The sequence below is a fragment of the Oncorhynchus kisutch genome, linkage group LG26 (assembly GCF_002021735.2).
Source record: "Oncorhynchus kisutch isolate 150728-3 linkage group LG26, Okis_V2, whole genome shotgun sequence".
NCBI classification, from domain to species: Eukaryota; Metazoa; Chordata; class Actinopteri; order Salmoniformes; family Salmonidae; genus Oncorhynchus; species Oncorhynchus kisutch.
In genome coordinates this window covers 8,497,447-8,569,535 of record NC_034199.2, presented here as the reverse complement: position 1 = coordinate 8,569,535, position 72,089 = coordinate 8,497,447, and the positions used below count along the sequence as shown (strand labels likewise).

At 41.1% G+C, this 72,089-nt stretch overlaps 2 protein-coding genes across 4 annotated transcripts; both read right to left on the bottom strand.

The window, feature by feature from the left end:
• Window positions 1–2,435: 2,435 nt before the first annotated feature.
• LOC109870686 (gap junction gamma-1 protein-like) lies at window positions 2,436–12,278 on the bottom strand. Of its 3 annotated transcripts, none has more exons than XM_020461276.2 (3): window positions 11,416–12,278; window positions 5,157–6,324; window positions 2,436–4,968 (listed from the first exon to the last, which is right to left on the bottom strand). In XM_020461276.2, exons 2-3 carry the CDS (start codon window positions 6,286–6,288, stop codon window positions 4,955–4,957), a joined length of 1,146 nt encoding a protein of 381 aa, XP_020316865.1. In that variant the 5' UTR covers window positions 6,289–6,324; window positions 11,416–12,278; the 3' UTR covers window positions 2,436–4,954. The 3 variants fall into 3 exon arrangements, with proteins under 3 accessions (XP_020316865.1, XP_020316864.1, XP_020316863.1); XM_020461275.2 differs by lacking the exon at window positions 11,416–12,278 and adding an exon at window positions 10,731–10,954; XM_020461274.2 differs by lacking the exon at window positions 11,416–12,278 and adding an exon at window positions 10,715–10,953.
• Window positions 12,279–37,524: 25,246 nt separating this feature from the next.
• On the bottom strand, window positions 37,525–48,908 carry LOC109870871 (ATP-dependent RNA helicase DDX18). Its single transcript, XM_020461552.2, has 14 exons — window positions 48,739–48,908; window positions 48,047–48,232; window positions 47,706–47,912; window positions 46,481–46,616; window positions 46,146–46,246; window positions 44,963–45,162; window positions 43,076–43,190; window positions 42,816–42,955; window positions 42,353–42,514; window positions 40,914–41,066; window positions 40,662–40,775; window positions 40,460–40,516; window positions 38,291–38,468; window positions 37,525–38,069 (listed from the first exon to the last, which is right to left on the bottom strand). The coding sequence occupies exons 1-14, from the start codon at window positions 48,842–48,844 to the stop codon at window positions 37,924–37,926; spliced, it is 2,001 nt and encodes a 666-aa protein (XP_020317141.1). The 5' UTR covers window positions 48,845–48,908; the 3' UTR covers window positions 37,525–37,923.
• Window positions 48,909–72,089: the final 23,181 nt, after the last annotated feature.

Here is a 72,089-nt window from a genome sequence, read left to right as displayed (position 1 = left end):
AATGTAGAGGAAGATGGGTGAGGTATTCTGAGAGGATCCCTGTGAATAGTAGATATGTGCCAGCACAGAGGGACAGGCCAATAACTGATACGCTTCAGAAGGGTTGGCTTCTCACCGAAAATAAATGTTGTGGTGGCAGCTGCAGAGAAGTACTTGGGGGTAGGAGATTTGACTTCAGAAGAGTTACAGGGTGTGTTGAGTGGTAGTGTCCCGTCCTCTCGGGTTGTCGGCCTGTGGTAGAATCAGATAGGGCCTGTGGTAGAAGATTTAGTAGTGGAATAAGGAGATGGGTTTTAATGAGTGTAGGGTAATTTACAATATATATATATTTTTCCCCACCTTTCAATTTTGTATCACAAAGTGTAATGGATATATAGTACAGTTCAGTTGGGGGCAGTAATTCAACATATAGGATGCCAACCACTGTTAAACCTCACCGAAGAAGAAAAATTCATGCCTTGGAAGAACTCTAGTATTTATCTCTTTTATTTCCTCTATGTGCATGTGTCCAATAAGCAACTTGAGTAACCCACCATGTATTTCCATTTCCCTTTCTGGTTTGTGTCAATCAATGTGCATCTGAAAATGCAGTTTTGAATATTGGTAGAATGTTTGGATGGTTATGTTGGATATGCCTGGAAATGAATTTACTTTGGAATTGCTTTAGAGGGAAGCATTGTTTACGGCATGGAAATAATCGGTTTGATATAATTATGGTTTGGATACTGGCTATGAGATTGTGTACGACAAGTAATATTTATGATATACAATATGATCATGTGAATTCTTCATATGAAATATGCTCATGGAAATGTTTTTCTTAGCACATACAAATCAATGCTGGAAAGAAGAAAATAAATGTGGGCTCATACTCGCTAAACCTGAACATCGTCTTTCTGCCCTATCCTTGTCCTTTAACTGTTTGAGCTCCTACCTCAACCAGTGCATTCTTAAATAGGCAACCTGCCTTAACAGGTAGATATGTAGGGGTGAAGTGTCTAGGCAGATAGTCTGGGTAGGTATCTGGTTAACTATTTAGTCTCATGGCTTGGGGGTAGAAGCTGTTCAGGGTCCTGTTGGTTCCAGACTTGGTGTATCGGTACCGCTTGCCGTGTGGTAGCAGAGACCACTTGGTATAGAGGTCCTGAATGGCAGGGCGCTCGGCCCCAGTGATGTACTGGGCCGTACGTACCCTCTGTAGCACCTTGCAGTCGGATGCCAAGCAGTTGCAATACCAGGCGGTGATGCAGCTATTCAAGATGCTTTCAATGGCGTAGCTATAGAACCTTTTGAGGCTCGGAGGGCCCACGCCAAATCTTTTCGTACTCCTGAGGGGAAGAGTCATTGTTGTGCCTTCTTCACGACTGTGTTGGTATGTGGACCATGTTAATTCCTTCATGATGTGGACACTTGAGGAACTTGAAGCTCTTGACCTGCTTCACTACAACCACGTCGAGCCCCATCCTGAATGGGAAATACATTATCACCATCACAGCAATACAATGCCTTGAAAAAAGTATTCCCCTTGCAGCATCTAATTTTGTCGAAGTTTCATATTTGTTGCCTGGCATTTGGGCACATTCAATTGTCCAAATGTCAAAGGTACTGTACCCATACCTTTATGGTAGCCTCACTTTGATAAAGGATGGGAATATCACTGGCCCTTACTCCGATCGACATATGACCCCCTAGAGAGCATAGACAGGAGGGGGCTGATGTGTTATGAAAACTGACCGCATGGCCTTGTGGACTGTCAAGCATAAGATCCACATTTTAAAAGTATTCCAAAATGTGTAAGACAATAGTGGAGTAGAGAAATCTATACATCTGAAAGACGAAATGCTGAGCGGTGCAAGATAAGGGGTTTGAGACCTACTTCCATTAGCTGCTCCCGGAGGGTCTGATAGCAGGACAATGCAGGCTGACTGGACTGGCTGGGTTCACCTGTGGGCAAAAGGTGTTCCCACTTTGAAGTGAGTTACTCCCCGGACGACTGCAGTCAAAGGTATAAATGGGTTTGGAGGTCAAGTCCATCCTTAAGTAGTTGGTCAGAGTAGCAAGTAGCTTAAAGTCATCTGGTTCATCCGCCTGACACCAGCAGTCATAGAGGCACATCAGGTACAGCGAGAGAACCTGCATCAAGTTCTTCAGCTTGGAGGTGGAACTGCACAGTCCAGACAGTAAGCCGTTCATAGCAATGTTATTCACCTGCTTGAACTCTTGCATTATTTATGTAATCGTGCCAGAAAACGCACTTCAACTCTTCAAAGTTACCATTGATAATGGTCTATAACTGGTATACTTTGGACTTGCTGAAACAGTGATTTATTGCTGGGGTTTTGGTTCAATTGCTAAATCTGTAATTGTTTCCTCCATTTGCCCTTAAAGGACAGTACTTGACAGGTGAATACAATACGGTGGAAGCTCAGACACTAGGAGGGATCATTGGTAAATGTAATTAAATATTTCATTCAAACCAAGCACATGTTTGGAACACTGCAGCCAGGAATTGCATCGATGTGATCAAATAAGCACAGCCCCTCACACTAATTACAAAATCAATCCAGCTGCAAATCCTGTGAGTGCCAAGAGATTTTGCTGGCACAATTCAGTGTTATATTGTAGACCGAAAATGTACATTCCTAATATACACCAGCCAACACATTGCATTACATACAATTTGCAGATACTCAAGGTAGACATGAATTTATTTGAAAAAGTTTAAGAAATAAAAAAAAGTACTAAAGCAAGTATAAAAAAATAGTTTTGAGATGAGTTTACACTACATGGCACTGCTGTTAGAGTGCACTGACAGCATCAGATCACATTCAAGGCATTGGGTCATTTTAACCTTCAAAAGATAACATGAACGGTTGCATTATAGATGATCATGTTCAAGGCATTGGGTTGTTTTAACTGTTAAAAGATAAAACAGACGGGAGCATGGAGGTCATTCTTAACAGTTTAAGGCTTTTGAATTTGATTTGCATCAGAGTACAGTAACATGCACACAATACGGTTTGTGCATAACCAGATTAATATAGAATTGTTTGTTTAAAAGCTCTGCAAGAACAATTTCCCTAATAATCATTTTCACGTATGTAACCGGGCTACCTAATGGGACTTAAATAAATGCAGAAAACCATCAAAATAAACGTTTGACCATGTTATGTGAGACACCTATTTGATTCTGAGTTCGGACATATAACGTTTGTATGTGAACTATTTCTAAGATGCATACCTTCAGTTTTTCCGAACTCACTTGCAGATAAGAGGGAGGCTTGCACTACTGGCACATGGCAGATCAAATACACAGCTGGAACGCCGAATCAGCCATCTTAATTCTACAGATTTCAGAAAACCGGGTGTTTTAATCAACGTATGCTTACTTCGATTTTAACATTACACCGATTCAAGATGAGAGTAGTGTTTACATGACTATTATAAGTTGAACATCGAATTATTAGTGTGCATGTAAACGTACTCACTGCCTCAATGAACACTGAACCGAGCGTAAGATTTTGAAATGTGTAGAGAAGTAACAAAGCCACAAATATACAGATCCAAATTTGAGGGGAAACACACAATGTATAAAAAATATAACCCCGAGTTGGGGGGCAATTGACTTGCTTTCTGAAAATGCTATTCGACAGAAGAAATGCTTAGTTAACCGGACCTAGACCCCCCCCCCCCCCCCCCCCGCCAAGCAGGGAACTTCATACTTGTTACTAGTTGGTCACAGTGGCCTTAAAGCAGTGGTATTCAAACATTTTTTTGCGGTACCCGAATCTAATGACAACCTTAGAAATTCACAAAAAAAAAAATCCTTTTATCTTTACATCAACAAATAACCTTCAATTCATTACGTTTTAATCTCTTATCAAAATGAAGAACCCAATAGATACATTTACCGAACACAATTTTTTTTCTAATTATCTTTCTCAAAATGTTTATTGTCCCATACAAAAATGTGTTCAAAACTATTTGGGCTTGACCACAACTTTGAATACCACTGCCTTAAAGGCTTCATTTTGCACTTCCAAGTGTCAATATCATCCAAACATTTACCATATAAAACTAAATGAAAGAACAGTATCAAAAGCATGTGTTACATAAACATACAAGATAATGTACATGAATTCAAGCATTACCCAGGTTTTTGATCCTTTGGACAAAGGTGCCAAAAAAGGCTTCCAGTTCCCAGACTTGGCATCAGATTTTTTTGGGGGGTCATGATCAAAGTAAGTTATTTCTGCAAACTACGTATTGCTGTTGGTGTGCTACAACTCGAATATAACAGTTATGACTGGTGGTTATAACACATTGTTTTAACCATTTACTAATTGTAAGCTGTTGCACATGGAAGACAGTTATTCACTGCATAATATCACCAACACCCTCTGAATTGGCCACTTAGTACCTTTTCTTCTGCTCAACAGCAGAGAGCCCTGTCTATTACCATACCAGTTCAAACAGACTCACTGTGGTTTCTTATTCCTCACAAAACACACCCCCCAAAAAATTGACATGGTTTTGTGACACACTTTCCATTCCCTCTTGGAATGGCTGAAATTTAAACTACAGTTTTAGGTTCAAGGCCAACTTGAGATGGACCCCTCTAAACTCCAGCAAAGAGGAATAACTACAAACTACTAAAGGAAGTTCAACAAAACAGCACAGCTGCCCTGAGATACTAATAGGCATGTTCTGAAAACAGTTGGGTCACTTTGGATCTTCAGACATGGTCAAGTGTAGCTGGGTAGGAAGAGCCTGCTCGTTGAGTTTGGCATGTTTCAGTTGAGCGTTCACTGGCCTCAATACTGAAAGGCAGACCAATTAATCCTTCTCGAGTCACATATACACAACACCTGTTCCCACACAATGCTCCCTCATACCCCCACTGTCCCAGATGCGAGAATATATCATTAGAGGGCCAGGTGGGCAAATGAAGGAGTTAGGCTCGCAAACCTGAAGGCAAAAGGAGAAAAATTTAAGTCAGTTTCAAGTAGACAATAATTGTACCTCATCCACAACATCCATTAATTGATTCGAACCACTATAGAATGACAATTACATGTAAAATACTACAGAAGTATTAGCTTAAAACCAACATATTATACTTTTTGTGACGCATGCCAGAGCCCAGATAAACACACCTTTCTCGCAGGTGCTGCTCTGCTTCTCCTGGGCAAAGTTGAGGCGGTTCTGCTCCACGGCCGTCCCATTGGACTCGGGGCTGCTGCTCCGCGACGGACTGCGGTTGTCCTCGTTCAGGTGGGCCAGGTCCAGGTGCTGCTGGGCCAGCTTCAGGTGCCTCCTCAGCCTCTCCAGCTCCCGCTGTGAAGTCTCGTCCCCAAACGACTCGCGGCCCGAGTCGCCCAGGTTGTAGTCCAACCGCATGCCCTTGGGGTCCTTCTTCAGAGCTGTGTTGTAGCCCGGAGGAGCTGTGGGGACCCGGTGGCCACATAGTGTGGGACGCTGGCTAGCCAGTTGGTGGGGAATTGGGGGACGAGGGCGGCAGAGACAGTCCCGGATGCCGCTATAGCCCAGGTGGAGGATCTCCAGCAAGGTGAAGAGCAGACAGAGGGCACTCACCCCGTACATGATGAGCAAAAAGATGGTCTTCTCTGTGGGGCGTGACACAAAGCAGTCCACCGTGTGCGGGCAGGGGGAGCGTTTGCACACGTACGAGGCAGACACCTTCAGGCCGTAGAGGATATACTGGCCGAACAGGAAGGAGACCTCGAAAGCAGCACGCGACAACAGCTGGAAAATGTACACCTTCATGAGGCCATTGCGCTTGATGCGCCGGCGCCCGTCATGCTTCTTGATGGGCTTCTCCTCTTTCTTCTTCTCCACCTCAATCTCCTCCGAGATCATGGGATCCTCCTCACCATTATCCTCCGCCTCCTCGTAGTTCCGGTTGGTCCCTAGGCTCACCATGGGCATTCTCCTACCACGGGGCCTGTATTCCTCATCGTCCATGCGGGCAATCTTGTGCATGGCAAAGCCCAGGTACATGACGGTGGGGGTGGTGATCATGATCACCTGGAAGACCCAGAAACGGATGTGCGAGAGCGGCGCAAAAGCGTCGTAGCACACATTTTCGCAACCGGGCTGGTGCGTATTGCACACAAACTTGCTCTGTTCATCGTAGTAGATGGATTCGCCTCCTACAGCCGTCAACACAATGCGGAAGACGATGAGCAGCGTGAGCCAGATCTTTCCCACAAAGGTGGAATGGTTGGAGATCTCATCCAAGAGACGCGTCAGGAAACTCCAGCTCATGGTGACTCCGGAGTGGGGGGAGAGGGACACTCAACTCTATATGGGGGGGAGGGGAGAGAGAAAAAGTGAGCAAAACAGACTATATAGGCCAACACCATTTTGTGTAGCTCCTGGAAGTACGGCAGTACCTAGAATAAACTATGCAATATTCAACTTAAATTTGTATTGAATCATATTTTACTATTTGGAATCCTCAAGAATGGTATCTAAACAGACTCTATAACGACAACCTCTCAACTGCCAGAAGTGTGCAGCTCATTGCTGAACAAATGACGAGAAGGAGTCCTTCTCAGTCCGAGAGTTTGCAACACGTGTGAGCACCAAAGGCACACACCCCTAAACGATTCCAATTTCCTGGGAAATTCAGACCAACTATTGGGTAAGAATAGTTATGTAGAACAAAGACCAGACTGTTTGACAAATTTCCCTCATGGACTGTTCTAGTGGATATAGGAGGCTTGCTTGTCATCAAATATCTCAACTCTTTAGGCAAATAATATAGCCTATAAGTTTAGCACAAATCAGTTTCAGTGCCCACAAATACAACCATATTGAAACAGCCCACATAATATGAAGAGAAGACCAGTACATTTACTACACCAACCAACTGAAGTGTGTAGATGTGATAAACGCTTAGGCTACTAATAAATGATAAAATGGGTCTGTGTGATGTATGCCTCTTTTTCCGTTTGTCAGTACAGGCCTCTATGAAACAGTGTCATTCAATTAATGGATACTCATAAGCTCTATTTGATTGGTAATATTAAAAACGAAAAACCCTAGCAAAATCAGATGGCCCATAACACGATAGATGAGGAAATGCACCTATATCTTGCTTTAGCTGCAATGTACTACCATCGGGAGACAGATGTGATCCATCAGCAAGATATTACTAATAGCCAGCAGATGGCATTAACATCAATGTAAGCATCTCACAAAGGCAGCCCTCATGAGCTTTTTCTTTTTTTTTGCTCAGTATGTATAATACCAATTCTGTCAGCTTTTCCTTCTTGAGATGTCACAAGCTTGGGCAATGATCTCATGAAATGGGCACCAAATACATATTTACTCCAAACTACATCAATGAGCGATGCACAGTACATTTCAGAAACTGATGATTTGGGCATTGTAAATTCTTGACCATAAACTGCCTTAGATAGGGGATTGAGTTTCATCACAGGTAAGTAAGTGGATGTAATTTGTGTATGAAATAAAACAAGCTACTGCCTACGGGTACATTGGAGTCCATTGGTTTTGGGGTTCGATTTTCAAACACACCCAAAAGCCTGGATGAAAGGTAACTAACCTTAAAAAGGGGCAATATGATTGCTAAACCCATGTTTGTACTTTTAAATGAATGACAATTATGAAACTTAAATGCCCCAAGAGCTTAGTTCAACTGTCCTACCTCATCAGAAAACAAAATATAACCTTGTTTACGCCACTGTTGTCCCTTTTTAATCAAGTTCTGGCCTGGATTAGATCTTATCTGTCGTAAAGATATCAATTTGTCTCTGTGGATGGTTTGTCCTTTGACAAAACAACTGTAAATGTTGGTGTTCCTCAAGACTCCATTTTAGGACCACTATTGTTTTCACTATATATTTTACCTCTTGGTGATGCCATTCAGAAATATAATGTAAACTTTCACTGCTATGCGGATGACACACAGCTGTACATTTCAATGAAACATGGTGAAGCCCCAAAATTGCCCTCCCTGGAAGCCTGTGTTTCAGACATAAGGACGTGGACAAAACTCGGACAAAACAGAGATGCTTGTTCTAGGGCCCAAGAAACAAAGAGATATTCTATTGAATCTGACAATTAATCTTGATGGTTGTACAGTCGTCGCAAACAAAACTGTGAAGGACCTCAGCGTTACTCTGGACCCTGATCTCTCTTTTGACGAACATATCAAGAGACTGTTTCAAGGACAGCTTTTTTCCATCTACGTAACATTGCAAAAATCAGAAACTTTCTGTCCAAAAATGGAGAGAAATGTATCCATGCTTTTGTCACTTCTAGGTTAGACTACTGCAATGCTCTACTTTCCAGCTACCTGGATAAAGCACTAAATACACTTCAGTTAGTGCTAAACACTGCTGCTAGACTTGAACCAAAAATTTGATCATATTACTCCAGTGCTTGCCTCTCTACACTGGCTTCCTGTTAAGGCAAGGGCTGATTAAGGTTTTACTGCTAACCTACAAAGCATTAAATTGGCTTGCTCCTACCCATCTTTCCGATTTGGTCTTGCTGTACATACCTACACATACACTACGGTCACAAGACACAGGCCTCCTTACGGTCCCTAGAATTTCTAAGCAAACAGCTGGAGGCAGGGCTTTCTCCTACAGAGCTCCATTTTTATGGAATGGTCTGCCTATCCATGTGAGAGACGCAGACTAGGTCTCAACTTTTAAGTCTTTATTGAAAACTCATCTCTTCAGTAGGTCCTATGATTGAGTGTAGTCTGGCCCAGGAGTGTGAAGGTGAACGGAAAGGCACAGCAGCAATGAACCGCCCTTGCCGTCTCAGCCTGGCCGGTTCCCCACTCTCCACTGGGATTCTCTGCCTCAAACCCTATTACTGGGGCTGAGTCACTGGCTTACTGGTGCTCTTCCATGCTGTCCCTAGGAGGGGTGCATCACTTGAGTGGGATGAGTCACTGACGTGATCTTCCTGTCCGGGTTGTCACCCCCCTTAGGTTGTGTCGTGATAGAGATCTTCGTGGGCTATACTCAGCCTTGTCTCAGGATGGTAAGTTGGTGGTTGAAGATATCCCTCTAGTTGTGTGGGGGCTGTGCTTTGGCAAAGTGGGTGGGGTTATATCCTGCCTGTTTGGCCCTGTCCGGGGGTATCGTCAGACGGGGGCCACAGTGTCTCCTGACCCCTCCTGTCTCAGCCACCAGTATTTATGCTGCAGTAGTTTTATGTGTCGGGGGGCTAGGGTCAGTCTGTTATATCTGGAGTATTTCTCCTGTCTTATCCGGTGTCCTGTGTGAATTTAAATATGCTCTCTCTAATTCTCTTTCTCTCCTTCTTTCTTTCTCTCCCTCTCTCTCTGGATGACCTGAGCCCAATGACCATGCCTCAGGACAACCTGGCTGTCCCCAGTCCACCTGGACGTGCTGCTGCCCCAGTTGCAACTGTCCTGCCTGCGGCTATGGAACCCTGACCTGTTCACCGGACGTGCTACCTGTCCCAGACCTGCTGTTTTCAACAATCTCAAGACAGCAGGAGCGGTAGAGATACTCTGAACGATCGGCTATGAATTGCCAACTGACATTTACTCCTGGAGGTGCTGACCTGTTGCACCCTCGACAACCACTGACTATTATTATTTGACCCTGCTAGTCATCTATGAACATTTGAACATCTTGGCCATGTTCTGTTATAATCTCCACCAGGCACAGCCAGAAGAGGACTGGCCACCCCTCATAGCCTGGTTCCTCTCTAGGTTTCTTCCTAGGTTCTGGCCTTTCTAGGGAGTTTTTCCTAGACACCGTGCTTCTCCACCTGCATTGCTTGCTGTTGGGGTTTTAGGCTTGGTTTCTGTACAGCACTTTGTGACATCAGCTGATGTAAGAAGGGCTTTATAAATAAATGTGATTGCTTGTTTACAGACAATGTCATTGAAAACAAACATTACTAGCCTCAAAACCTAGTTCAAACTATCATTTTGATATCATGGGTGGCCGCGTCTATGAATTTGTGAGTGAGTCCATCTCTCCAGCCCCATCCAGATGCTATTTACATTTAAAAAAAGGTGGCGAATTAGGGGCTTTGTTGTTTCAACTGCAGATTTGCCTCTTTAATATCTCATAGAAAACGGACAAATTCCAGGCACGTTCCAACTGTTAGAGCGGTCTAACCTGAATGTACAGGGTGGTGGGGAGGACAAGCAGCAGGCTGCTCGCGGCGAAGAACCGGCCTCCAGTGGCTCTATAAGTACATTTATGCTATTTTGCCTTTAAATCGGCTAACCAGACTACCCCATGTACACGTAAAGTTGCCAGCCAGAGAAAAACTATTACATTCGGCCGTAGAAAATGGGTTCATTAGAAATCGATGTTCCTACGGTGCCCTCGTGCTGCGTTCGATAGCTTCCATCACCTTCATCCCCTCGCACGAAGGAACAAGCTAGCATAAATCAAGATATCAATTTGCTAACTACATGTTTAGCTACCCATTTCTCTCTAGTAACACTTAGCCAATCAGTCAATTGTTTGGTATCTAAACTAGACAGAGAGGATAGCTACTTACATCAAATATTGAACGCAGTAGCTAAGTTAGCTAGGAGAAAAACAATTGCTTCAAGCAGCCAGCTAACGTTAGCGCACAACACTCAGAAACACACAAAAAATATCCTAAACACGAACTAACGCTCAGTTTTGTTGGTTGACATATCTGTTATTAATCTTACCTCGAATCCTACTTACTCCGTTTCTAAAGTCCTTGAATTTTGCCTGTAGGCTATGCCTAAAAAAAATGTTCCTCAAATGTCCGGTCACTTTTCTCTCCACTATAGAAAAAAGCTTCACTTTATTACCCGCATTCGAAAAATACGGGGGAGACAGACAAAGAACATCCCTAAATCCCGATTTTCTCCTCCCCTACGCGCGTATGCACCCCACCCCCCTCTCCAGGACCTTCTCATGAAATCTGAGACAAGGATCAACGTCGACACTCTTCATCCTCAGAACCGGAGTATTTGTTTTTCATACAATGCGATACACACAGCTGTGTGCTCCCAACAGTCACCCACCAAAACAGATTTAGCCGTTTACATTGCAAATGAAGACGGCAGTACAATTTCTCAAAAAATGATGTCCCTCTCTCTCTCTTGAGTTCCATAGACAGACTATGGCTGGGCGTAATGCAATGTTCATTTGTTCTCACAATAAACTGTTTACGATATTAATAAGAACATCAACAACTATAACATCCACAATGTAGAATGTGTACGCACAACTGTTATAACGAAATGTATGTATGCACCCCTATAATAGAGATTTAAGAAACTTGCAATTCATTTATTACTGTAAGATTTCAGTTAGCACAACTAGGCAACTGTCGCAGTATGTCTATGATAATTCTTATGATTTACAGTCTGCTGAGTTTTACCTGCATGTTGGTGTGGTGGGAATTTGAAAATGGTGCTACAATCTTCATTGTTGTGGGATGTGCCCCCAGCTGTTATGTGGCACATACAGCCCCCCCCCCCCCTTTCCGTTTGGAGCGGGCTTTCGGAAATAGTTATTATTTGAAACCTTTCCTCCTTCTCGACACTTTCCTTGGCAAGATGGGGATGAGAATCGTTCCTCCCAGACTAGCTTCCATATACATTACATTTTTATCCTCCATTGTCATCAATTGGCACACGCAGGAGATACATCAAAAGCACTCCAGTCTTCTGTAAGGTCTTTTCATCCACACAACGATGCCATCAACTAGACATCATTCCACTAGATTGGGTACATTCTGTATGTTTCACTGTTAAATTATTTCATCAATCTCAGAGGGTAGCCAGTCAGTCAGTCAATGATCCTGGCCATTGTTCTTCCTGTATTCACAGAAATTCGAGCAACATCGCTAAACAATTGGCAAGTATAAGCAGATGTATTGTGTTCAACAAATTGCTTGCGAAAAGATGACCGCGTTTTATTGTCTGGCCAGGGCAGTTTACCACTCAATGCACATCATACTGCTCTTCACTGCAAACAGGTCAGATGGAATGTGCTCCCCTTCCCTCTTCTTGGGGAGATTTCACAAGCGTGCTTTCATTCATGGATTTCATTGTGTGGTCTCCTCGTCAACTAGACTTACAAGCTTCCTTTTCACCACAGAGGCAGAAACTCTAAACAGCAGGAACCCAAAACGTAGTGGTTGTTCAAGTTGCTTGATATAGTGTGCTGTTAAGAATTCCTTCGTGCCCTGGATTGCAGCTTGCTTTTTCCCAAAAGCCATAGGGCGGCGCACAATTGGCTCAGCGTCGTTCGGGTTTGGCGGGGGTAAGCGGACATTGTAAATAAAAATGTTTTCATAACAGACTTGCCTAGTTAAATAAAGGTTAAATAAAACAATGTTTACTCTGATCACATTTCTCCAGAATGTTGGCGTAATATGACCAAACTCTAGGTATAAGTGCTTTGTCCAACAGTTGCTTATTCCATTTGTGCCACTGTGAGTGACCTGTGTAGGCTAGTGGTTGAATCATCCCCTCGTGATGTTTGTCTTCCTCGATGCCACATACTCCCTGCTTTTGAGAAAGGTCATAACTGGCTTTTGCCTGAATATTTTTGTTCTGTCATGAGTTTACCCATTAAGGAGTTATAGACAGCTTTTTTGTCAGTGTAATAGGCAGAGGAAGAAGGAATGGGGGAGTGAGTGTCAGAGAAAATTAGAAATGAGACCCAGGGTTCTGCACCATACTTTGGAGCACAGTAAAGCATATCACAACGAAGAAGTGGAAAATCACCCTGGGAACTCACCACTTAATTGGATATTCAACTACATTGCAAACTGATATTCCCCACCAATTCCACCCCTGGTTGTACTTAAACATTTTAAATATGAATTGTCACAGAATTGACTAGCTATACACTAAGTATTCTGGTCAACAGAGGAAAAACTCACACCTACACACAGTATGTGCCAACAGCATTAACTCAAAATCCATCCCCACCCTCTTCCCCAAGAAAAGGTGGCTGTGCCTGTTTTAGTCACTAAGCAACAAATCTGTGGATGTGGAATTGCACTACAATGCCCTCAGGAACTCTATAGCTTTTCTCTGTCCAAGCCCTTAGTCATGCTGATGTGCTTTGAGGCAGTTGAATTATTAGAGCCTGGCTCACTCCCCCACTGGTTGTAATGTTCCCCTCACATTCACGAGGGGATCTCCATACCATTACATTGGCTCACAATAGACCATGACATTTGTAAGATGTTGGATCAATTGTCGTGCTATTATTTGCACGACTCTTTACACTTACAGATCCAGAGATAATGGACATACACGTGATGCTACAGTGTCCTGTTTGGGGAGGTGGCATGCATGGTTCACGTTTGCGGTCCAAAACAAACATTTTGCGGGTTGGGTTCACTTTGAATAATTACAAGAATATCATCTTAACACTTTTTATTAATACTCTTTTTGTGTTTACCTTGTATAACTTAATTCTGAAGGTATGGGTTTACATGTCAGAGGCACAAGACAGACTGCTTGTTCACGTTGCAAGATCAATCTATGATTCAAAGCTTTATGGTGCCGTTCGCCATTACTACACGGAATATACCCCTGATTGATGCGTGCAACTCTGCTGTCCATGTGTTTTTGATAATGTCTATTTGCTGTGTTGTTTTATAGGGTCTTTGATGTTGTAATTTCGGTTGACGATGTTTATAACTGGATGGGCTATGAAACAATAAAATGTCTATCTGTGGCTCCGTCAGACGGATTGCTTTCAATAAACATATTTTTCATTCACATAAATCATATTGTTTGTGTTGTGACATACATTCATAGCCACCCCAATGCCTCAGCCAAATGCAAAAACACTTGTATCATAAACATGCTCAATCCCACTTGAAAATCCCATTCATGAAATTCTGCTGCATATCGAAGGCGGTGTGATTATTAGTTGCACCTGTTAGTTTTTGGCAATTCCATTACTGAGCATACAGTAATTAAGTTCAGCAGTAAATTTTCTCTGCATTTTTACTACTTCATTCACAGTTTGGGGAAGTGAAGCCAGGTGCCAGCAAGCCTAATGCTTCCCATCTGTGTTTGTGGGCCGTTGTAGCCTAATGTAGTACCTTGGAGCTCAGTTTACAACTGATTGAAGGCTAAATTACTTCATAAAACAGTCGCACACTGCTGTGTAAAGCCTCAAGCCCTAAGGTCACTTATAAGTGGCACATTTACATATGTAAAACAATAATTGCATTGACTGTTGGGAGGAACAGTGGCTGAGCTGAAGGCAGTGTCGTAGGAATACAAACGGACATCTTGCACTGAAATTGTAATTTTGGTAAGTTTCTGTAACTTTTTGCATGCTGTACAGTAATCTCCTTTTTGTTGACATCTAAGGCATTTTCTCTTTTTATAATTATAGAGTAAATAGTGTAGTTTGTTTGGTGGATAGTGTAGTTTGTTTGGTGGGCTCTTTTTAAGGTGAAACAAACTTTAGAACGCAATAGGATGCAAATGGGGACACTGCCCTGCAGTCATGCACACCCCACTACTGGGGAGACAAGGCAACCGATTCCCATTACTAGAAGCAGCTCAGTGTATTGGGTCAGGGGGGTCGGGACACACAGGTTGGCCTGGTGGGCTTTTGAGAGTTTAAGACATCAGCATGCTTCAGTTCGGCTGGCGCATAGCCAAACTTGGCTAGCCGAACCGAACACGTGTGCTCGTATATTCCTTTAAAAGACCTTCGCTTGAAAAACGAGAAAAAGCGGCAATAGTCCTGTTTGTCCATTTTGAGACGACGTAGTCTCAAAAGAGTAATTTATTTAGATGTTTTTGCCAGAGATCTTAGTCATGCAATTTTACTTTTAATTTTCAAAGAAAAAATGTGCATGAAAACTTGTCGCCTCTCATTGAATGTCCCTACTGTTGACCAATCACCGACGAAGGGGTGTAAGACTTCGACTCCGAACTTCGGCTTGCCTTCAGACATTTTTTTGTGTGCCCGAACAGCCGAAAAAACCAATACCGAAGTCCAAAACGAACAAAAACATCACAAAATGTCATCATAATATATGCACAAACTGTTTAGGCTGGGAAGTATGCAGACACCTTTAGGGGGATGGGTGGGTGCCTAGGCAGGCTTTGTGAGGGGGGATGGGGGTGTTGGTGGTAGTCAGCGGGGGGGTGGGGGGGGTGATGTTTCTCCTATTTCAGTCCAGGCTCCTTTGCATCGTCACCGTGTGCACGCAGGCTTGCAAGCACACACACACACACCAACCATTGTAGGGTTACACTCGGAATAGTGCATGGTGGCGCACACAAAATAACCCACAACCCATATAGGAAAGAGGGGTACTGGGTTGCCATGGAAACAGATGGCTCTACCCCGGAACAGATGGTAGGAGGTGAGGGGGATCAGGTTGGTTAAAGTGGCGGTAGCTAAAGATGATTATTTTCTCCCTAATCTTGAGCTTCTAAGTTGGAATTTCTTTAAAGTGTGCCTGCCAAAAACATACGATAGTCATACAGTAGTTCACTGAAATTACAAGAGGATCCTAATTTGCTGTTGATAATACATGATAATCCTAATTACAATAATGTTGTTGATTGACCCAGGCAGCTTTTCAGTGCATATGTCACTCTGACCTGGAACAAGAGACTGGAAAAAGAGACTGGAACTGGAATAAGAGACTTGAGAATGATTTGTCCTGACCCCAATATGAAAGTATTGCAGGCGACATGGACACTTGGCAATTTGTATTTGTCATTTAACCTTTATTTAACTAGGCAAGTCAGTTAAGAACAAATTCTTATTTACAATGACGGCCTACCTCGGCCAAACCTTAACCCGAACGACGTTGTGCCAATTGTGCGACGCCCTATGGGGCTCCCAATCACGGCCGGTTGTGATACAGCCTGGAATCGAACCAGGTTCTCTAGTGACACCTCTGACACTGAGACGCAGTGCCTTAGACCTCTGCTTTAGTTGCCCTACCCTCTGCTCTGACATATAGGCCGCCCTAATGAACTGTATGTTATTTATAGATTTAGTAACGGTTACTTGTTTTTTCTTCAACCTATTGTGTCTTTACTTCAGATCACCCTCACACAACACAAACATGGTTGTGAAGAACAAGGACAGCTACTATTGGAATGGAGTAGCCTACACTTCAAGGACCCGAAAACTTGAGACACCCTCACCCACTAGATCCCCCTCTAGATCCCATCTGTCCTCAGATGAGCTTTGTAGAATCACTGCTTTGCAAACAGCACTCCCCCAGTAGCTACTCCTACAGAAGCTAGTTTGTGTACTTTCTAATGTTTGCTAACTCCCTCAACACAGTCACCCTTCATAGGGTGGAAACATAACTTTAAACCTGTGTTTAACGTATATATACACTATATATGCAAAAGTATGTGGACACCCCTTCAAATGACTGGATTTGGCTATGTCAACCACACCCGTTGCTGACAGGTGTATAAAATTGAGCACACAGCCATGCAATCGCCATAGACAAACATTGACAGTATAATGGCCTTACTGAAGAGCTCAGTGACTTTCAACGTGGCACCGTCATAGTATGCCACCTTTCCAACAAGTCAGTTTGTCAAATTTCTGCCCCGGTCAACTGTAAGTGCTGTTAATGTGAAGTGGATAATTTTAGGAGCAACAATGGCTCAGCTGCTAAGTGGTAGGCCACACAAGCTCACAGAACAGGACCGCTGAGTGCTGAAGCGCGTGGTACGTAAAAATGGTCTGTCCTTGGTTGCAACACTCTCTACCGACTTCCAAACTGCCTCTGGAAGCAACGTCAGGACAAGAACTGTTAGTCGGGAGCTTCTTGAAATGGGTGTCCATGGACAAGCAGCCACACACAAGCCTATGGTCACCATGAGCAATGCCAGGCGTCGGCTGGAGTGCTGTAAAGCTCGCCTCCATTGGAGTCTGGAGATGTGGAAACGCGTTCTCTGGAGTTATGAATCACGGTTCACCATCTGGCAGTGGGTTTGGCGCATGCCAGGAGATAAATTGGAATGCCGACTGCGAGCCAGGCCTAAACGCCCAACATCAGTGCCTGACCTCACTAATGCTCTTGTCGCTGAATGGAAGTAAGTCCCCGCAGCAATGTTCCAACATCTAGTGGAAAGCCTTCCCAGAAGAGTGAAGGCTGTTATAGCAGCTAAGGGGGGACCAGCCCATGATTTTGGAATGAGGTGTTTGACGAGCAGGTGTCCACATACTTTTGATCATGTAGTGTATCTCCAATTTCAATATGAGTAGAGATTAATATCACAATGAGGTTGCTAATTCAACCATTTTTTATAACCATGTGCTCGGGCAGCTTATTAAATTCATGATTTAACATTTTCAGCAGATAACAAATATATACTTGTTTTTGTGACCTTGTATTCTACCTTTTCAGAGCCTTGGTGTATTTTTAGCTAAATAAATGTTTTGTTTTGCTGAACATGATTGAGGTTGGGTCAGTCTAAATAGTTTTGAAGAAGTGAGTAAAGTTTTGAGAAATGTGCTCGAGCGTTGGAGAAAAACGTCAGCATGACAGAGACTTAAAAATAATGTGAGGCTTGGCTGCCTTGGTGACTGGGACAGATAGTGGTGAATTGTGCCAAAGAGCTACATCAGCCCACGTATGTTGGAATTACATTTCACAATGAACAATGAGATGGTCTAAAAACAATGAGATGGTCTAAAAACACAGTAAGCGAGAATGGGAGAACACATCACATCTGTTCTCAGAATAGTGAATAATGAGGAAACTCACAGATGGGCAATCACTCACTTTTTTTACATGCTGAGGAGAGGACAGGGGTGAAAGTGTGAAATTAATTAACTTTAAGCTTTGGTTATTTGGTTATTTATACACTACCAGTCAAAAGTTTTAGAACACCTACTCATTCAAGGGTTTTTCTTTATTTTTACTGTTCTCTACATTGTTGAACAATAGTGAAGACGTCAAAACTATGAATAAACTATGAACACATGGAATCATGTAGTAACCAAAGAAGTGTTAAACAAATAAAAATATATTTGAGATTCTTCAAATAGCCACCCTTTGCCTTGGTGACAGATTTGCACACTCTTGGCATTCTCTCAACCAGCTTCATGAAAAGCATTTCAGTCACCTGGAAAGCATTTCGATTCACAGGTGTGCCTTCTTAAAAGTTCATTTGTGTAATTTCTTTCCTTGTTAATGCATTTGAGCCAATCAGTTGTGTTGTGACAAGGTAGAGGGGGTATACAGAAGATAGCCCTATTTGGTAAAAGACCAAGAGCATATTATGGCAAGAACAGCTCAAATAAGCAAATAGAAATGACAGTCCATCATTACTTTAAGACATGAAAGTCAGTCAATATGGAACATTTCAAGAACTTTGAAAGTTTATTCAAGTGCAGTCACAAAAACCATGAAGCGCTATGATGAAACTGGCTCTCATGAGGACCACGACAGGAATGGAAGACCCAGAGTTACCTCTGCTGCAGAGGATAAGTTCATTTGATTAACAAACACATCTCAAAATCAACTGTTCAGAGGAGACTGGTCGAATTGCTGCAAAGAATCCACTACTAAAGGACACCAATAATAAGAAGAGACTTGCTTGGACCAAAAAACACCAGTGGAAATTTGTCCTTTGTTCTGGAGTCCAAATTGGAGATTTTTGGTTCCAACCCGCCGTGTCTTTGTGAGATGCGGTGTGGGTGAACAGATGATCTCCGCATGTGTATTTCCCACCATAAAGGTAAAGGCTGCTTCGACATGTTGTCTCATGGTTCTAAGGAAGTAGTTAGACGTGCTCAGAGACAATAGCTGTGGTTGTGATTAGATAATAATAATAATAATCACAGTATAGTCTGAATGTAATTTCTATTGCCACCTCAGGAATTCAGCGCAATATTCCTTTGTCAGAATGTTCCTGCTTCTGTCTGCTTCTCTGTCCATCATCATTTAGGAGCTTTGCATCGCCAGGCTTGGTAGAGATGTTTTCCCCAGACTCCTGGAGAGATAACAACCACTACACATTCTAGGTCCTTCAGTAGTCCTTCCTTATGAATGTGACACACTTAGTCTGAGTCAAAAATGGCATCCTATTCCCTATATAGTGCAAAACCTTTGGGAATAAGGTGTAATTTGGGATGCATACTTATTATTATTATTAGTACCCTTTGCCTTGATGACAGCTTTGCACATGCTTGGCATTCTCTCAACCAGCTTCACCTGGAATGCTTTTCCAACAGTCTTGAAGGAGTTCCCACATATTCTGAGCACTTGTTGGCTGCTTTCCTCCACTCTGCGATCCAACTCATCCCAAACCATCTCAATTGGGTTGTGGTTGGGTGATTGTGGAGGCCAGGTCATCTGATGCAGCACTCCATCACCATCCTTCTTGGTCAAATAGCCCTTACACAGCCTGGAGGTTTGTTGGGTCATTGTCCATTTAGCCACTTTGAACAATCTAAAACATAAATATATTATGTTATGTATTATGTTCTATGGAATCACTACATGATTCCATAGAGTTGAAGTCGGAAGTTTACATACACTTAGGTTGGAGTCATTAAAACTTGCTTTTCAACCAATCCACAAATATCTTGTGAACAAACTATAGTTTTGGCAAGTCGGTTAGGACATCTACTTTGTGCATGACACAAGTCATTTTTTCCAACAATTGTTTAAAGACAGATTATTTCACTTATAATTCACTGTATCACAATTCTAGTGGGTCAGAAGTTTACATACACTAAGTTGACTGTGCCTTTAAACCGCTTGGAAAATTCCAGAAAATGACATTTCTTTAGATGTTTCTGATAGGCTCATTTACATAATTTTAGTCAATTGGAGGTGTACCTGTGGATGTATCTCAAGGCCTACCTTCAAACTCAGTGCCTCTTTGCTTGACATCATGGGAAAATCAAAAGAAATCAGCCAAGACCTGGTTCATCCTTGGAAACAATTTCCAACCCCTTGAAGGTACCACATTCATCTGTACAAACAACAGTACGCAAGTATAAACACCATGGGATCACGCAGCCGTCATACCACTCAGGAAGGAGACGCGTTCTGTCTCCTAGAGATGAGCGTACTTTGGTGTGAAAAGTGCAAATCAATCCCAAACAACAGCAAAGGAACTTGTGAAGATGCTGGAGGAAGCAGGTACAGAAGTATCTATATCCACAGTAAAACTAGTCCTATATCGACATAACCTGAAAGGCCGGTCAGCAAGGTCAGCAAAAAAAAATCCAGACTACGGTTTGCAACTGCACATGGGGACAAAGATCATACCTTTGGAGAAATGTAATTCTAGGTCCTTCAGTAGTCCTTCCTTATGAATGTGGGTTGTGGTCTGTTGAAACAAAAATGAACTGTTTGGCCATAATGACCATCGTTATGTTTGGAGGAAAAAGGGGGAGGCTTTTGATGCTTGCAAGCTTCATGAGGACGGACAATTATGTGGATATATTGAAGCAACATCTCAAGACATCAGTCAGGAAGTTAAAGCTTGGTCGCAAATGGGTCTTCCAAATGGACATTGACCCCAAGCATACTTCCAAAGTTGTGGCAAAATGGCTTAAGGACAACAAAGTCAAGGTATTGGAGTGGCCATCACAAAGCCCTGACCTCAATCCTATAGAACATTTGTGGGCAGAACAGAAAAAGTGTGTGCAAGCAAGGAGGCCTATAAACCTGACTCAGTTACACCAGCTCTGTCAGGAGGAGTGGGAGAAATTCACCTAACTTATTGTGGGAAGCTTGTGGAAGGCTACCCGAAACGTTTGACCCAAATTAAACAATTTAAAGGCAATGCTACCATATACTAATTGAGTGTATGTAAACTTCTGACCCACTGGGAATGTGACAAAATAAATAAAAGCTGAATCCTTCTCTTCCTGTTATTCCGACATTTCACATTCTTACTTGTAAGAAGTTTTACTTGTTTTGCGAAAAACTGAGTTTAAATGTATTTGACTAATGTTTATGTAAACTTCCTACTTCAACTGTATGTTTTTTCATAATTTTAATTTCTTCGCTATTATTCTACAATGTAGAAAATAGTACAAATAAAGAAAAACTCTTGAATGAGTAGGTGTTCTAAAACTTTTGACTTGTAGTTAATCTCTCTGTGTGTCTAAGTAATTTAGGGAATCCATATCCCATCACCCTCGGAGAGTGGGGTTATGGTGTGCCTTGCTCAAGGTCAGATCAGCATATTTTTTACCTTGTTGGCACAGGGATTTGAACTAGAAACCTTTCGGTTACTGGCCCAAAGCTCCATCCGCTAGGCTACCTGCGAGTGGTCGAATGTTTAGAGGGGATGTTCTCTCCTGCATCTGGCGTGTGTCTATTCCATCCGGCTCTCCCCTCATGCCTAGGCAGTGGTATTTTTAACGGAGGGGCTCAGAGTGGCTCAGAGAAACTTATAGTTACATCACAGTGCATACAGTAGGTCAGGTAAACCTTTGCCCCAGAAGCTCCAAAAACACAATACTCATCAAATCAGTTTACAACCGTTATTTTGGTGTGAGTCAACTTACAGTGATAGCAATGTCTTCCCTAACAAATGAGACAGAAATATTAGTCATGCGTTGTTGATGTGTAGCTCGGAGTAGGAATTGTCTCAGAATGCTAAAATGCCTTGGAAAGAGAGAGCATGACTAGCTGTGTTTGTGTGGAAACATTGATGGTTTCTATCTGGCCTATGACAGGGTGTGTGGGAGGGGGCGTTTGACCTGGGGTTGAAACTTACTAGTGCCACTTTAGAAGGGCGGTTTAGCAGTGTAAATACAAATGACGACGTAGACAGCAATTAGCATCTGTATCAACTTCTGTTTTATATTTTATAACAAACAAAAATGGTTATATTTGACTTAAAATTATAAGTAAGTAAGAACTTTGACAATGCAATATGGATTGAATCAAAATATACTGTCTATTGCGCATTCTTAAATGCTCCTTGATTTCTTACCTCATCAGCTAACACCATTGTGGTGCATCAACTATATTTCCTGCATATTGTTTTGCAATAAAATGTGTTGGCCCCAAGTCAATCAATTGTTGATGAAGGTAACCCACACTGGGGTTTAACCAGCCCTATCTGACCCCGCAAGCTGTTTCTTTCACAAATATTGTAATTGGATATTGATGCGAAACCACACCTGTACTTCAAATACAGCATTCATTAATATTATATGGGAACCTGTAGTGTGGTTAAATTTGATCTGCGTGTTGTCACTCATATCATGAAAGGTTGAACAAACAGATCTCACGATAGCTGCTCATCATCAACTGGTTTGAATGTGAAAAGCACTCGTACATTTAGAGGTTGCTTGTACACTGCCCTTGCAAGTGATAACTTGTTTATTGTGCTAAGGTTTCTGCCTTTTTCTGACTTTGGTCACATTGTGCAAGACTCCCTTTTCACAGTGCTTATCTGACAGAAGGCAGCCATTCTGTCCATTCTTAGAACCCAAAGGCGCTCACTGACATTGGTCATGAGAAATCCATAAATAATGTCAGTGCCGGGCTTTTGTGTTCGAGGGGTTCCACTCAGGACCGCTACCCCCTATTCCATGCAGTGATGGAAAAAGTACTGAATAGCCATACTTGAGTAAAAGTAATGACACCATAATAGAAAATGAAATCAAATGTACAGTATTTATACAGCACTTTTTACATAAGCAGATGTGACAAAGTGCTTATACAGCAACCCAAAAACCCCAAACAGCAAGCACTGCAGATGTAGAAGCACGGTAGCTAGGAAAAACTCCCTAGAAAGGCAGGAACCTAGGAAGAAACATGGAGAGGAACCAGGCTCTGAGGCATGGCCATTCCTCTTCTGGCTGTGCCGGGTGGAGATTATAAGAGTACATGGCCATTAAGGCCAGATCTTTCTTCAAGATGTTCAAATGTTCATAGATGACCAGCAGGGTCAAATAATAATCACAGCGGTTGTAGAGGGTGCAACAGGTCAGGAGGAGTAAATGTCAGTTGGCTTTTCATAGCCAAGCATTCAGAGGTTACGGTAGAGCGGTACAGTAGTTGCGGTAGAGAGAGGGATAGGCAGTAGAAAACCGAAACAGTATATTTGACCTCTCAGCTTCCCTATCATAAATTAAAATAAAATGTGATTTGATCAAATCTAAAAATTTCTAACAGAAAACCGAATAAAATTAACAGCAATGACAAATGGTTTGATAAAGAATGCAAAAACCTAAGAAATAAATTGTGAAACCTATCCAGTCAAGAACACAGAGACCCAGAAAACATGAGTCTATGCCATCACTATGGTGAATCTGTCACGATTTCCGCCAAAGTCGGAAGCCTCCTTGTTCCATTTGTTTTGTCTTGTTCCCTGCACACCTGGTTTACATTCCTTAATCACACTGCATGTATTTATTACTCTGTTCCCCCCCCATGTCTTTGTGTGGAATTGTTTTTGTTACGAGTTTCATGTTACGCGTCAGGCTGGTTTCCCCCCTGAATTCCGTGGTATTTCACGAAGGATGTTTAATTGTTAAACATTTGCTTACTTTTGTGACTGTTTCGCGCTTTGCACTTTTTCCCTTTGGCTGGAGGTTTTGACGCAGTGGCATCTGTCTGTATTATTGCCTCTGCCTAAATAAAGTGTGCGTGTGCGCCTATTCACAACTCTCTGCTCTCCTGCACCTGACTTCTCCACCAGTAGCGCACAACCTTGACAGAATCACTAAAACAATACACAAAAACACTACGGAAAAATAACTAACAGCACGTCAGAAACCAGCTCAATGTAATTGAAGAATCCATAGACTAACCACTTCTGGGAAAATTGGAATAACAAAACAACACGAAACAAACAACAACAACACGAAGAGTTATCTGTACAAAACTGATATGTATGGGTAAACCACTTCTCCAATATTTTTGACCCTATAATATAGAACAAACAGCAAAAACATATACATGATAAAACACAAATCTTAGAATCAACTATTAAAGACTACCAGAACCCACTGGATTCTCCAATTACATTGAATGAACTACAGGACAAAATACAAACCCTCCAGCCCAAAAAGGCCTGTGGTATTGTGTGAAATGATAAAATATACAGACAACAAATTCCAATTGGCTATACTTAAACTCTTCAACGTCATTCTTAGCTCTGGCATCTTCCCCAATATTTGGAACCAAGGACTGATCACCCCAATCCACAAAAGTGAAGACACATTTCACCCCAATAATTACAATGGAATAGGGTATCAAAAGCAACCTTGGGGAAATACTCTGCATTATCATTAACAGCAGACTCGTACATTTCCTCATTGAAAACAATGTGCAAATGTCAAATTGGCTTTTTACCAAGTTATTGTAAGACAGACCACATATTCACCCTTGCACACTGTGCACACAAAAAAGCTATTTGGCCCTAAGCAGAGAGTACACAGTGGCAGAATACCTGACCACTGTGACTGACCCAAACTTATGGAAAGCTTTGACTATGTACAGACTCAGTGAGCAAGGTTGCCGTAGGCAGACCCGGCTCTCAAGAGAAAACAGGCTATGTGCACACTGACCACAAAACGAGGTGGAAACTGAGCTTCACTTCCTAGCCTCCTGCCAAATGTATGACCATATTAGAGACACATATTTCCCTCAGATTACACAGATCCACAAAGAATTCGAAAACAAACTCAATCCTATATCTACTGTGTGAAATACCACATTGTGCCATGACAGCAGCAAGATTTGGGAAATCAGTGAAGAACAAACACCATTGTAAATACAACCCATATTTAGGTTTATTTATTTTCCCTTTTGTACATTAACTATTTGTGCATCGTTACACAACACTGTATATAGAAATAATATGACATTTGAAATGTCTTTTTCTTTTGGAACTTCTTCGTGTGTAATGTTTACTGTTAATTTTTATTGTTTATTTCACATTTGTTTATTATATACTTCACTTGCTTTGGCAATGTTAACATATGTTCCCATGTCAATAAAGCCCTTAAATTGAATTGAAATTGAGTAGAAAACAACAGGTCTGGGACAAGGTAGCATGTCCGGTGAACAGGTCAGGGTTCCATAGCTGCAGGCAGAACAGTTGAAACTGGAGCAGCAGCACAACCAGCTGGACTAGGGACAGCCAGGAGTCATCGGGCCAGGTAGTCCTGAGGCATGGTCTTAGGGTGCTCTGGGAGGGGAGGGAGAGACAGAGAGAGAGAGAATTAGACGGAGCATACTTAAATTCACACAGGACACAGGGTGGGTGGGGGGGGGGGGGGGGGGGGGGCGACACTGTGGCCCCGTCCAACGATACCCCCAGACAGGGCCAACCAGGCAGGATATAACCCCACCCATTTTGCCAAAGCACAGCCCCCACCACAAGAGGGATATCAACAGACCACCATGGGCTGAGTATAGCCCATGAAGATATCCTCCACAGGACAGGAAGATCACGTCATTGACTCAACCCACTCAAGTGACGCACCCCTCCTAGGGAAGGCATGGAAGAGCACTAGTAAGCCAGTGACTCAGCCCCCGTAATAGGGTCAGAGGCAGAGAATCCCAGTGGAGAGAGGGGAACCGGCCAGGCAGAGACGGCAAGGGCAGTTCATCGCTCCAGTGCCTTGCCATTCATCTTCGCACCCATGGACCAGACTACACTTAAAATTACTCAAGTAAAAGGGAAAGTCACCCAGTAAAATACTACTTGAGTAAAAGTTTTTGGTTTGAAATATACTTAAGTATTGAAAGTAAATGTAATTGCTAAATATACTTAAGTATCAAAAGTAAAAGTATACATAATTTTATTTTCCTTATATTAAGCAAACCAGACGTCACAATTTTCAAGTTTTTATTTATTTACGGATAGCCAGGGGCACACTCCAACACTCAGACATAATTTAAAAACAAAGCATTTATGTTTAGTGAGTCTGCCAGATCAGAGGTAGTATGGATGACCAGGGATGTTCTCTTGATAAGTGCGTGAATTGGACCATTTTCCTGTCAAAATGTAACGAGTATTTTGGGTTTCTGGGAAAATGTATGGAGTAAGAAGTACATTATATTCTTTAGGAATGTAGTGAAGTAAAATAAAAAAATTTAAATAGTAAAGTACAGATACCCACAAAAACATACGTATGTACTTTAGACCACTGATTCCATGTCACCCTATCCTATTAGAGAAGAGGGGCTTTAACATAACAAGAAAGAGTGTGGTATGGTTGACAAATAGGACCCAGGGTCCCCAGGGCAGGTCATCAAATCAAATTTGGGCGGTGAGAGGGAGGGACCTGTCCTAGGGCTGTGGCTGTCATGAAATGTTGTCAGAAGGTAACTGTCATGCAAATGTTTATTTTAATTTTTTAAAATTTTATTTCACCTTTATTTAACCAGGTAGGCTAGTTGAGAACAAGTTCTCATTTACAACTGCGACCTGGCCAAGATAAAGCATAGCAGTGTGAGCAGACAACAAAGAGTTACACATGGAGTAAACAATTAACAAGTCAATAACACAGTAGAAACCAAAGGGGGAGTCTATATACAATGTGTGCAAAAGGCATGAGGAGGTAGGCAAATAATTACAATTTTGCAGATTAACACTGGAGTGATGAATGATCAGATGGTCATGTACAGGTAGAGATATTGGTGTGCAAAAGAGCAGAAAAGTAAATAAATAAAAACAGTATGGGGATGAGGTAGGTGAGAAAGGGTGGGCTATTTACCAATAGACTATGTACAGCTGCAGCGATCGGTTAGCCGCTCAGATAGCTGATGTTTGAAGTTGGTGAGGGAGATAAAAGTCTCCAACTTCAGCGATTTTTGCAATTCGTTCCAGTCACAGGCAGCAGAGTACTGGAACGAAAGGCGGCCAAATGAGGTGTTGGCTTTAGGGATGATCAGTGAGATACACCTGCTGGAGCGCGTGCTACGGATGGGTGTTGCCATCGTGACCAGTGAGCTGAGATAAGGCGGAGCTTTACCTAGCATGGACTTGTAGATGACCTGGAGCCAGTGGGTCTGGCGACGAATATGTAGCGAGGGCCAGCCGACTAGAGCATGCAAGTCGCAGTGGTGGGTGGTATAAGGTGCTTTAGTGACGAAATGATGACCGGTCTCAATGTAATTGACCGTTAATTAACATAAACACTATAGCATCTCCAGGTCTCCACGCATAGGCTTTACAAGCCACTGATGGGCAACTTTGGAACATCTACATTTAAAAAAAGTATAAATAATCAAATGGAATATATATGGCCAATATACCACGACTAAGGGCTGGATCCAGGCACTCCGCGTTGCGTTGTGCGAAAGAACAGCCCTTAGACGTGGTATATTGTTCATATACCCCCCCCCCCCCAGGCCTTATTGCTTAATTATATGATTTTACAGTAAGAAGAAAATAATTGAACTTAGCTGAAAAAAATAGAAAGGATATTTTTCACATTCCTAAGCAAGTGCGCATATGAGCTAAATTGAGCGACCTATCCACTAGATTTAGAGTTATTTGGCAAGTTTAGTTGTGAATGATACAAACCTTAGAATGTCTTAGAAATAAAAACATATATGGGCTGCATGATTTTGCTTTATTGATCATTTGGAAAAAGTCGCAAAAAAAACTATCCCTCGGTTCCTTGCCTCAGGCTTCACATGCTGTGCTTGTTCTCTCATCAAGTGATAATATTCTCGCCCATCAGACTATTCTCAGTTGAATCTCGTCTTTACAAATAAGTGAAAATAGTTTACATTTAGAATGGGCCATAATCAAATGGGCAGAAACAGGGGCAGGGGGAAAAAGACATGTAATCCGTATGCACTTGAATAGCAAATGGAGTCTGCGCTTTCCTCCGGTTCTTTTTTCAATCATGCTGGTAATCTACTCCGGTTTCACAGCAGAGCAATGTGCTGAATATAGCTGAGAAATAAATATAGTAGCAGTAGAAAGCTGGGATCATCCTCTTTTTAGTGGCAACCAGGTAATTGCCTATTCACTATGAAAATAAAAAAAAATCTATTCAAAATCAAATCAAAATACACCATAACTATTTTATTTGCCCCCCCCCCCAAGTTTTCTGAGAAAAAACACAAAACATTTCGTTGGAAATAAAAAAGTGATTTTAATTTTGGAAATCTGTTCCTAAGTGTTCTCATGCATAATAGAGAGACGTGATCATATACAAATGTAAGCAAGGTTTGAAATGATTCTGTTTTAGTCCAATATTATATCTGTTTGGGCTTTATGTGGTCAATTTGCAGTCTACAAATGATTTGTAATTATGATCCGCCATCCACGGCTGAATCTAGTTGATGATCCCTGGCCTATACGTTCTCAACCCAGACTCACGTATATAAAGTTTGGAGCATAGCATAAGGTAACCAGTCCACCCAGTATGCATAATAATACAGTCCACCCTCAAAGGTGATTACTAGAGTTAGTTTAATTTTGGAGTATCCTATAGGCTAGACCAATTAAATATGTTTTAAAAAATATTTTACCGTGTGGTAAGCTATTAGGCTACAGTATGTATTGTATAACAGCACAATACTTATTTTAATTCAGTTTTTTTGGCTTGAGATCATATATAGGCCTATGCATAAGCTCTAATATGCCTATGAGTCTTCCACTGTACCTGCAACGTCCTAAATGCTTTGAATTAATCATCACCTTAATCTATTTTGTTGTGTTTGCCTTTGAAACAAGATCCACAACAACAATGTTTTCCACTCAGTTTCAACCTGTTGTTGAACTTCTTTCCTCAAATTGATCAACCGCAGTGAGGTCAAACATTGTAGCCTGATGGTGAGTTTGAAAAGCACCAATACTGTTTTGATGAAAAGTGTTTGATGTGATTTTCAATTGCATTGATGTCAGAGTGATTAGAGGGACAATGGAGCGAGTTGGGTAGGCCTACTATCAACACATCAGCGCCATTCGTGTACAGAGCGAGGAGATTGGAGGAGATTACGGTGACTCAACTGGCACATGGAATTTGACTGTGGTCGTGACTGCCGGTATGGCAGTAACACGGTCACTGCAACAGCCCTAACTTTACACCCAACAAAGCCTTCCATGGAGGTCAACCTCTCCATACAGCCCTTAAACCCTATAATAGCGGGCGACTTCACAGCACCATTTACAACAGCACAATGAGATCAGTGGCGGGATGCATGCCAGCAAAGCCACTACACAACACTAAACAATAAATTAATTGCACTATAACAGTGACAAACGGTGCCCACAAACTGCGATTTCCAGTTGTTTTTAGCGCGGCAGAAGTCTTGCTGGATTGACAACATGGCCCATGTTGAATGTTTATCCTTTTAAGCTTGGAAAAGAAACCCTTAAACCCAGACTTGGACCACACACCCACTCCACTGAATAGCAGGCTTGTGATTGCTTTGAAATGCTTCCAGTTAGCCACCAATTCCTTCCAAACCACTCATTGTTGAATTTGTGATTTCCTTCTTGTTGTGTAATGTTTACAAGTTTTATCTAAAATGTCTCTTATTTATTTATCTTCATATAACAAGGATTGAAAAGGATTGTTACAACTGACTGGAACAGATGGATTGTGCTGATGGAGCTGAATGCCTGTGCCCTTATGGTTGTTCTCTACTGGCTGCCTCTGCAGAACTGGTGCAGCAACTGCAGAATTGTCTACGCCACCTGTTATAAAAAACTGGCACAAAGGGAAGAGGAACTTTACTCTTCAGCTCTTTGTGGAACAGCTGGTGACTTGAATTAGCCAAGAACATGATTTCACTTGGTGTTTGCACTCTCAGGACAAATTTGCAGTCTACAAATTATTTGTAATTATGATCCACCATCCACAGCTGAATCTATTTGATGATCCCTGGCCTATACGTTCTCAACCCAGACTCACGTATATAAAGTTTGGAGCATAGCATAAGGTAACCAGTCCACCCAGTATGGATAATAATACAGTCCACCCTCAAAGGTGATTACTAGAGTTTGTTTAATTTTGGAGTATCCTATAGGCTAGACCAATTAAATATGTTTTTTATATTTTACCGTGCGGTAGGCTATTAGGCTACATTATTGTATAACAGCACAATAATGATTTTAATTCTGGCTTTTTTTCGGGCTTGAGATCATATATAGGCCTATGCATAAGCTCTAATATGCGTATGATTTCACTTGGTGTTTGCACTCTCAGGACAAATGTACGGGTTGCAATGTGTCACCCCATATAAGCACACGCTCCAGCAGGTATATCTCTCTAGTCACCCCCAAAACCAATTCTTTCTTTGGCCGCCTCTCCTTCCAGTTCTCTGCTGCCAATGACTGGAACGAACTACAAAAATCTCTGAAACTGGAAACACTTATCTCCCTCACTAGCTTTAAGCACCAACTGTCAGAGCAGCTCACAGATTACTGCACCTGTACATAGCCCACCTATAATTTAGCCCAAACAACTACCTCTTTCCCAACTGTATTTAATTTTTATTTATTTATTTATTTTGCTCCTTTGCACCCCATTATTTTTTTATTTCTACTTTGCACATTCTTCCATTGCAAAACTACCATTCCAGTATTTTACTTGCTATATTGTATTTACTTTGCCATCTTGGCCTTTTTTGCCTTTACCTCCCTTCTCACCTCATTTGCTCACATTGTATATAGACTTGTTTATACTGCATTATTGACTGTATGTTTGTTTTTACTCCATGTGTAACTCTGTGTCGTTTTATCTGTCAAACTGCTTTGCTTTATCTTGGCCAGGTCGCAATTGTAAATGATAACTTGTTCTCAACTTGCCTACCTGGTTAAATAAAGGTAAAATAAATAAATAAAATAAAAAGTATTGTGGGGCGGCAGGTAGCCTAGTGGTTAGAGCGTTGGACTAGTAACTGGAAGGTTGCAAGATCGAATCCCCAAGCTGACATCTGTCGTTCTGTCCCTGAACAAGGCAGTTAACCCACTGTTCCTAGGCCGTCGTTGAAAATAAGAATTTGTTCTTAACTGACTTGCCTAGTTAAATAAAGGTACAAATAAATAAATGGACATACAGGTATGTATTTGACCTGGTATGTACAATGACACTTGGTAAAAGGTTTTACTTGTAATACTACATCCCAACTCTTCCTTATATGAATTTCTTAGTGTTCAAATTACACAATGTTCTTCAATCTTTCAATCTGGTTGGCATGAACTGAACTTAAGTGGTGTCGCAATGGCTTAAGATAGGCCCATACATGTCTTTGCCAGTATGAGAGAATTGCGACATGAAACAAAATCTGTAATTGTGACAGACTGGGCCTGAAGTATGTTCTTTTGAGATACAGTATCCACTTTAGCATGCATTTTTGGGAAAGCCTTGTGTGCCAGATACTGACAGGCTGAGCTGACATCTCATGATTGGGCTGGCAGCTGCATGGTGGAGAGAGTGCGCACTATCAGAAATATTATTCCTGCCCAATGGCATCCCCCGTTGTACTGTTATCTGAACTAACCAGACCGGTGGCAGCCAACAGTGGTAGGTCTATTATGACGTCAGCCTTATCGGGCCCACTTTAAACAAACTACAATTTATAAAGGCTTTATATGGCATAGTCTTCAAAAGCACTCCACAATAAACATGTTCTTTAAGCTTTTCTACTCACAGCAACATAGTGTTATTTAAAAAATGCTATCTTCCAGAAACTACTCAGTCAATAGAAACACATTCTGACTTGCAAATAATTATGTTGTAGGTATAATGTCAAACATGTATGCCACAGGCCGGGGCCGTGCACAGACCTTTCAGAGGGTCTGGTGGGGTTATTTTTCTGAACCAAAATATAAACTGAACATGCAAGAATTTCGAGGATTTTACTGAGTTACAGTTCATTTAAGGAAATCAGTCAATTTAAATAAATAAAAATACGCTACATGACCAAAAGTGCTCGTCGAACATCTCATTCCAAAATCATGGGCATTAATATGGAGTTGATGCCCCCTAAGCTGCTATAACATTCTCCACTCTTCTGGGAAGGCTTTCCACTAGATGTTGGAACATTGCTGCAGGGACTTGCTTCCATTCAGCCACAAGAGCATTAGTGAGGTCGGGCACTGATGTTGAGCGATTAGGCCTGCAGTCGGCGTTCCAATTCATCCCAACTTGTGCCACAAAGTTGGAAGCACAGAATCGTATAGAATGTCATTGTATGCTGTGGCATTACGATTACCCTTCACTGGAACTAAGGGGCCTAGCCCGAACCACAAAAAAAAGCCACAGACCATTATTCCTCCTCCACCAAACTTTACAGTTGGCACTATGCATTCGGGCAGATAGCGTTCTCCTGGCATCCGCCGAGCCCATATTCTTCCGTCTGACTGCTACATAGTGAAGTGCGACTAATGGTGATCTTAGGCTTGTGTGGCTGCTCTGCCACAGAATCTCATTTCATGAAGCTCCCAACGAACAGTTATTATGCTGATGTTGCTTTCAGAGGCAGTTTGGAACTCGGTAGATTTTATTTATTTCATCACATTCCCAGTGGGTCAGACGTTTACATACACTCAATTAGTATTTGTTAAAATTGCCTTTAAATTGTTTAACTTGGGTCAAAATTTCAGGTAGTCATCCACAAGCTTCCCACAATAAGTTGGGTGAATTTTGGCCCATTCCTCCTGACAGAGCTGGTGTAAACTGAGTCAGGTTTGTATGCCTCCTTGCTCGCACATGCTTTTTCAGTTCTGCCCACAAATGTTCTATAGGATTGAGGTCAGGGTTTGTGATGGCCACTCCAATACCTTGACTTTGTTGTCCTTAAGCTATTCTGCCACAACGTTGGAAGTATGCTTGGGGTCATTGTCCATTTGGAAGACCCATTTGCGACCAGGCCTTTAACTTCCTGACTGTCTTGAGTTGCTTCAATATATCCACATAATTGTCCGTCCTCATGATGCCATCTATTTTGTGAATTTCACCAGTCCCTCCTGCAGCAAAGCACCCCCACAACATGATGCTGCCACCCCTGTGCTTCACAGTTGGGATGGTGTTCTTCAGCATTTATCCAAAAAGTACAATATTTGTCCTCATGTGCAGTTGCAAACGGTAGTCTGGCTTTTTTATGGCGGTTTTGGAGCAGTGGCTTCCTCCTTGCTGAGCGACCTTTCAGGTTATGTCGATATAGGATTAGTTTTACTGTGGATATTGATACTTCTGTACCTGTTTCTTCCAGCATCTTCACAAGGAGACAGAATGCATCTCCTTCCTGAGTGGCATGACGGCTGCGTGGTCCCATGATGTTTATACTTGCATACTATTGTTTGTACAGATGAACGTGGTACCTTCAGGCGTTTGGAAATTGCTCCCAAGAATGAACCAGACTTGAGGTCTACAATTATTTTCTGAGGTCTTGGCTGATTTCTTTTGATTTTCCCATGATGTCAAGCAAAGAGGCACTGAGTTTAAAGGTAGGCCTTGAAATACATCCACAGGTACACCTCCAATTGACTCAAATGATGTCAATTAGCCTATCAGAAGCTTCTAAAACATTACATAATTTTCTGGAATTTTCCAGGCGGTTTAAAGGCACAGTCAACTTAGTGTATGTAAACTTCTGTCCCACTGGACTTGTGATACAGTGAATTATAAGTGAAATAATCTGTCTGTAAACAGTTGTTGGAAAAATTACTTGTGTCATGCACAAAGTAGATGTCCTAACCGACTTGCCAAAACTATAGTTTGTTAACAAGAAATTTGTGGAGTGGTTGAAAAACGAGTTTTAATGACTCCAACCTGAGTGTATTTCAACTTCCGACTTCAACTGTACATATATGCACACACATATATTTATATGTGCATATACACACCACTCAAAACAGGGACTTGGCAAGTGAGAGGGCAAATGGACATGTGCTGGCCACAGGTTTCCTCCTATCTGTGCAGGTGCATGCCACAGGCACACTCTAACAAAGATGTAACAATTACTGATGTTCCATCAAACACAAATGATTTGACAGGTTATGACAAGTTCATGGCATTGATGAAGATTGAGTTGCCCCGTGACAAGAGTATACTGTAGAGGGAGATGGGAGTGTAACCTCCAGGGGAAAAGTCAGACCTAATGTAATGAAACTTCTGCCAAGAAACAGGAACAACCAGTTAGAGGCGAAGGCACAAGTCATCATAACATCTTATATTACTCAGACACAGATTAAGCTTCATTCTGGACTAACAGGCTTGCACAATGGAAAATCTTCATTGAATGTTTTTCAGACATTACCATGAATAGTGTCATATAACTTGTTTGTGGATATGACGTGTGGCACTGGCATCTCCATCAAATTTTGTTAGAGATCACGGCTCTGCTTGCTATTATGCTAGCATATTGTCACGTTCTGACCTTTAGTTCCTTTGTTTTGTATTTATTTAGTATGGTCAGGGCGTGAGTTGGGTGGGCAGTCTGTTTGTTTTTCTATAATTTGGGTATTTCTATGTTTCGGCCTAGTATGGTTCTCAATCAGAGGCAGGTGTCATTAGTTGTCTCTGATTGAGAATCATACTTAGGTAGCCTGGGTTTCACTGTGTGTTTGTGGGTGATTGTTCCTGTCTCTGTGTTTTGCACCAGATAGGGCTGTTTAGGGTTTCACACGTTTTTTTGTAATCAGTTGTTCATGTGTATGTTTACATATTAAAAGAACCATGGACACTTACCACGCCGCATATTGGTCCTCTGATCCTTTTCGCCTCTCCTCTTCGGAAGAAGAGGAGGAAATCCTTGACACATACTATAATTATTTACCTATATCATGACCATGTAATATTGTGCTAACACTTTGACACCCTGTGTCATATAACCTGTCATAACACGGTCACAACCCATACATTTCCACCTGTGTAAATTTTATGGCTGGTTTTGACACCTACAGAAGTGTCAAAACCCACATTTAGTCAAATTATTTTTTTCCCTGCCAAGACGTTCCCTTTTGTTTGAAAGTTTGTTTCTTAAATCCTTTGTTGTAAATAATTATTTAGTCATGTTTTTTTCCCATCACATTTTAAATTAACTTGTTGAAAAAAACCACTCCATTGACACTGCCATGAAGCATTATTACCATCCTGTATCACTTTACTTGGATTAAGATAATACACTATGAAATGGTCAAACTTTATGACCATCATAATCATGTAAGTCAGACAGGTCTATCACGTACATGCCATTATATCAGTAAAAGAAAGTGTGTCTTGTCCCGCACCTGAAATCTGCTCCCGCGCACATCCCAGTATCAGCAACCGCATTTGGGTAGGTGCATGTCTGACATCAATGTGTGCGCAATTACAATGATCATTTACAGTTGAAGTTGGAAGTTTACATACACCTTAGCCAAATACATTTAAACTCAGTTTTTCACAATTCCTGACATTTAATCCTAGTAAAAAGTCCCTGTTTTAGGTCAGTTAGGATCACCACTTTATTTTAAGAATGTGACATGTCAGAATAATAGTAGAGAAACTGATTTATTTCAGCTGTTATTTCTTTCATCACATTCCCAGTGGGTCAGAAGTGTACATACACTCAATTAGTATTTGGTAGCATTGCCTTTAAATTGTTTAACTTGGGTCAAACGTTTCGTGTAGCCTTCCACAAGCTTCCCACAATAAGTTGGGTGAATTTTGGCCCATTCCACCTGACAGAGCTGGTGTAACTGAGTCAGGTTTGTAGGCCTCCTTGCTTGCACATGCTTTTTCAGTTCTGTCCACAAGTTTTCTATAGGATTGAGGTCAGGGCTTTGTGATGGCCACTCCAATACCATGACTTTGTTGTCCTTAAGCCATTTTGCCACAACTTTGGAAGTATGTTTGGGGTCATTGTCGATTTGGAAGACCCATTTGCGACCAGGCTTTAACTTTAACTGAAGTCTTGAGTTGCTTCAATATATCCACATAATTGTCCGTCCTCATGATGCCATCTTATTTTGTGAATTGCACCAGTCCCTCCTGTAGCAAAGCACCCCCACAACATGATGCTGCCACCCACATTCTTCATGGTTGGGATGGTGTTCTTCAGCTTGCAAGCCTCCCCATTTTTCCTCCAAACATAATGATGGTCATTATGGCCAAACAGTTCTATTTTGGTTTCATCAGACCAGAGGACCTTTCTCCAAAAAGTTCAATCTTTGTCCCCATGTGCAGTTGCAAACCGTAGTCTGGCTTTTTTGGAAAAGTGGCTTCTTCCTTGCTGAGGACCTTTCAGGTTATGTCGATATAGGACAAATTTAACTGTGGATATATACTTTTGTACCTGTTCCCTCCAGCATCTTCACAGGGCCCTTTGCTGTTCTGGGATTGATTTGCACTTTTCGCACCAAAGTACGTTCATCTCTGGGAGACAGAACGCGTCCCCTTCCTGAGCGGTATGACGGATACGTGGTCCCATGGTGTTTATACTTGCGTACTATTGTTTGTACAGATGAACGTGGTACCCTCAGGCGTTTGGAAATTGCTCCCAAGAATGAAGCAGACTTGTGGAGGTCGACAATCTTTTTCTGAAGTCTTGGCTGATTTCTTTTGATTTTCCCATGATGTCAAGCAAAGAGGCACTGAGTTTAAAGGTAGGCCTTCAAAATACACCCACAGGTACACCTCCAATTAACTCAAATTATGTAATTTAGCATATCAGAAGCTTCTAAAGTCATGACATCATTTTCTAGAATTTTCTAAGATGTTTAAAGGCAGTCAATTTAGTGTATGTAAACTTATGACCCACTGGAATTGTGACAGTGAATTATGAGTGAAATAATCTGTCTGTAAATAATTGGAATATGTATGTGTGTCATGCGCAAAGTAGATTTCCTAACAGACTTGCCAAACTATAGTTTGTTATTAAGAAATTTGTGGAGTGGTTGAAAAACAAGTTTTAATGACTCCAACCTAAGTGTATTTAAACTTCCGACTTCAACTGTAACATGGTCAACTAAAAAACATTGTTGAATTTTAGGCTATGGTGTAATGCAATGTGTGGTAGGTTTTGTGGATTGACACTTATGTAGGTGTAACCAGCCATACAATAATGTAATACATGGCATAACGTCTAAATACATGAATCATGACAGTATTACGACCATATAACAGGTTGACAAGTTACTGTATGTCAGCTGTTATGACATGTTGAGACGCTGGGTGTCAAGTGTTCGCCATATTATTGCGCACAACTGAACTACTGTCTTCAGACTGGTTCAGACCCATATCTTCACTACACCACCTATATTAAACCTGTGCTTGAATACACCGCCCCCATGTGGAACTTATGTCACTACAACCACTAGCTCAGGATCTCTTCAATGGTGATCAGTTTTTCAAATGAGACCTTTCTGAGAAAACAGCATGCCATTACTTTTGTTCTGGAAATTGGTTGCAATACCCTACCTATAATTATGAAGGACGCAAGTGCAATAACTCTTAGTCACAAAATGTATCAACAACTGAAAAGGCATGTTTAAAAAAGATATATATAAATAAAAGTATACTATAAAAATGGGAATACGATGGTTGCAACGCTCTGAAATTCTGTGTGCCAACAACAGTGTGTGTGGGTGTATATAAATGTTTTAATTAGCCAGTAAAGTAAGAAGGATGAAAATCATGGAAATACATTTAGCAATGTACAGTTCTGTATAATTCAATCAAAGACAGTCCATGGTAAAATCCACATCTGCTGTGAGTAAAGGACTGCAGGGGCTGTCTCAACAGTAATTAGCCCACAGAGAGTCCTGTCACTAGATACAAAATACCTGTCCAGAAAGACAGGTGGAGGCATTGAAACGCAAATTGGGCCTCCGACAGGTAGCAAGAGACTGTTCTAACACATACAAATAGGGAGCGAGACATGACGCCCATTACAGGGTCTCTAGATAAGATAGAGATTGAGAGGGGAGTGCATCCAGGCATCCAAGCCATTTTGTAGTGGCCACCCAAGGACCGCAGGTCAGCGTGAGAATTGCCTCTTGTCCCCCTTGCCTTTGTTGACGTGCTTGAAGATTTTGGCTTTGTGAGCGGGCTTGCCCTTCTGGTAGCCGAAGCCGCCACCTCCACCCCTCTTCGTCATCTTCAGTCCTCCTTTGCTGTGAACGTCTGGAGAAGAGTGCTGGGTTAAGGGAAACACTGTACTGCACTGAATTGACCAATTGAAAAGGCTTTTATCGTTACGACCTGGGAGGGGGGGGGGGGGTGCCAGAGGGATGGAATAAAGGATGTTTGACAACAGACATTGACAAACAAAGTAAGGCGATGCAACCCTTCAGAAACGACATTGGTGAAAATATGCCCAGGCACTTGGCCGTAGAAAAGGATACTGAGGTCGACGTAGGGAGGCACAGTAAAGCCGAAAGACTGTGCCACCATGGGGAGGTTGAGCGTGTTGACACTGTAGATCGCTTTGAGGGAATGAGAGTCGTACGCACGCACATAGGACTTGTAGGCCTCCTGGGCTGACTTGTGCAGGTAGTAGTTCTTCTCAATCAGCTTATTCAGCTGCAAATAACAAATTGAGAAAACTACAAAACCTTTCTGTGGATTTGTCATTGAGATTAAGGCTTGTCAGATAATTGCATACACTCCACTGCGTATTTATTTGGACAGTGAATTTAAAACTTTATATTTGGTTCTATAACACAGCATTTTGAAATAGAGATCAAATGTTTATGAGGCGACAGTATAGAAAGTCAACTTTTATTTGGAGGGCATTTTGAAATAGTGCCTTCAGAACATATTCATACCCCTGAACTTATTCAACAGTTTGTTGTGTCACAGCGTGAGTTCAAAATGGATTCAATATAAAAACAATTGTCCCCCAACTACACACAAACTTTGAAAACATTGCACACCTGGATTTTAAAACACTTGATAATTATTTATTTTTTGGGTTAAATTCTTCAAGCTCTATGAAGTTGATTGTTGATAATTGCTAGACAGCCATTTTCAAGTCTTGCCATAGATATAAGCTGATTTAAGTCAACTGTAAAAATTCTATGTAGTCTTTGTAAGCAATTCCAGTGTACATTTTGCCTTGTGTTCAAGGTTATTGTCCTGCTGAAATGTGAATTTGTCTCACAGTGGCTGTTGGAAAGCAGACTGAACATGGTTTTCCTCTAGGATTTTGCCTGTGCTTATAGCTGCATGTTTATCCTAACAAACTCCCTAGTACTTGCCGATTACAAGCATACCCATAACATGATGCAACCACTACCAAGCTTGAAAATATGAAGAGTGGTACTCAGTGATGTGTGAGATTCACCCCAAACATAACACCTTGTATTCAGGACAAAAAAAGTGAATTTCTTTGCCACATATTTTTGCAGTACTATTTAAGTGCCTTGTTGCAAACAGGATGCATGTTTTGTCATTTTTTTTCTTCTGTACAGGCTTCCTTTTCACTCTGTATTTTAGGTTAGTATTGTGGAGTAACTACAATATTGTTGATCCAATCTCAGTTCTCATATCACAACCATTAAAACTCTGTTTTAAAATCACCATTGGCCTCATGGTAAAGTCCCTGAGCAGTTTCCTTCCTCTCTGGCAACAGGGTTAAAGACGCCTGTATCTTTGTAGTGACTGGCTGTATTGATACACCACCCAAAGTGTAATTAATAACTTCACCATGCTCCATGTGTGTGGGGTGCAGAGATGGGGTAGTCATTCAAAAATCATGTTAACCACTATTATTGATCACGGAACGAGTCCATGCAAATTATGCGATTTGTTCAGCAAATTTTTACTCCTGGAATTATTTTGCTTGCCATACCAAAGGGGTTGAATACTTATTGACTCAAGACATTTCAGTTGTAAATGTATTAATTTCAAAAATGTTCTACAAACAAATTTCCACTGATGTCATGGGATATTGTGTGTAGATCTGTGATAATCTAAATTTAAATCATTTTAAATGCAGGCTGTAACAAAATGTGGAAAAAGTAAAGGGGTGTGAATAATTTCTGAAGGCACTGTATATGTTCAACCTTTTAGAAAAGAAAGCACAATGTATCTAGTCCTCTCATTTGTGTATTGAAGTGGTCAAAAGTTTAGTATTCGGTCCCATATTCCTAGCAACGCAATGATTACATCAAGCATGGATACAAACTTGTTAGATGCATTTGCAGCTTGTTTTGGTAGTGTGATTATCACAACACAAAATGTGGAATAAAGGGTATGAATACTTTGAAGGCATACTTTGAAGGCACTGTATATGAAAATACCCTCAAATAAAATATGTTCTTTACTGTCACCTCAAAACATTGAATCTCCAATCCAAAATGCTTGAGTATAGAGCCAAATTAAAAGTTTTAGTTTCATTACCCAAATAAATACATTGGGGAGTATGTAACAGAAGTTAACTCCTATTCAAAGGGAAAAGTTGCTTATGACTTGACCTGAATATTGAATTAGCCGTTGCAGTCCACGTGACAGATGTAATGTCAGTTAGCTCTGATTCACATGCAGAAATAAAATGTGGATGAATATCTTACCTGACCCTGGATATCAGAGATCTTTGCCCAAGAGAATTCAAACTCACTCAAAGGAACCTGTGGCAAGATGAAAACAATCTAAAATTTCATTTTATAACATATTGCTGCTGAAAGACTTAATCTTTTGCATGTTTTTCTTGGTTTTGCTGGGTTGAGGTAATGGGAGATGGTTGAGTTAGAGATGGTTGGGTTAGGGCCTTACCTTGGCTTGTTTGAGGAAGCGCAGGAAGCCCAGCTCCTCTGGCCTGAGGATTAGGAGGGCATGGCCTATGCCGTTGATCCCTCGAGCCGTTCTGCCCACCCTGTGGATATATTCCTAGGAAAAGAGGGAAGAAATAAGGAAAACAATGTGAATGCTTCCCTGAGGCATTGGCTAGAGATGCCTATAGGCTAGGTGTTATTTATGGCTAATGTCAAAGCTGCATGAAACAGTGAATCAAACTTCACTAGGTACCTTGGGGTCATCTGGGGGGTCATATTGGACAATCCAGTCCACCTCAGGGATGTCCAGGCCTCTGGCCGCCACATCTGTACACAGCAGGATGCCCGAGTCGGCGTTACAGAACTGGAAGAAGGTGGTGGTACGCTTGGTCTGCTTTTGCTTTCCCTGAGAGATCAAAGCAAAAGGAGATTAGACGTCAGCCACAGACAGCAGTGACCACAGAGGATGCCTGCTGAAGGCTTCCGCATGCTTCGGTTGACTAGGCGTACAGAACGTGCATGTTAGCATACTCCCTTAAAAAAGACCTTCGCAATGCTAGCTGTGCCATTAGAGATTCTGGGTTCGAGTCCAGGCTCTGTCGCAGCCGGCCACGACCGGGAGACCCATGGGACAATTGGCCTAGGGGAGGGTTTGGCCGGCAGAGATGCCTTGCCCCATCATGCACCAGCGACTCCTGTGGCGGGCCGGGCGCATGCACGCTGACACAGTCGTCAGGTGTACGGCGCTTCCTCCGACACATTGGTGCGGCTGGCTTCCAGGTTAAGTGGGCATTGTGTGAAGAAGCAGTGCAGCTTGGCTAGGTTGTGTTTCGGAAGATGCATTGCTATCGACCTTCGCCTCTCCCGAGTCAGTACGGGAGTTGCAGCGATGAGACTAGACTAACTACCAATTGAATACCACGAAATTGGGGAAGAAAGGGGGTAAAAAAATGTAATAAAAGACCATCGCTTGAAAAAGGAAAAAAAGCGGCAAGTCATGTTTGTCCTTCTTGAGATACCGTAGCCAAAATAGTCTGAATTAATCTAAACTCAAGAAATCTGTCATTGATTGACATTTTTGCCAAACATATTACAGCACGTTAATGTTTAATGCACAGAACAATATTTGTTCATATCATATTATAGCACATATCATTGTGCTTTAATGGTTTAAGGCCTTTAGACCCAATTGTGATTGTACCAGTCATCTCTGCAGCAGACAAATGAGAGTGTAGCCTGTAATATGTTGCTAGTCTTGGAACTATCTTGCTGTTACTCGAGACACAGATTATTTATATTTTAGTTTTGGCGTAAATATCGCCTGTGGTGTATATGGCTTGAGTATCTTTTAGACTCAAAGGGCCCAGAATAACTTCCTGAGACAAGTGAATAAAGTGAGTTGTGTGATGTTCAGTAGGCACTAAAACAGATAAACCATCAGAAACGGGATGGTACTATGTGAACTTGTCCTATAGAACACACAATTTTGTTTACTTACAACCTGGAGGGGTATACTACAAAGCAGGATCAAGGAGTTAGCCAGGTAACTTGCCTAAATGTTATAAAATACATGTTCTTTTATTTATTTTTTATAAATATAAAGATAAGCATGAAATGAGCATGGTTTAATTGACTCAAGAACCCAACAAGCATGATAGTTTAGCTTTCTTAATGACAGAGGTGACAACTCACGTGGATGGCCATGACAGGCAGGTCAATGTAGTTGAGCAGCTCGTAGTGGAACTTGACCGACATGCAGGATGAGAAGAACACCATCAGCTTCTTCTTGCGGTTCTTCTTCAGGAAGGTGAAGAGCAGCATGAAGCGCTTCTCTGAGGGACACACCACATAGCCCTGAAAACCAAGACAAGGTTTACATAACAGACCACGCATCCCTGAAGCACCAGAGAACCAGATCCCTGTCTGAAGTACACATTCTAACTGATGTGAGGTTTACCTATAACCTTGCCGTGGATGAGACACGGTAAGGTCTCAAACGACCCAATACTCGAACCAAAAACATTAAAGCTTTGCTACTTTGATACTTTGAGTCTTGGGCAAGTGACGACTATCCACTTAACTAGCTACAACAAGCTGACCCCCTGACACATCATGCATGAGTATCGTCACTGCAGCAGTTAGTCGTTTTGTTTACCTGCTCCAGGCCGTCCACGGTTGCATTGTCCTTGTTGTCGTCCACACCCACGTAGAGGGGCTCCTTCTTCAGGGAAATACGGGCCAGGTCCTCCACCTTACGGGTCTGGGTGGCCGAGAACAGCATCGTCTGCCTCCGCTCTGAGGAAGAATGCACGTTGAACATGTTAAGCACTGGGAGTTACACATACAGACAAAAAGCATCATCAAACTCCATGGTACAGTATGTGCAAGGACGGTTATAGCCGTGTGGGTACATACTTGGCAGGAGTTTGATGATCTGCTTCAGCTCCTCCTCGAAGCCGACCTCCAGGATACGGTCAGCTTCGTCAATAATCAGACACTGGAGGTTCTTATACATGAAGCCAGCAGTATTCTAGAGAGCAAGGGGGTGGAGAGAAACAAATGAAAAGAGTCCAGGACTGAATGTGTGCAAAAATCTAGGTCCCATTTAGACGACGAGTTCATTATTTGGTCGCCAGATTTGTTTTGTCGAGTGGTCGCAAATTAATTGTATTTATTTTATGGCAGACAAACTTGTCTGATTCACACCGGTCTCAGTGGACTGATCCATTGGAGTCTGCGGGGCACAGTCTAGCACAGGCATCACAAGCAAGGGTATTTGCTTTGGCATGCCAAGAAATTTGATAACATTTTGGAAATAAGTGAAATTGCATTGGTTTCAAAATTGCACAGTTTTTTTTCCATAAATGGCTACTGCTTTGGAAATGACACTGTTTGAGAGTATTCCTAAGGTCTAAAGTATGTGAAGATGTGTCTTTGGTATAATAAAAAAAAGTTGAGTCAAGGAGGGGCTGTGTGGCTAAGATGCACAAGGCGCGACTCTCCCCAGAATGTGCTCTCCTGCCAATTTTTGCACATTCATTGTTTCATAACTTCATTGTATGAATTGTTTGAGTGTTAGTGTCTATCAATTCCCCATTACTTATATATCACCAGTAGAAAATGTACTGTTAATCCCCATCATTTTTAATCTACAATGTTTGTTGGGTTATGGTAACTTCTGTTAATGCATTCAATATTATTACAGTCGTTTTCCATTCTCATTGTCGGAATGGACATGTTATTTGCAGAGCTCAAAACGTATTTAATTTCAGAGTCTTGTCAATTTATTAAATGTCTTTTGTTTGGAGCGCTCCTGTCAATGTTGAGTAAGAACGCACAACTGACTACGCGTCGGAGTAGGTGACCTGGCCTGTGAGAAAATGTAGAAATGTGCCCATCTGGGGATGTCTGATAGTATTTCTGATTGTAGTAACTCACCACCAAGGTGGAGCTTCTCAAATAGCAAGTTAGCAAAGTCTGTTTTTACTTGCATTGAATGACAAATACGGCTGTCCGACAATTTTTGTGTGTTGTGGACCGAGTGTGATTTGTTCTTTCGACCAATCGATTGGCCAAAATTTTTAAATGTGTATTTTTCCATATATAGACACACCCTATGTTTGAATAAAATAAACGATATGTAGGCGACTGAACTTGGCTGATAACTTTTAATCGCAGTGCTTAAAGTAAGAAATTATTGAAGAGGGAGCAGAGATCAATATAACCTAATCAGAAAGGGGGAAGAAAAACTGTTCCCGACCATCCTCCCCCTGCGGCTGGCCTTCGCAGATTCTGCCATTACGCTTCTGAAGTTTCCGTCAACCTTTTCCAATTGGAGTGCCAAGTTATCGTACCATTTCTACTAATCTGCGTGCCAGTTACGATTTTCATGGAACAGTTTAATTTATAATAAAGCCTTCACATCTCAAAATCAATGTCATGTGGTTCATCAAAATTCCACCTTAAAGTAACTTATATTGCTATTGCCAACTCTATGCGCTGCATGAGGCAAATGGTCACACCAGATACTGACTGGTTTTCTGATCCACTCCCTAACCTTTTTTTGGTGCATATCTGTATTCCCAATCATGCGAAATCCATAGATTAGGGCCTAATGAATATATTTCAATTGACCGATTTACTTATATGAACTAACACAGTAAAACCTTGAAAGGGTTGCGTTTATATATATATTTTTCAGTGTACAACCTGATCCTTAGTCAACATTGCGGTGCTCAGAGTTTACCTGGTCCCAACTTAGATATAAATGAATACAGTTATGGTTCTTATCACCATGGTTACCTGGAGGTGGTCAAGCAGTCTGCCGGGCGTGGCCACCAGGATGTTGACGCCATTGGCCAGCCTCTGGGCCTCGGCCGTGCGGTTGCTGCCGCCCATGATCAGGCCGAAGGTGTGCACGTGGTGGGTCATCAGCTCCTTCATCACGCCGTACGTCTGCATGGCCAACTCGCGCGTTGGGGACAAGATCACCACGCCTGTACCTTAGGATAGTGGGGAGCAGGGCTGCGTCTCAGGCACATTTCAGTTCAGTTCCTAGGCCCTTTCTTTAGATCCTACACCTTTGATGTTAGCAGAGCTAGTAAGACTGGATGGGTGAAAGGTAATGAGGGACATTGTGCCTAGTCTACAAGAGAGTTAAGTCAAAACATTGCCATATTTCTTACTCCTACCCATTCCTTTCATATCTGTGAATGCCTAAACAAAACAAAAAAAGGGGGGGGTCTACACACTCTACGGAGACAATAGAGACAGAGCATAGCGCAGTGTTGAAATGTCGTTTTTAGTCACAAAAAGGGGCGGCTCCTTGCAATATGCTTCGGGGGGGGGGGGGGGGGGGGGGGGGCAGTGGTGTCGCTTGGTTCCTTGATCTGATCAACAGGCTGCGCATCGAAAGTAGCATTGATAACCAAATATAACCTCAGCAACTGTTCAAACAATAAACCAAACATTGTAGCCTTACTAGAATCCACCCAAAAAGGTATTTTGTTGTGAAGTAATAACTACAGCTACACGGTAAAAACAGCTGGTAGCCATGTGCCTTCTCTATTTTTAGCTGATATGGGAGAGAATACATTGAAGATTATTATTATTAAATTATTTCACATGGGTGACATGTGGGATGCTAAGCAACCTACATCTTACTGGCAGGCACAAAACATGGTCATGTAAATCAAACATTAACTTTCATTACATGTAGGCCTAGCTATTATTTAAATACGCAGTTAGTTCTTTCGAATTAGCTTACAGTTGTGATGATGTTTTCAACAGGAAAATCTCTGCCATCACCCCCTTGTAAACTTTGCTATCTGGGAGAAATGCATGGACCGGCGAGGTATCATGATACCAAAATGTGTCCACTGCTCCAAAAATCCATAGATATACACGTGAAGCTTGAAGCATTATGATGCAGAATGTTTTTAACATTGAACCAATATAGACGGTTGAAGTAATCTACTAATCTTACCATTTCTGGGCATGAACTTAAGTTTGTAGATGAGCTCGATGGAAGGGATGAGGAAGGCCAGGGTTTTACCACTGCCAGTCTTAGCAGCAGCCAGGATATCTCTAGAAGAGTCAAAAGAGATATATATATATATATATATAAAAAAAAGGGGCAGAGTCATCTATCAAGTCAAAACAATATTAGCCTACTTAGTCCTTTATCAGTCCTGTAGGACTGATTCTAGGATGCAAGTCACCAACTCTTTTTTACAGAGCTCTGCTTTAGAGATGCAGGGATACGTGAACAGGTGGCGATTCTGCCTAACATGAAACTTGGGAGATAAACTGTAGGCGTACCTTCCCTCCAATAGGGGCTGTATGCTTTTGTGTTGGATCTCAGTCATGTGCTCAAAGCCCATCTCCTTCACACCCTTTAGAGTGTTCTCACTCACCAGAGGCGCTAGAGAGGCAAACGACGTGTCCTCAAACGCACCTGAGATACAGAAACCACAGTTAACAGTTCCCACCTCTGTGGGTTTTGGCATGGAAGGGCTCTAGTCTAGCACTAACACATAGGGATGGGCACGGTTATTCTAATATCCAAACTGACATTGGTATTCGAATAGGCCTACTTGCGAGAGCAGGTCTATTCATTAAAAAAATAAAAATCATAGGCCTAGTTTAACAATGAAAAGGCTTTGTCTCAATTAAATAAAATGATCTATGTGACATTGCTACACACAGATATACAATAACATTTGAAATGCTTAATTTAATAAAATAAAATGACGCTTGAATGTAATTTTCAAGACATGCGCCCAATAAAAAGACAGGCTTCCGTATAGCCTACACAAGTTTCACACGTTGCGTGTAGCTTGCTGTTGTTGGCACTACAGTCAGAGACACCATGTGAAGTGGGAGATCACTAATCAATGAAAAATGGATGTAAAATTCCAGAATTAAGTTAGATAAATGAGAAGGCGCAGGCTACGATGAGCAACCGACAGGTAGGCTGTGGTTTATTCTGAATGGAATGTTATAGACAAGGAACGGGGAGCGCAGTGAAATAGCCTCAACTATTCTAGCTGGCTAGCTAACGTCTGACTATCTTAGCTAGCTTCTTTACATCGTTTTGATGCAGTAGAGACAGGCACTGCCAGATGGGATGATAGATAACCTATGCCATTTACACATGTCTAACTAGCGTGAGTCAGTGGCTACTTTTTTGCCTCTCCCTCTGGTGTCACACACACCGCTGGCCCCTGCCCAACTTGTTTAAAAGTATAATTTTTTTAACTAACTTTTGTTATTATAAATAGTGAAATTATTTTAAATGCCCATCCCTACTAACACAGAACACAGCAAGTAGACTGACTGGGGATTACCTACAGTAAAGGACCATGGTTACCAGGAAGATAAAACACAGACTATTATACATATTTGTATGCTGGCAGAAGCTCAATTCTAAATAGTTCCTGGCCCATATCTAAGACTGAGAAATGATTGCTACACATAACATGCACAACTGACAAGGCTAACATTTGGTTGTGCAAAGGCCTCTATATCATTGAACATGGAATACCTGTCAAGCCAGATGGGAGCTTTGGTTCATCTTCCTCCTCAGTATCCTCAAACTTCTCTCCTTCCCCCATCTCCGCCCCATCCTCACTTCCCTCTTCATCATCCCCCCCCTCATCTCCCTGTTCAAGAGGCTGTGTGGGTTTGTCTGTGGTCTGATCAGCATCCTCCTCTGTCACATCCTCCTCCTTCTTCTTCGCTTTTTTCACACCTACATTAGAAACATTTAAATATCCGTTGACATGGACAAGATTCACTAACTTGGGAAACTGACACTTTTAGCCATTTACCTGTGAACGGTTCAACAACCATTCTAATAAATGACTGAGTGGTACACAACATTACCTGGCTGTTCAGTGGTGTTGAGCTTTCTTTTATTTTTCTTCTTGACAAAATGTTCTGTGTCCACCTCTGCCGGCCCATTCTCTTTTTGCTGCTTATTCGTGGGTTTGGCATTCTGTGGCTTTGATATGGCTGTGGCCACCTGACTCCTTTCATCACAACACTCCTCTGGAAGTCCGTTTGCGTCGTCTGTGAACAACGTAAGTTACACAGAATAATTCTATATATGTGTGATTTTAAAAAATCAACTAGGCTATCATTCAACGAACTAGCTAGGTGGCAGCAAACCTTAGCTAAGTGACTGACTGTTTTGGGAACTTCATTCAAATATGGCAGATATCAATAACCGGAAGAGATCAACGTCTCAAAGCCAACAATGTACTACAATGTTTCGCTTATGTCTACGGTTAGCTTTTTTTCTAAAGCAGTAGTGTAGTAGCTAGCTATAAAAACACCACAAGCTAACGGAATGGGGATCATTTTCTTTACGATCGTTGATTTAGCTACGTGTATGAACTAAAATACTGTCTTTAATGCGTGATTTCCGATATAGATCACTCTGCAGAAACATCCATCAGACATACTAGCTAGTTAAGGTAGCTAACAAGGGTAATAGCTACCTAGCCTTGCTTCGAGGTGGCCTAGCGCGATAAAGTGTCAAGTGACAATGATTTCAGTACTGGAAAAACAGTTACCATTATCTTCCTCCTGTTTCCGTTTCTGATGTAGCTTTCGCTCTTTGTTCTTTACGCTTCTTTTCTGGATTTTCTGCCGAAGAAGCCTCATCTGAAGATCTGCCATGATGGCAGCTGAGCACTCACACACGTGGAACTCTTCTTCTTCGGTGGCGTTTATCGGTGATTGGCATCCAACGTTATGGTGCATTACCGCCACCTACTGTACTGGAGTCTGGGCCAGGGATGAAATCAATTTGACCTGCCAGACCCGTTGCTCTTAATTAAAAAAGAGAACATAAGTTACCCCTTGCATTATTCCACATTTTTGTTGCGCTACAGCCTGAATTCAAAATCGAATTAATATATGTTTTTCTCAGCCATTAATACACAATACCCCATAAAGACAGTGAAAATGTTTTTAGAAATGTTTGCAAATGTATTGAAAATTAAATACAGAAACATCTTATTTACATAAGTATTCACACAATATTTTGTAGAAGCACCAGGGTAAGTCTCTAAGAGCTTTCAAAACCAGGATTGTGCAACATTTTCCCATTCATATTTGAACAATTATTCAAGGTCTATCAAAATTGCTTGTTGATTATTGCTAGACAACCATTTTTAGGTCTTGCCCACCACCAACAGGTGCCCTTCTTTGCGAGGCAATGGAAACCCTCCCTGGTCTTTGTGGATGAATCTGTGTTTGAAATTCACTGCTCAACTGAGGGACCTTACAGATATGTGTGGGTTACAGAGATGAGGTAGTCATTCAAAAATCATGTTAAACACTATTATTGAACACGGAGTGAGTCCATTAAACTTATGTGACTTGTTTAAGCAAATTGTTACTCCTGAACCCAAGGGGTTTAATACTTACTGACTCAAGACATTTCAGCTTTTCATTTTTATTAATTCATAAAAAATTTGACAAACACAATTCCACTTTGACATTATGGGGTACTGTGTGTAGGCCAGTGACAAAACAATCTGAATTTAATACATTCTAAATTCAGGCTGTAACACAACAAAATGTGGGGGAAATCAAGCAGTGTGAATACTTTTGAAGTTACTGCAACTAGCCTGGCTTGCTGACAATTCTGACCAGTCAAAAATTGTACCTTGTTTCTGGTGCATGTATTTCATGACACTCGTTTGCTACAACAAGTGGCAACTTTGTTTCAAAGTTTCATCATGGAATTGTTAAGCGGCACCATTATCGTGGAAACGTTTTCAACTGCACATCACGTGTTCTTGATCTTAATGCCCCGTCTTAAGTCAGCTGTTGTACAACACTTTCTAAAACTAGGTAGTTTTATCTCTGATCTAGGTCAGGAATGGTCAACTCCAGTCCTCGGGGGCTTGATTGGTGCCACACCTTTGCCCCAGCCCCAGCTAACACGACTTCAGTAATCAACTAATCATGATTTTCAGTTTAGAATGCAATTAGTTTAATCAGGTGTGATAGTTAATTCTATAGACAAAATTCTTATGAAATAGTATTCTATCTTTCAGTGAAAGGAGATTACAATAACAATGTCGAAGGTGAAGTATCAATGCATTGAAAACTGCAAAGGTCTACAACGAAATCCCAGAACCTCAGGAGAGCAGTGTTTAGAAGACTGGGTTCTCAAATCGGACTACCAAAGAGATTGATCCTGACAGCAGATGTCCCAAGACTTCCTGAAGTGCCACCACCAACAACGGCTGAGCAGCTACAACTTCGAGGAGACGTCGCCATGCAACACAGGGTGCAGTAAGCACATCATTGAGCTGGGAAGGACCTGAGCTTTCCTTGTTGTCAGACTTGGTCATTCCTGGGAAGTGAGAAAACCTACAGAGTACTCAGAATTGATGAAAGAGGTGGGTCTACAGCCGAGCATATAAATCATAGAAATAAGGGAAGTTTGTGTGGGAAACAATACTTGTGAATTTATTTTCATTATTGTACTTTTGGAATGGTTTTTAAATGATTTACTAAACTGTTCTCTCGACAGACAAAATTAAATGGGCCTATTTATAATATGAATTCAGAGGGCAGAAATGATTAAATATTAAAGCATTAGACCTCTCACTAAAGGCTTCAGTCATACAAAAGTTATACTTAAATCCAAACGGGTTCTCTAGCAAATTAGTAAGAATGTCTCACCCTGTGTTCAAGAAAGGCAGTTTTCCCTTTATTCAGATTACAACCTCTCACTTTCAGTAATTTGAAAAGGAAATCATCTCCCAAATATTGCTATTTTCAAAACAAGCCATAGAAAGTTGGTTGCAATTTCAATTTAATCCACCAGAAAAGACAGAACAAATAATACAACAAATATTGTGGTTAAACTCAAATACTAATTGATAAATAAGACATTCTATTTATTTTTTAACAAAGGTATAGTCTTCGTAAATTATATCATAAATGCGACTGGTGCAGTTATGTCATCATGCAGCTAACTAGAACATATGGAAATGTCTGCTCTACCCAAAATTACAACCAACCAATTGTGGCACTACCACAAAAATGTAAGAGGGAAGGGGGAGTAAGTAAGGAACTTGTCTGTTAGGCCTGCATTAAAGACCATAATTGGTTGAAGAAAATTGTGATAAAGTATAGCAGTTTTATTTAAGGACAAAACAATTGACAGCTGTGTCATTTGGATTGTAAAATAATTGGGAAGAGATTTGATGTACCGATTCCATTGCACATGGTTTATAAACTGATACGCAAAACGACGCCAGTGTTGTGCCGGCAATCTCCCCCTGCCAGAATTCCCCTCCCGTCGCGTGAATGTGCCACATACTCAATTCTTCATTGCTGCGACTTGCTTGCTTGTTGAGATTTACATACACTCAATTAGTATTTGGTAGCATTGCCTTTAAATTGTTTAACTTGGGTCAAACATTTCGGTAGCCTTCCACAAGCTTCCCACAATAAGTTGGGTGAATTTTGGCCCATTCCTCCTGACAGAACTGGTGTAACTGAGTCTGGTTTGTAGGCCTCCTTGCTCGCACACACTTTTTCAGTACTGCCCACAAATGTTCTATAGGATTGAGGTCAGGGCTTTGTGATGGCCACTCCAATACCTTGACTTTGTTGTCCTTAAGCCATTTTGCCATAACTTTGGAAGTATGCTTGGGGTCATTATCCATTTGGAAGACCCATTTGCGACCAAGCTTTAACTTCCTGAACTGATGTTTTGAGATGTTGCGTCAATATATCCACATAATTTCCCCTTCTCATGATGCCATCTATTTTGTGAATTGCACCAGTCCCTCCTGCAGCAAAGCACCCCCACAACATGATGGTGCCACCCTTGTGCTTCACGGTTGGGATGGTGTTCTTCGGCTTGTAAGCCTCCCCCTTTTCCTCGAAACAGTTGCAAACCGTAGTCTGGCTTTTTTTATGGCGGATTTGAGCAGTGGCTTCTTCCTTGCTGAGCTGACTTTCAGGTTATGTGATATAGAATGCGTTTTACTGTGGATATAGATACTTTTGTACCTGTTTCCTCCAGCATCTTCACAAGATCCTTTGGAAGGTCCTTCAGGCCTTTGGAAATTGCTCCCAAGGATGAACCAGACTTGCGGAGGTCTTCAATTTTTGACTTATTTCTTTTGATTTTCGAATGACGTCAAGCAAAGAGGCACTGAGTTTGAAGGTAGTCCTTGAAATAAATCCACAGGTACACCTCCAATTGATACAAATTATGTCATTTAGCCTATCAGAAGCTTCTAAAGCCATGACATCATTTTCTGGAATTTTACAAGCTGTTTAAAGGCACAGTCAACTTAGTGTATGTAAACTTCTGACCCACTGGAATTGTGATACAGTGAATTATTGTCACGTTCTGACCTTAGTTCCTTTTTTATGTCTTTATTTTAGTTGGTCAGGGCGTGAGTTGGGGTGGGCATTCTATGTTTTATTCTGTTGTTATATTTCTATCTGTTTGGCCAAGTATGGTTCTCAATCAGAGGCAGGTGTCAGTCGTTGTCTCTGATTGGGAGCCATATTTAGGTAGCCTGTTTTCTATTGTGTTTTGTGGGTGGTTGTATCCTGTGTTAGTGTTTTCACCATACGGGACTGTTTCGGTTGTTTGTACTTTTGTTATTTTGTTCAGTGTTCTGTTAATTTATTAAATATATCACTATGGACACTTACCACGCTGCACATTGAAAAACATATATGGGGGATTGGAAGTGATACAGACTATTACATCGATCGAAGCTACAATCTATCTTCAATATTAAAGCTGATCTACCCCCCTAAAAAATGAATACAAATCTTCTTCCTAGATAACAATGCTCCTGATGGTTTACTACACTTCAAATTAGCAGACCAACAGGTGGGTAGATATCCAGAAAGATGGATGGACTACCCTGGTGTTAATACAGTACAAAACAAGTCGCTCCCATTACACAGATCAGGTCAAATAGATTTATTAGGGAGATAAACAAGAATCAAGGTAGTCTCTGTAACCTACCTCAAAATAACAAAAGCACAGTGTAAGGGAAACTTTCTGATTAAGACCCGAACTGATACCATCCAGACCAAGGAAAAATTAACAGAAAATGACACGAAGTTATCACCAAATTGAGTATTTTTCTTAATTGGGATCCAAATTAAAAATAAAGCACAGTGTAGTCGTGGAAAGTGTTAAACTGTTATGTAAACATACTTGGCGACTTACAGTAGGGAGTGTATACATTTTCATATTATTGTTTTTTGTACTGGGGAGTGCTGGCATTGCAAGTGCCATGCTCTACCAACTGAGCCACTGAGTGTGTTGTAAAGTTCAGGAATCTCCCTGCAATTCATGCAGGTGCACCAGCAAGTTTATCCAGAGACCCTGGGATAGCTCTTTGGTACTCCATGATGTAAAAAATAACTCCAGGTAGATGGGAAGCGGCCAGCTCCAGCACCTCTCTGTCACATTGAATGATGCTGGAGAGACGAAGCAGGTACGGGGAGTAAAACATTTAATAAATAACGCACATGGACCGAGACAGGAACAGCGTCAGCAAACAGTTAACACAAACAAAGGACAATCAATGCAGAAGCGGAGAACAGAGCTGAGGAACTGACAAATATAGGGGAGGTAATAACAGGTGAAGAGTGAGTCCAGGTGAAAGATTTGTATTATATTGTGAAATGGGTAACAGTACCACAGGTGAAAGATTTGTATTAACCTTCATCTAGGCCAGCCTCTCTTTTTGCAGTCAAGCAAAAACACTTAAACCCTTTACAATGAAGATCTGTGAAGTTATTTTGATCTTTACGAATCATCTTTGAAAGACAGGGCCCTGAAAAAGGGCCGATTCATTTTTTGCTGAGTTTATAACATTTTTTGTACATGTTCAGATGGAATCGAGTTATCTTCAATTACCACAGCCACAAAGTCAAAATTGTGTGCACTGGGTTTCCACTAGATAACACAGCCACAAAGTCTCAGAGCGGATGTTGATGCCATGTCAACCAAGCAGCAACAACCAATGAGAGCTTGAGTTTCTGGGATGGCGTGTTCAGATCTTGAAAAAAAACTGCATTCTTGCCAGAGGGTTCTCCAAAAACACATGTACACACATAGTTACGCAGTGGAGGTTTAAAGGCCCAATGCAGCCCTTTTTAATATCAATATCAAACTATTTCTATGTAACAATTAAGCACCTTACTCTAATACATTTCCAAGAAAATAGGCAAAAGTAGCTTTTTAGCAAGAAACTATTTATTAACCAAAAATTTTGCTAGGACACCATGGAAAGCCGAAACTCCCACCCTCGCAAACCTGCTGATTAGAAGGTCCTGTGTAGAATCTATTATCAACCAGCAACTATCAGGAAATAACACTGCCCCCCCCAAATAAGCACACTTTTGCAGTGTTAGTTTAATCAGTTGTAAAATATGATATAAAACACGTAAAAAACATTTTTTTGGACTGCACTTGGCCTTTAAACATTATCTGTGTTGTATGATTATTGTTTAACCATTGATATGTTCGACTCCATTGTTTTTCAAACCTCTCCTTGGGGATCCCCAGATGTTTCAGAATTTTGTTGTTGCTCTGAACTAGCTCACCTGATTCACCTAGTCAAGGGCTTGATGATTAGTTGACAAGTTGAATCAGGTGTGCTATCTCTGGAATGGCTGGGGATCCCCGAGGAGACTTTTGACAAAGGCTGTTCTACTTCAGTTAATGCTGAAATGTTTATTGTCTACCAATGGTATGGCCATCTTTTTTTGAAAAATTCCACTGGTCAAAATATTTAGAATGTATAAAGTATAAATAGTCCTCAATTTAGATTAAACCCTGCAAAAATACTTAACTAATGATTAGTAAATGGTTTATAAGGATATATATTAAACATTTTATGAATCATTATTACATACTTTAAAAGGGGTTATACATTTGTGAATAACTATCTTACTAACATTTACAAATGTGGGAATAATGATTAATACATTATGAATAAACTATTTACTAATTCATTATAATGCTTTATTACAAGGTGTTATTTTAAAGTGTTACCATAACTTTTAGTTTTTCAGAAAGATAAGCTTAAAATGGGCATGGTTTAATTCACTCAACAAACAAAAACATCAACAGTTATTTCTGGTTGTTTATTGAAGTTAGCTGAATGTTTTTACGAGTTTGTTTCTCTGGTTTGAGGGGGTCTTGTGTGAAGCCTGGTCTTTGGGAACATCAGGAGGAGGCCAGAGTCAGAGGAGCGTAGGGAGCAGCCAGGGCAGTGGTAGCTGTGGGAGGTAGGAGGGGGGCAGAGTCATGTAGGGCCTTGAAAGTGTAAAGTAGAACTTTGAAGTTTATCCTCTCCTTCATTGGGAGCCAATGAAGGTCCTGGAGGATTTCATTACATTACTGGGAAATATCTGTTTTTTGTTTTCATACAATGAATTGTTCATAGTTACTATTTAATTAAGAGCTTTAGTAATATTACCACCTCACTGCAAACATTTTGTGCTTGCCCAATGCCTATCTACTTCAGTTCAACAAACACATGGGGGCAGCAAACCTTTATTGTCGGGGAGCTGGCCAGTGAAATGCATTCTCCTTACCATTGAACCTCACATTGAAAGGATCACTGATTTGGGAGGGAGAATTCACATTTTCCACCATTCTACTTTGCACCTATCCAATTACATGTTATCTTGTGGAAGAAAGGAAGGAATAATATAAGAAAAATACAATGACAATGGAATAATTCTCAATTATTTGAACAAATACCTGCTATTACAAAATACTGGAGGCTGTAAACAGATGTGCTAAGCAATTACTGAGGCAAGATTTCTGATCTTAATGTGTTACTTTATTTATAAGTGTCCCTGTTCGTTATAATACTCAGGAAATCATTTGGGGTATAATTAAGCAAAGGCACGAGGGGGTGTGGTATATGGCCAATATATCACGGCTAAGGGCTGTTCTTATTCACAATGCATTGAGTGCCTGGACACAGCCATGGGCCGTGGTATATTGGCCATATACCACAAATCAAGAGGTTCCTTATTGCTTAATTATACCCCAAATTAATATAATAATATACATAAATAATGTACTGTACAGTGCCTTCAGAAAGTATTAATTCCCATTGACGTACTACACATTTTGTTGTGTTACAGCCTGAATTCAAAATGGATTAAATAGATAATTTTCTCACACCCATCTACACAAAATACCCCATGAAGGCAAAGTGAAAACAGGTTTTTAGAACATTTTGCTAATTTACTAAAAATGAAATACAGAAATGCCTAATTTACATAATTATTCACACAGCGATTACAGCTGTGAGTCTTTCTGGGTAAGACTAAGAGCTTACCACAGCTGGATTGTACAATATTATTCTCTGGGATATGTGGGACGGTAGCGTCCCACTTGGCCAAAAGCCAGAGAAAATGCAGAGCGCCAAATTCAAATAAATTCCTATAAAAATCTAACTTTCATGAAATCACACATGTAAGATAGCAAATTAAAGCTACACGTGTTGTGAATCCAGCCAACATGTCAGATTTCAAAAAGGCTTTTCGGCGAAAGCAAACGACACTATTATCTGAGGATAGCACCTTCATAAACAAAAGAGAGAAAACATATTTCAACCCTGCAGGCGCGACACAAAATGCAGAAATAAAAAGATAAATCATGCCGTACATTTAACAAGCTTCTTCTGTTGGCACTCCAATATGTCCCATAAACATCACAAATGGTCCTTTTGTTCGATTAATTCCGTCCATATATGTCCAAAATGTCAATTTATTTGGAGCGTTTGATGCAGAATAACACCGGTTCCAACTTGCACAACTTGACTACAAAATATCTCAAAAGTTACCTGTAAACTTTGCCAAAACATTTGAAGCTACTTTTGAAATACAACTTTAGGTATTTTTTAAAGTAAATGTTCGATAAAATTGAAGACTGGATGATCTGTGTTCAATACAGGAAGAAAACAAACTGACTCTAGCTTTCTGGTCATGCACCTCTATCAAACATGAAGTGACCCTCGTTCAAGATGGCCGTACTTCTTCATTACACAAAGGAATAACCTCAACCAATTTCTAAAGACTGGTGACATCCAGTGGAAGAGGTAGGAACTGCAAGCAAGTCCCTTAGAAATCTGGATTCCCAATGAAACCCCATTGAAAAGAGAGTGACCTAAAAAAAAAAAAAATCTGAATGGTTTGTCCTCTGGGTTTCGCCTACTACATAAGTTCTGTTATACTCACAGACATGATTCAATCTAATCTTCTGGGGATGAGTAGCAGGCAGTTGAATTTGGGAATGCATTTAATCCAAAATTCCAAATGCTGCCCCCTATCCTAGAGAAGTTTTAAAAATTCTTCAAGCTCTGTCTTCTCGGTTGATGATCATTGCTAAACAGTCATTTTCAAGTCTTGCTACAGATTTTCAAGCTGATTTAAGTCAAAACTGTAACCAAGCCAACATTCAATGTTGTGTTGGTAAGCAACTCCAGTGTATATTTGGCCTTGTGTTTTAGGTTATTGTCCAGCTGAAAGGGGAATTTTCTCCCAGTGTCTGGTGGAAAGCAGACTGAACCAGGTATTCCTCTAGGATTTTGCCTGTGCTAAGCTCTATTTATTTTCTTTTTATCTTAAAAAACTCCATAGTCCTTGCCGATGACAAGCAAGCTCCTAACATGATGCAGTCACCAACCATGCTTGAAAATTGCTTGAAAATATGAAGAATGGTACTAGTGATGTGTTGTGTAGGATTTGGCCCAAACATAACACTTTGTATTCAGGATATAAAGTTAACTTCTTTGCCACATTTTTATTTTATGTTTTATTTTATTGTCTTGCTGCAAATAGAATGCATGTTTTAGAACATTTGTATTCTGTACAGGCTTTCTTCTTTTCACTATTTCATCCATTGTTGGTCCATCCTCAGTTTTTGTCGTATCACAGCCATTAAACTTTGTAACTGCTTTAAAGTCACCATTGATCTCATGGTGAAATCCCTTAGCAGTTTCCTTCCTCTCCGGCAACTGTGTTAGGAAGGACGCTTGTATATTTGTCGTGACTGGGTGTCACGCCCTGACCTTAGTTTGCTTTGTTTTATTTATTATTTTGGTTAGGTCAGGATGTGTTTTTGTATTGTCTAGGGTATTTTGTAAGTCTATGGGTTTTCACTAGTCTAGGTATTTATATGTCTATGGTTGCCAATATTGGTTCTCAATTAGAGGCAGCTGTTTATCGTTGTCTCTGATTGGGAACCATATTTAGGCAGCCATATTCCTTGGGTTATTTCTAGGGTCATTGTCTATGGTTAGTTGCCTGTGTCAGCACTATATTTAGCTTCACGTTTGTTTAAGTGTTTCTTCATTAAAATAAGACGTATTCATCTCACGCTGCGCCTTGGTCTCATCCATTCAACGAACGTGACACTGGGTGTATTTATACACCATACAAAGTTTAATGAATAACTATGCTCAAAGGGATATTCATTGTCTGCTTTTTTTACCCATCTACCAATAGGTGCCCTTCTTTGCAAGGCATTGGAAAGCCTCCCTGGTCTTTGTGGTTGAATCTGTGTTTGAAATTCTCTGCTCGACTAAGGGATCTTATATATAATTGTATTTGTGGAGTACAGAGATGAGGTAGTCATTCAAAAATAATGTCAATCTTAAACACTTATTTCACACAGTGAGTCCATGCAAATTATTATGTGACTTGTTAAGCAAATTGTTTCTCCTGAACTTACTTAGCTATGACATAACAAAGGGTTTGAATACTTATTGAATGAAGACATTTCATCTTTTCATTATTTATTAATTTGTAAATCCATAATTCTACTTTGAAATTATGGGGTATTGTGCCTAGGTGTTACGTCCGTCGGTAGTGGTAGAATGACCGGACCAAGGTGCCGCGTGGTAGGCGTACATTTTCTTTATTAAATGTTCCACCAAAAAAACAAACACAACGAATGTAAAGCTTCGGAGTGCAACACATGCAACAAACAAAGACTAGATCCCACAACCTAAATGTGGGAAAAAGGGCTGCCTAAGTATGATCCCCAGTCAGAGACAACGATAGATAGCTGCCTCTGATTGGGAATCACACTCGGCCATCCCTGACGATGTTCGTGACAAGAAAACACAGAATGTCCACCCAAATCACACCCTGACCTAACCAAAGAGAGCCTTTTTATTTCTCTATAAGGTCAGGGCGTGGCACTAGACACTAGGCCTCTCCTTGGTGAGAATCAAAGGTGCCAGATCAGGGAGTTGGGCTGGTTTTATGACTTAACAGCCAGTCATAAATAGTTTGCAGAAACTCTCCCTCTGGCTCTCTAGTATGGGAAGGTAAAAATCCCTTTTATGTGGAAAATGATCACTGGGAACTTAAAGAACAATCCTGTCACGTTGTTTTTTATTTTGTGATGGTATATCAAGGTAACTCTGAAAGTGTACGCGTCCTATGTTTCAGGTTTACATCTAAATGTTGTGAAAAAGTGTTCCTAGAACTTTGCCTAAACACACAAGGGGAAAGGAAGACAATCCCCTCTGATACAACTATTGGTACGTCTGAAGTATCTATTCTAACGAACACTCCAAGACCAGAGAAACTCTACTACTAAGAGGGACATTGTGACCTCTGGTGGACAACCAGAGCCTTACATCGAGCCACTACCTATAGACAGATCAATTGGTTTCAAGAGAGACGACAGTGAAAGACATCTGCGTGTAAATATATATTCCATTTCAAATCAGAATTAGTGGTGGTTAGGGTGCTAAGTATTCTGGTTACTGTGAGCGTAGTTTCCAAATGTATGTACGATAAATTGACTCTTGTTTGTCTCTCCCTCTCTTTATCTTTCCCCACCCCTTTCCATTGTGTAACAAGCCGCCATATCATGTCAGTCCACTAGGGACTTTTATCTCATGTAAGTGTGTATGGGTATTCTGTGTTATTATTTAGTTAGTTAGTAAATACATAATTAAGCCAACTTGTGTATTGGGCGATTCATCAATAAGGGCTAGGGTTCTTGCAGATCCAAGGAAATGCGACATTCAGAATGAGACTGATGCGGTAATAATTAATAATTGACTGTTATTGATGTAAGAGATCTCTATATATATTTTGAGTTTAATTCAGGTGATGTTAACTCGTTAAACAACTTCTTCCGTGGTGCCCCAAATTCCCAATGAGTTAATTGTTATATGATTAATTTAATAGAGTAACAATTTATTTGTATGTTTTATTTATTCATTATTTTACCAGGTAAGTTGACTGAGAACACGTTCTCATTTGCAGCAACGACCTGGGGAATAGTTACAGTGGAGAGGAGGGGGATGAATGAGCCAATTGTAAACTGGGGATTATTAGGTGACCGTGATGGTTTGAGGGCCAGATTGGGAATTTAGCCAGAACACCGGGGTTAACACCCCTACTCTTACGATTAAGTGCCATGGCATCTTTAATGACCTCAGAGAGTCAGGACACAAGTAAACATAGTTAGTTGCTCAAATAAATAACAGTCATCAAATTAATTATAGTCACGTCACGACAACAGGTGGAAGGTGTATGATTGCCATCCCCATTAGTGTGCCACCCTTCTCCAGGCCATGGTTGTGGCCAGGCCACGCAATGACATCAATCTAAACCTATGTTAGGCTTGGATTTGCAAGCGAAAAGGTTTTTCCCCAGGTGCATGAACAATGAGGACATTTACTGCGATGTCGATGAGAACTTAGGGAAAAATGCTCTAGACAGGCTTGATGCAAACTAGTGCCTGCAAATCGTTGTTTCTTTCATTTCTTTCATTTTCTGCATTTTATTACAGTGACCTACAGTACCAGTCAAAAGTTTGGACACTCATTCAAGGGTTTTCTTTATTTGTACTATTTTCTATAACCTCGAATACTAGTGAAGTCATCACAACTATGAAGTAACACATAGGAAATCATGTAGAAACCAAGAAAGTGTTAAACAAATCATAATATATTTTATACTTGACATTCTTCAAAGTAGCCATCCTTTGCCTTAATGACAGATTTGCACACTCTTGGAATTCTCTCAACCAGCTTCATGCGGTAGTCACATGGAATGCATTTCCATTAACAGGTGTGCCATGTTAAAAGTTAATTTGTGGAATTTCTTTACTTCTTAATGCGTTTGAGCCAGTCAGTTGTATTGTAAGGGGTGATATACAGAAGATAGCCCTATTTGGTAAAAGACCAAGTCCATCTTATGGCAAGAACAGCTCAAATAAGCAAAGAGAAATGACAGTCCATCATTACTTTAAGACATGAAGGTCTTAAAGAACTCTGAAAGTTTCTTCAAGTGCAGTCTCAAAAACCATCAAGCGCTATGATGAAACTGGCTCTCATGAGGACCACCACAGGAAAGGAAGACCCAGAATTACCTCTGCTGCAGAGGATAAGTTCATTAGAGTTTCCCAGCCTCAGAAATTACAGGCCAAATAAATGCTTCACAGAGTTCAAGTAACAGACACATCTCAACATCAACTGTTCAGAGGAGACTGCATGAATCAGTCCTTCATGGTCGAGAAACCACTACTTGGCCCAAAACTTGCTTGGGCCAAGACACACGAGCAATGGACACTTGACCGGTGGAAATCTGTCCTTTGATCTAATGAGTCCAAATTTGAGATTTTTGGTTCCAACTGCCATGTCTTTGTGAGACGCAGATAGGTGAACCGATGATCTCTGCATGTGTGGTTGCCACCGGGAAGCATGGAGGAGGCATGACGGTGTGGGGGTGCATGCCTGGTGACACTGTCTGTGATTTATTTAGAATTTAAGTCACACTTAACCAGCATGGCTACCACAGCATTATTCAGTGATACGCCATCCCATCTGGTTTGCGCTTAGTGGGACTAACAGTTGTTTTTCAACAGGACAACGAACCAAAACATACCTCCAGGCTGTGTAAGGGCTATTTGACCAAGAAGGAGAGTGATGGTGCTGCATCAGATGACCTGGCCTCCACAATCACCCAACCTCAACCCAATTGAGATGGTTTGGGATGAGTTGGACTGCAAAGTGAAGGAAAAGCAGCCAACAAGTGCTCAGAATATGTGGGAACTCCTTCAAGACTGTTGGAAAAGCATTCCTCATGAAGCTGTTTGAGAGAATGCCAAGTGTGTGCAAAGCTGTCATTAATGCAAAGAGTTGCTACTTTAAAGAATCTCAAATATAAAATATATTATTTTTGGTTACTGCATGATGTATTATTTCATAGTGTTGATGTCTTCACAATTATTATATGTAGAAAATAGTAAAATATAAAGAAAAACCTTTGAATGAGTAGGTGTGTCCAAACTTTTGACTGGTACTGTATGTTGTAATTATATCTGCACAATATATTTTTTGCATCAATGATTGTGAAAGATATCCTCAATGATCACACCTTTGATCACACATTGGATAGAAATTGACATTTTATTAGACATTTTTGTCAATCCTGATGTGTATGGAAGTGTATTGCCTAACGTAAAAAACAGGGTAATGTACTGTAATTTACAGTACTGTAGCATATTACATTCAAAGAGCAATTTTGAAACATGTATCTTGCATTTCTCTACTATTGGATTAACCGGTTGTTAAAACAATTACATTGAGAAAATATGATGCTGTGTTTTGGTGATTAAATCAATATTCTCATGGTATTTCACAGTTTTGGATCAATGGTTGTGTGGTGAAAGACTTTTCCATACTAAATGAATGCACAATACAAGCTTTTGTATATAAGACTTGCTGTGTTACAAGTGTTACCAGTTTGGAGTTTTGTACTTTTGAAAATTCACCACATTCTTGAGAAAATAGCACCAAAGCTGTATTTACTGTTCGTCAGCTATGAACATCCCTGAATGTGCATCTACAGCTGTGGAAATCCATCTCACTAAGATGCCAACTTCAATAGAATTCATAATGATTGATGGCATCCTTTATATAGAAGAACCCACCATCTCCCTCACTGGGAACTCTCAGATGAAGTGCTCTTGAGTCTGATCATGTGTCTCTCTGTCTGTGTGTCTCTCTCTCTCTCTCTCTCTCTCTCTCTCTCTCTCTCCCCCTCTGTGTGTGTGTGCATGAGGGAGGGAGTTATTTGTGTGTTGTTAGCCTAGCTATGCATGTTTGAGTGAAACATGTTCAATCGTTGATGAGGGTATACAATATACGTAAGGATGTTGTACTTCTGCACTTCTGGATTCTATGGGGTGGATGGTGTTTTCTAAAAATACACTTAACCTGTGATTTATTTACACTGAATTTTCTGTGCCCGTCGTTTATGATTAGACTTCATTCATTATAAGAAGTCAACTTTGTGTGGTTGTATGTCACTACAACCTTTTCAAGAAACAATTAAATGATAGAACTCATATGAACCATTATGAGACAAGTGCAGAGGTTTATTCATTCCAGTACGAGTGGAGTCAAGCTGCTATACTTTAGTAATTAGGGCCCAATCTATTGACTCTTCAAAGAATTCCCCTTTTAGCTATTCTGGGAGCATCTCTTTGCCAACAGTGCTTTTTTCTCATCTAAAATGACATTTTTCATGCTGCTTAAAAGCAGAGCTGGTTGATTTATCTGATTTGTGTTTTCACTGCCATCCTAACTATCTTTGTGAGATTAAAAGATGAAAGTACAATCATGTGTCTTCATTTAACGGGACTTAGTAGACTTCATTAATGACACACACACACACACACACACACACACACACACACACACACACACACACACACACACACACACACACACACACACACACACACACACACACACACACTCCACATTGAAAATATAACCACTGATTAGCCTTTGGTGATCGATCTATGGCTGCTGAGAAACATTGACACGGCTCTTAAATCCGATAACGTTGACCATTTTGGCTATAAACATTTATCTTTTACCAGTTAAAGGTTGCATTCTGCATTATACTATGCTTTTTAATTGATTCTTATGAATTCTCAAATAAATACTTAATAAAATATGTTTATAAAAGTTGTTGTATGCTGTTGATTGAAAATAAAATCCTCAGAACTTGAACCCTGTAGGGATTTCAACTATTGTAAATGATGTTTATTGCACTTTCATCTAGCCCAACTAGGAGTATCATGGGCTTTGTGCATCTGGGAAGGGATGTACACTCTCAAAGTATCCATGATGCATTCAGGACTTACTACAGCCCCATTAAAACCTGTTTGGGATAGGGGGCAGCATTTTCACGTTCGGATGAAAAGCGTGCCCAGAGTAAACGGAAGCTAATATATGCATAGTATTAGTAGATTTGGATAGAAAACACTCTGAAGTTTCTAAAACTGTTTGAATTATGTCTGTGAGTATAACAGAACTCATATGGCAGGCGAGAAAAATCCAACCAGGAAGTGGGAAATCTCAGGTTTGTAGTTTTTCAATTCATTGCCAATCGAATATACAGTGTCTATGGGGTCATATTGGACTTCCTAAGGCTTCCACTAGATGTTAACAGTCTTTAGAACCTTGTTTGAGGCTTCTACCGTGAAGGAGGAGAGAATGAGAACTGTTTGAGCCAGAGGTCTGGCAGAAGGCCATGAGCTGATCACGCGTATGCCAGTGAGAGGTAGCTGCGTTCCATTGCATTTCTAAAGACAAAGGAATTCTCCGGTTTAAACATTATTGAAGATTTATGTTTAAAAAATCCTAAAGATTGATTCTATACCTCATTTAACATGTTTCTACGCACTGTAATATAACTTTTTGAACTGTTCGTCTGAACTTTCACCTGGACTTGCCCCGCCTCGTGAGTTTGGATTTGTGAACTAAACGTGCTAACAAAAGGAGGTATTTGGACATAAATGATGGACTTTATCGAACAAACAAACATTTATTGTGGAACTGGAATTCCTGGGAGTGCATTCTGATGAAGATCATCAATGGTAAGTGAATATTTATAACGCTATTTCTGACTTTTACTGACTCCACAACATGGCAGGTATCTGTATGGCTTGTTTTGGTCTCTGAGCTCTGTACTCAGATTATCGCATGGTTTGCTTTTTCTGTAAAGCTTTTTTGAAATCTGACACAATGGTTGCATTAAGGAGAAGTTTATCTAAAGTTCCATGCATAACACTTGTATCTTTTATGACACAACATGTGGATGTTTTCGAGGCACAACATTACTGAACATAACGCGCCAATGTAAACTGAGATTTTTGGATATAAATATGAACTTTATCGAACAAAACACACATGTATTGTGTAACATGAAGTCATATGAGTGCCATCTGATGAATATCATCAAAGGTTAGTGATTCATTTTATGTCTATTTCTGCTTTTTGTGACTCCTCTCTTTGGCTAGAAAATGGCTGTATGTGTTTTTGTGACTCGGCTCTGACCTAACATAATCATATGGTGTGCTTTCGCTGTAAAGCCTTTTTGAAATCGGACACGATGGGTAGATTAACAAGAAGTTAAGCTTTAATTTGGTGTATTGCACTTGTGAATGTATGAAAGTTAAATATTTCCCAAAAATATTTTTGAATTTCACACTCTGCCTTTTCAGCGGATGTTGTCGAGGTGTTCCGCTAGTCGGCTTTCCAATTCATCTCAAAGGTGTTCGATGGGGTTGAGGTCGGGGCTCTGTGCAGGCTAGTCAAGTTCTTCCACATCGATCTCGACAAACCATTTCGGTATGGACCTCGCTTTGTGCACGGGGGCATTGTCATGCTTATTATGATAATGGGCATAATGCCAACACAGAGATGGCACTAGTGGGGCACCTATCTAGGATATAGCATAAACAGATGCATTATGAGTGTCTGATTAGGATGTTGTGATCTGTAACATGTTATACCTGAGTAAAGGATTATGCTTGAACTTTAAGTGAGTTATTCACGTACACATAAAAACAATGCTGAAACAGGAAAGGACCTTCCCCAAACTGTTGCCACAAAGTTGGGAGCACAGAATCATCTAGAATGTAATTGTATGCTGTAGAGTTAAGATTTCCCTTCACTGGAACTAAGGGGCCTAGCCAGAACCATGAAAACAGCCCCAGACCATTATTCCTCATCCAACAAACTTTACAGTTTGCACTATGCATTCGGGCACGTAGCGTTCTCCTGGCATTCGGCAACAGTCCAATGGCGGCGAGCTTTACCCCACTCCAACCGACGCTTGGCATTGCCCATGGTGATCTTAGGTTTGTGTGCAGCCAAGGAAGCCCATTTCATGAAGCTCCCGATGAACAGTTCTTGCACTGACGTTGATTCCAGAGGCCGTTTGGAACTCGGTAGTGAGTGTTGCAACCGAGGACAGACGATATTTACTTGCTACACGCTTCAGCACTCGGCGGTTCCGTTCTTTGAGCTTGTGTGGCCTACCACTGCTGTTATATTACTTCCATTTGTGTTATCAGATCAGTGTAGATGTGGGAGACAATCCAAGGATTTGGACTATCGAAACACACCCAAAGCTGTCTGATGACCCTATTTCACCTGTGTCAGGTTCCCTCTGAAACATTCATGGTGGTTCTCCAACTTCAGTCTGACTGAGCGGTGGGTGTGGGGCCGCTTTAAGGCACTGTCACGATGGAGTGCCTCACTCACTCCCTGTCACTCTAGGATGCATCACTGGACAGGTAAGGAGACCAGAACACCATTTCTCAGTGATTACTTTCCTTTGGATTATTACACAGTCTAAGAACTGAACTGGTAAAATCAATCGTTATTTCATTAGATTTCATTGATTGCACTCAAAAATACAAAACATATACAATGGTAAATGCCCTTGGATTAGCCTGCATTTGTGACTGACTGACTGGGATTTGAACCCAGGTCTACTCGGTCTCACAAGAGTGTTAGCTCTACTCGGTCTCACTGAGCTAAATCCAAAACCTTAGCTTTAGGGAGCCTTCCAAGTCTCAGGCAAGGTTACTCATTACGGGAGCTTGGTTTCAAACCACCCCCGTATATATTCGTAACCCTTGCTCACATCAGGTTGTACCTTTCTTTTGCGTCCATTCTGTGAGCTTGATAACACTGGGTTTTGAACACATTAACTGACAACCCAGAAATAGAAGTATGCGTTCATTGATAGAACCAGAGCACTCGCACTGTGAATGTCTTTGTTGGATTTGCAACACAAAAGGCTATAGCCTGCACATTTGCAACACACGACTACCTTGCCAAGTTATGGTTTATATTACGCTCTTCATAGACATGTTAAATGCAGTTGGGTTTCATATGCTAATGCACAGATTGTTTTTATGATCTCTCTTTATGATGTAATTAGAGTTTATCATCGATGAATATGTAATTGCAGCTCGGCGCTCCGTGCGGCACATCGCACCAGCCACAAACAATTTCCCTCTTTGTCACACACTTGTCATTGTAAATAAGAATTTGTTCTTAACTGACTTGCCTAGTTAAATAAAAAATAAAAAACACACTTGCTGAGCGGATAGGCCCTCACTGCAGGTTGAGTGAAGCACAGCTCATGCTTAATTCATCAATTCAAACATAATATGTGCACATTTCTCTCTCCGAGGGAGTGAAAGCTGAACCTCATGGGTTTGTTTGGAGTGTTCGGATATAGGGAGAGTGACATCAAGGGCACCCACTCAGTGTTTTTCCCCACCAGACTAAAAAGCTGCAGATGTGTTGGCCAGTCCAAAAACACCCCCTTGCAAGGGCTGAAGAGACTGTGTGTCCTCCTTCTCCAAGTTTTCTTTTCAGCCAGCTTCTTCAAATGCCACATTCTTTCAACACTCCCTTAGTTAAGCAAACTGCAAGGGGAGTGGCTTTGTGTTCTGTAACACTTTTCTTGGAGTAACACTTTCATTTAGGGTTCACAGGCTATTTTTTGTTTCCCTAAATTATCCTTCATATGCAGACTGTAAACAGCTGCAGGGGTGAATCTAACTAGGTATCTCAGTGCGTTGTTCCAATATGAGGGGATTGTGTTTTTGTGTTTACATGTAGAAAATAGCCCAGATCCCCATTCACTACCGCTCTCCTGCCTATGCTCATAAGCATATAAGAAAATGCTCATCCGTTCCTAGTAGCCGGTGATTTTAATGCAGGTTAACTTAAATCCGTTTTTACCTCATTTCTACCAGCATGTCACCTGTGCAACTACAGGCAAATTTATTCTAGATCACCTTTATTCCACACACAGAAAAGCACACAAAACTCTCCCTTGCCCTCCATTTGGCAACTCTGACCATAACTCTATCCTCCTGATTCCTGTTTACAAGCAAGGTCCAACGAAGAGGATGCTAAGCTACGGGACTGTTTCTCTAGCACAGACTGGAATATGTTCCGGGATTCATCCGATGACATTGAGAAGTTTACCACATCAATCACTGACTTAAATGCATCGACAATGTTGTCCCTACAGTGACTGTATGTACGTATCCCAACCAGAAGCAATGGATTACAGGCAACATCGGCACAGAGCTAAAAGCTAGAGCTGCCGCTTTCAAGGAGCGTAACACTAATCCGGACGCTTATAAGAAATCCCGCTATGCCCTCCGACCAACCATCCAACAGGCAAAGTGTCAATGAAGGACTAAGATTGAATCCTACTACACTGGCTATTGGGTGTGGCTAGCGCTAGCGTCATGTCAAACATGGAGAGCATGCAATACTCTGCTTCTTGTTTGTTTGTATACACGATTGTGAATTTGTCTGTGCATGGTACTCGCCACAAATCTTGGTTTATAGAGTTTCTGGGCTAGACTAAAAAGTGTCTCTGGTCCCAAAGACAGAGATTATGAGAGCATTTCATCAAGCACAGAGAGAGGCCATAATGCTGTTTGTTTTGTTTTATTGTCTTACCTATTCTCACATATGGCATCACAGCCAAGGGGATACCAAAGCAATTTTCTTTTGTGATCTTGGCAAGAGTTCACTGCTCAAATCCATTAAATTATGAAGAGTTTGTATGGTATATGGCCACAGTCTACATGAATATAATAGAATACGGGACTTATTTGTTAGACATCAAATTTGACTCCTCAAGATTTTAGTTGCGATATTGATGTGGAGGAATAGGTAGCAACACATCTGCCATGCTGACCCTCAACACTGGATCTCCCCAGGGGTGCGTGCTCAGTCCCCTCCTGTACTCCCTGTTCACCCACGACTGCATGGCCAGGCACAACTCCAACACCATCATTAAGTTTACAGACGACACAACAGTGGTAGGCCTGATTACCGACATCGACGAGACAGCCTATAGGGAGGAGGTCAGAGACCTGGCCAGGTGGTGCCAGAATAACAATCTATCCCTCAACGTAACCAAGACTAAGAAGATGATTGTGGACTACAGGTTAAGGAGCACCGAGCACGCCCCCATTCTCATCGAAGGGGCTGTAGTGGAGCAGGTTGAGAGCTTCAAGTTCCTTGGTGTCCACATCAACAACAAGCTAGAATGGTCCAAACACACCAAGACAGTCGTGAAGAGGGCACCCCTCAGGAAACTAAAAAGATTTGGCATGGGTCCTGAGATCCTCAAAAGGTTCTACAGCTGCAACATCGAGAGCATCCTGACCAGTTGCATCTCTGCCTGGTACGGCAGTTGCTTGGCTTCCGACCGCAAGGCACTTCAGAGGGTAGTGCGTCCGGCCCAGTACATCACTGGGGCAAAGCTGCCTGCCATCCAGGACCTCTACACCAGGCGGTGTCAGAGGCAGGCCCTAAAAATCGTCAAAGACCCCAGCCACCCCAGTCAGAGACTGTTCTCTCTACTACCACATGGCAAGCGGTACCGGAGTGCCAAGTCTAGAACAAAAAGTATTCTCAACAGTTTTTACCCCCAAGCCATAAGACTCCTGAACAGGCAACCAAATGGTTACCCGGACTATTTGCATTGTGTGCCCCCGCCAACCCCTCTTTTACGCTGCTGCTACTCTCTGTTTATCTTATATGCATAGTCACTTTAACTATACGTTCATGTACATACTACCTAAATTGGCCCGACCAACCAGTGCTCCCGCACATTGTCTAATAGTGTCTAGCCTTGCTACTCTTATTTTCAACTTTCTTTACTTACCTACACACATACACACACACACACACACCTTTTTTTCACTATTGGTTAGAGCCTGTAAGTAAGCATTTCACTGTAAGGTCTACACCTGTTGCATTCGGCGCACGTGACAAATAAACTTTGATTTGATTTTATATTGTCTGTACGTACTCTACTGATCAAGTGGGTGCATGGTTTACTCAAGGCCCTTTGAAGTCAATCCCAGTCATTTCACTACCTGTTCTATACAGATGACGAGTCTTAACTTGATCACTCTTCTCGAGGAGATTTTTCCTTCTGTATCAGGAAATTCAAATGAGCCTTGTGAATCCTTAAAAATGGGCAGTTCTCTTTCAATGCGGGGGCAGTTAACTCATTGGAATCAGGCCTGCTATCTAATAATATTCTCTCTAACTCGATCAAACGCTAGGCCTAAGTCCTATTACTGTAACATTAAAATGTACAAAAATGTATCTGAAATGCAGCTATACACATCAACAACCGTTGTTTTATATAGCTTAATGACACAAGTTAGATATTGCTCCACTAGGCTACGACATATAACTGTGAGGTGCATCCTAAGGTTACGAATGAGCTTTCAAAGTTGAGTCCAATCCTGCCCTGGGGTGCCTTCAGCGGGAACATATCGCTCTACCATGTTGGTGTTGGTTTGATTCCAACCCATGAACTCAAACCCCAGATACACTTGATTTAGTTAGGGAGTAGTCGTAATGTACACAATTGTTACCCGGCCGAAAATGGGGGATGGTCATGCTTTTTCAATTTCAGTCAGGGTGAAGGTTTAGTATTTTTTTTATTTAGTCCAGGGGAGGGTCATGTAATTTGTAGAATTAACTCCATTATAGTCTGTTAAACAGACTGGAATGAACTTGTAACGGCAGAAGAGGAGTAAGGATCGGACCAAGATGCGGCATGGTAAGTGTACATGATATTTTAATTAAAGAAAGCACTGAACACTGAATACAAAAATAATAAATGAAAACGTGACTAAACCAAACCGAAACAGTACCGTGTGGCGACAAACACAGACACGGAAACAAACACCCACAAACCAACAGTGAAACCCAGGCTACCTAAATATGGTTCTCAATCAGGGACAGCGATAAACAGCTGCCTCTGATTGAGAACCATATCAGGCCAAACACAGAAATAGAAAAAACATAGAAACACAAACATAGACTGCCCACCCCAACTCACGCCCTGACCATACTAAATAAAGACAAAACAAAGGAAATTAAGGTTAGAACGTGACATAACTCCATTATAGTCGGTTAATTAAACAGCTTTCAGAAACAAAATAACAAAATGGAGATCCCATCTCTGCTAAATATGTTCACTTGAACCAGTTTGCAGTCAACATTGTTCTAAGTAATTGAATTGCTTCAATGTGGAAATATAGACATAGCATTCACACTGATATAGGGGCTAGAACTACTGTAAATTTAATTATGGCTGAGCATGGACATGGACAATGTCAAACATTGTCAATAAGAAATATACATTTCATTATTGATAAGGCCTTAAAAAAAAGAGTGTGAATAATTTGAATGAAATTCAACAACTTATTTTACGTGGGCTATATCTAAATACACTTACAGGCACATCCAAACTTTTCACAGTAGCCGGACAAAGATCCAATATAACGAGAAAGGGAGAATGTCCACTCACTGATATACTGCTCCCAAATATGTTTATTATACATATAGGAACCATCTTACAGATCCCATTCACATTTCTCCAGAAGTTGCATTGCCAAGGATGTTCTCACCATAAAACCAGGACAGTGTGGATCATTCTAATAAGTTTGGTTTTAATAAAAATGGTTCTTTTGTTCGATTAATTCCGTCGTTATAGCTCC

Bases quoted from the DNA above. Each gene is read 5' to 3' on its own strand.
- LOC109870686 (XM_020461276.2), bottom strand. From the start codon at position 6,288: ATGAGCTGGAGTTTCCTGACGCGTCTCTTGGATGAGATCTCCAACCAT.
- LOC109870871 (XM_020461552.2), bottom strand. From the start codon at position 48,844: ATGGCAGATCTTCAGATGAGGCTTCTTCGGCAGAAAATCCAGAAAAGA. The intron at 43,191-44,962 runs GTAACCATGGTG...CTTGCTCTCTAG, and splicing joins GACTGCTTGACCACCTCCAG to AATACTGCTGGCTTCATGTA. The intron at 40,776-40,913 runs GTACCTAGTGAA...CTCTTTTCCTAG, and splicing joins ACCCCCCAGATGACCCCAAG to GAATATATCCACAGGGTGGG.